At 43.8% G+C, this 71702-nt stretch overlaps 3 protein-coding genes across 3 annotated transcripts; all 3 read right to left on the bottom strand.

Moving 5' to 3' along the window:
- Window positions 1–10005: 10005 nt before the first annotated feature.
- ATP5MG (ATP synthase membrane subunit g) lies at window positions 10006–17347 on the bottom strand. Its single transcript, XM_075546660.1, has 3 exons — window positions 17053–17347; window positions 11872–12032; window positions 10006–10204 (listed from the first exon to the last, which is right to left on the bottom strand). The coding sequence occupies exons 1-3, from the start codon at window positions 17102–17104 to the stop codon at window positions 10106–10108; spliced, it is 312 nt and encodes a 103-aa protein (XP_075402775.1). The 5' UTR covers window positions 17105–17347; the 3' UTR covers window positions 10006–10105.
- Window positions 17348–19568: 2221 nt separating this feature from the next.
- On the bottom strand, window positions 19569–53660 carry UBE4A (ubiquitination factor E4A). The gene is made up of 20 exons (XM_075546658.1): window positions 53534–53660; window positions 47645–47806; window positions 44070–44243; window positions 43409–43521; window positions 42486–42638; window positions 41439–41598; window positions 41017–41219; window positions 40484–40675; window positions 39242–39575; window positions 38085–38205; window positions 34934–35238; window positions 33470–33602; window positions 31717–31904; window positions 30216–30316; window positions 30011–30124; window positions 28147–28321; window positions 25649–25829; window positions 25064–25211; window positions 22991–23148; window positions 19569–21956 (listed from the first exon to the last, which is right to left on the bottom strand). The coding sequence occupies exons 2-20, from the start codon at window positions 47763–47765 to the stop codon at window positions 21830–21832; spliced, it is 3201 nt and encodes a 1066-aa protein (XP_075402773.1). The 5' UTR covers window positions 47766–47806; window positions 53534–53660; the 3' UTR covers window positions 19569–21829.
- A 6652-nt stretch (window positions 53661–60312) lies between these two features.
- Window positions 60313–63194, bottom strand: CD3G (CD3 gamma subunit of T-cell receptor complex). Its single transcript, XM_075547834.1, has 5 exons — window positions 63176–63194; window positions 62503–62721; window positions 61856–61987; window positions 61001–61044; window positions 60313–60378 (listed from the first exon to the last, which is right to left on the bottom strand). Exons 1-5 carry the CDS (start codon window positions 63192–63194, stop codon window positions 60313–60315), a joined length of 480 nt encoding a protein of 159 aa, XP_075403949.1.
- Window positions 63195–71702: the final 8508 nt, after the last annotated feature.

Genomic DNA, 71702 nt, shown 5'->3' with positions numbered 1-71702 from the left:
CAGTGCTAGCAGTAAACAAAACCTGTAAACATGCCCGCCCTTCCTTCTTGGAGCTGACCCACTCCTTCTAAGAGTCCCCCTAATGCTGTGACTTCCAAATTCACATCTCCAGCACTAGCTATTCGTCTACATTCCAAACGCACATCTAGCCAGCACTCGGTTGGGTAGCTGCATGTGTCCTTAAGCGGAATACCTGCTTTTGCTGAACTTTGCCTCTTTCTGTATTCCCTCTTCTCCTTACTCCACCATACACTCCTCATTGCCCATTCCTCGTCAGGATTACTACAATGACTTTCCAGGGCTATAATCCTCTGATACAAGATTGAACTTTCCAAAATGCGAATCTGGTGTGACTTTTTTTTCTTAAAACACGTTAATATTAAGAACAATAGCTAATGTGTTTGTCTGGTTTGACTAGAGAAACAAATTCATGGACACTCAGATATGTGTAAGAAAGAGCTTTATATAAAAGAGCAATTGGATATTGAGAAAACATCTCAGCCCAGTACAGGTCAAGTCCATAACTCCAATATTAGCCCATATGTCCGATACCAATCTATAAATTCCTCTTTAGGCTCACACAACACATGCAATGATGCCGAAGGCAGAAAGATCAGAGGCCAATGGGTGGAAAGTCTTGTGGATCCAGTGGCAATAGAAGCATCTCAGCGGTGGCAGGGGGTCTCCACCTGGCTTCTCCAGTTCCAGAGCTCTAGCGTAGCTCCATGTGTCTTGTCAGAGGCTATGTTTCCCAGGGAATGTATCTGTGTCTCGACCTTCAAATCAGGTCATCAAGCTGTGACCTAATTGACTGGCTAAACTCCACCCCTTCACTCTTAATAGTGCCAAGTTGACAACAGATTACATAACTACCACAGCTAATATTTTCTTATCAACTACAAGAGTCTCTAGTATTTGATCCTTATGTAACTCCCCACGATCCCTCTTTTCCAATCATGTCAATTTCTCCCTCTTCCCCCCTTACTGAACTACTGCTAATTCCTTGAATTTCATATATGGTTTTTCATTTCAGTAGCCCATGAATCTAATCTGACATGTAATAAGAGTCTGTCAAACAAATAAATGAGTGAACAAATGGAGACTGGATAGGGAGTGGAAAGAAGAGCAAATGTAGGACACTTTTAAGAGTCTCATGCTCTACCGACTGAGCTAGCCGGGCTGTAGGACACTTTTAAAAAGAATGTCCGGGATGCTTTCCTGTGGGGCAGAAGGGTGTAATCAGAAGTAAATCAGTCTGAGGTAAGGGGGAGGAAATTGAAGGGGTTTATGCTGGATGTTTCTATTTTTCTCTTTAATGTGACAAGTAAAGAATTCTTTTCTGGAAGACATTACCTGTAAGTTAAAGAACATTGCAGCTTTTCTGAATCTTGATTTTTGTACCTGCCACAGAGGAAGACAAGTACTTGATTCTGCACAATCTCTTTAATCCTGTATCTTGCAAAATGATAAGAACCCAGGGTTTTGAGCTCTTCAGAGAAAAACAGCAATGGACCTGTTGACCACCATTTAATCTGGCTTCAAATCCAGGAGGCTGAAAGCTGAACTGCAAAGCTCCTTCCATCTTATCACTCCTCCCACTCTTTCTGTATTTTGTCAATGCTGCAGCCCCCAGAATTAGAAGCATTTTGTTTGCCTCCATGTTACTATGAAAAAATCCACTAGACCAAGCATCACCAAGTAATGCTTTGATTACCAGGAGCAAAGAGATAAAGCCGAGCAATATTATCCCCTCACTGGGATGTCTAGTCTGTTTGATCGTGTTTAATTGTAACTAACTGGTCTAAAATGGATCTAGGATTCCTTACAGCCACCAATGCCCACATTTCTGAGCCTGACAGAACTGGCTAACAGGCCTAGAATTCAGTTGATCTAATGTAGACCAAATTTCTATCCATAGACGGGATGGAAAATCTAGGTGAGGATTAAGGTCATGGCCAAGGTACAAGAGGAGGAGGAAGTCTGAGTTAATTATAACCTAGGTCCTGCTGTCCTAATTCCAGGAAGTTGTCCCTTGCTCGGTGGAAAACTTGTTGATTGAGGACTTATTTTCAGAAGAACTAGCTGCCAGTTCCTGAATTTGGAGATGAATTTCCACAAGTGAGGGTACCCATATTGCAAGTCTAGAATCCCTGTGAGATAATTGTCACTTGAAAAAGCCCTTTGAGACACTATTTGGCTTGCTTTCCTGCAATGCTGACCGCCCTGGAAGATTTCCCAAAGGTTACCTTTTGCAAGGCCGGTTGGGTAAGGTTTTTTGTTGTTATTTTTCAAAATGATTTTGAATCTGCATTATAATAGATGCATTGTATTTGTTTAGTCCCAGACATAAGCATGTGCATGTACACACACACACACACACACACACACACCCTTAGTAAATAACTAAAATGAAAATCAAATAAAACGGGAGATCATGGCCAAGACAGGACAAGGTATACTCTCATATTGTTATAAAAATGTAACCCAGAAAGAAAAGCTACGTTTCTTAATGTCCCTTACTTACATAAAGCTATGTGAACCTCTAATTCAAATTTTTAAAACAGTTTATTTTGAAGCATTATGAACACTGACTAATTTAGCTTTTAAGAAATGCTTTGGTTTAGATATTAGCCTATATCCTCTCTTTAAAACAAAAAACTTACTTCTTGATTCAGAATCCTCTCTATTAACATATTAACATAATAGGCTATAACATAATAGGATATAACATATCCTATTGCTTAAGACCTGGGAAAATTCATAGAACTGAAGGCTTTGATGCAAACGATGTTATGAAACACGACTTGCCCCTTCTAACGTTGAAATGGAGGGTCCTCATGTGTGTTAGTGTTCAGATAGAAAGTTCTGAATCAAAACATTAAGAGTCCAACATCTCCCTCCCCTCCAGGCCTTCACAGTACAGCAACCAACGGAACACTGGAGTCGGCAGGAAGCGGTTACAACTAGGAAAGCAGGATCAAGTCCGAATTCCAGTGCTCTACTCTTGACTAACTCATCTCAAGCAGATGACTCACTCCACTTCATTGCACTTAGCACTGAAAAGGGGAGAAAGTAGCATTTCCCTTCAAATCTTCTCGGATGAGTTTCTCCTGCTAATTGGCTAGAGCCCTTTGTGGTAGCGCAGAGGCATAAATAGGGAAGCCATGCAGCTGGAGATGCTGTTTTAAGAGGGAAAAATGGATTTTGTTAATTTCTGTCCTGTAGGCCTTTCCCCAGATGGGCGGATGAGTGTGTGTGTGTGTGTGTGGGGGGGGGGGGGGCTGGTTGTGGTCCCCAGATGGGCGGATGAGTGTGTGTGTGTGTGGGGGGGGGGGCTGGTTGTGGTAGAGGAGGGTCAGATGGGCAGAGTAGAACCAACAAACTCAAGGGGCCCCAATCCAGAGCCTTCTGGGCTCCAGAGTTTTTCCTCAGTGCAGTGGGGTGTGAAATTTGGATCCCAGATGAAGTGGAAATTGTAGTAGTAACAACCTGGGTATTAGATAATAAATATTGCTTCGCCAGCAATCAAGGCAGACGACCCCACCACAGGGTCCAAGGTAAAGCAACGATGATTAAAATATTACTGGAAATTTATTGGAGCCCATACAGGAAACCCTAAAGGGGCCCAGCATACCCTACTGTGTAGGCATGCCCAGCAAAGGGTCACACCACTCACTGTGCCCCATGTCCCAGAGGGACTCCCCTTGAGCCCAGCCCCAAAGCCCCGGACTGCTGCGGGTGGGGACTAAAATATTACTCCTGACTCAGTGTTTCTTTGGTCAGCATGACTTTCATCAATGGGCCAGCTGCAGGGCGCTTTTTCCTCAGTGTGCCCCAAAGCTTACTACAATTAATTGGTAACAATTTTCCACATCACCTTGCACCTCAGTGTCCCAGAACTCTATTTGTTCATGGGTTCTTTTAAGTTCTCTATTCTCTTGAGACCCACAGTGAGACATGGGCAGACATCAAGGCAGAAACAGGCTGTCCTCAGGGCAAACAAACGCTATTTTAACAAGCAAGCTAGAAGTCAAAGCCACACAACTGTGTCTTAATTGCTTTTGGATTAGACAACACTGGAATGCATTAAGACTGGAAGCCTCAGAAGCTAACTTTTCTTACTTTGTGCAATAAATAAATAAAAATCCAAGGCATAATTCTGATAATAAACCCATCCACAGATCACAGGTTTAAATCCCACGAGGAAAAGTGTATTGCTTTTTAGCTGTGTTGGGGATATCGATCCTGAAATGCCGATATGGCAAAGAAAGAGGGAGCTTGGGGGACTAAGTCCTAAGGAATTTCTGGAACTTTCAGATTTTAACTGTCTTTTAGAAAGGATTTTTGGCTGCCCACCACTCTCCCCTCCTTGCCCCGATGCAAAGGCAGCTGTACACTCACCAACCTTGCTCGATGGAGAAGGGATGCTGTCAGAACTCCGGACCTCTTGCTTCCGAGTTAAGAGGTTGAGATGCAGGAGTGACTCAGCTGGTGTCAGCTTTGCAGCAGTCTCAGCCTGCAAGGCCTTCAGGAAATGAGTCCCCCAGGCCTGCACCTCCCTCTGTGGCCAACTGCCACTTAACTCTGTTTATCAACCCAGGACCAAGCACAGAAAGTAAAATTTGTTGTTTCATTGTTTGAAGACACCTCCTTACCGCAACCCAAGAAATGGGATTGCACTAGGAGTGGTGGGGTGAATTAGTTCCCGTGCCTTCCTGATGTTTACAGGTGAGCAGTGGAAATAAGCCAAGGAAAACGGATCAGTAGAACCCAGTGGTGTGCACTGTAAGAAGCAACAGCAAGAGGGCCAAGCGCAAGAGTTTGGGAACATTGGGGAGCTGGGAGTGAAACAGGGTCGTGCCAGGTAGAATGGGGCAGGAAGAAATAGCATGGTATCAAGGTATGAACTTGCTAATGGAGTTCATTTAATCATCACATTTTGAGTGACTTCTCTGGGATTTACCAGGGACAAAACTTGATGAAAAACCAACCAACCCCCAAAACTCTCTAGAGCAGCTTACATTTTTGCAAGGGTAAAAAATAAGCTTGATGAAATCAGTAAACTGTATTGATAGGTAGAAGTTGAACCTTTTTAGGAAAAAGAGCAGGATAATGGGAAATGAGAATCTGGAGCAGTTTCTTGCCATTTTCAATAAGCGTAACCAGGGAAGCTGACAGAGCGCGACAGAGGAGGCTACCTGGAGGACAGGTTTCAGGCTGAGGAACCAGCCTCTGCCTTCTGATGCAGTATGTACACGGGGCTTAGTGTGTCAGGGGCTGTGACTGAAGGGTGCGTGGCAGCGGTAGCCCGTTGCCTGGCCGTGTTGGGCTGTGTAAGCCACTGTAAGGGTTCTGACATTTAATCTCAGAGCTGGGGCTTTTGAAGGGTCCAGAGCAGAGACGTGACCTGCTCTTAGAATGTGGCAGGCACACTCTGACAGGAAGCGACAGTGGACAGGTAAGGCTGGCAGTGGGGAGCCCATTTCAGCAATTCCGGTGAGAGGATGGTGACTCGGGGTTAGCAGTAGAGGTGGGAAGAAATGTCCACATTGTGGAAAGCCCAGGGGAAACTGCACGCCGTGTATCAAAAAGCATGTGGATCAGGGAGGAAATTGCCGAGTCAGATACAGCTAGGCAAATGCAGAAGAGTGAACAGTGATGGCTGTATTTCACATGCCAGGAGAGCAGTTTCAGTGCAGTGGTGGGAGAATGAGCTAGAGAGAGAACTGGTGCTCTGAAGGAGGGAGGCATGAAACTGACATTCTGGGATTTATGAAATCGAAACCGGAGGTGAGTTAGTGCAGTGAGGAGGATGAGTGCCCAACGAAGGTCAAGTTCAAAGAGCTGCAAGGCTAAGCTGTGCAAGGGATTGATGTTTATGGTTCTCAAATGTTAGCCTGTATTGGAATGATACACCCAATTCCAGTTCTTGGCAACCTTTTATGAGGGCAGTTAAGTCTCATCTTGCTCCCAAGGAGTCGCTGGTAGATCTGGCCCGCTGATCTTCAAGTTATCAAGTCACTTCTCAAACTCACAAAGTAGTTGAGTACAATACAAATTGCAGGATCCCACTCCCGGAGAGTTAAGAGGTCTGGGGTAGAGCCTGAGAATATTCATTTCTAGAAGTTTCCCTGGGATGTCAATGCTCCTGAGGTCCAGGAACCAAACTTTGAAAACGATTGATCAATGTCTATGTTGACCTTGCCAAGTCTTGAGAGAGGAGTACCATGGCAGAACGACAGTGAACCAGCAGCCAAAATTGTCAAGAGCTGAAAGGGAGTAACTTGGCTATTGTTGAAAACTGCAACAATCAGGGTGGTGAGTATATAGATATTTAAAATACGGATTTTCATAGATTGGTTAAAAACTGTATACCGTATATACTCATGTATAAACTGAGTTTTTCAGCACATTTTTTATGCCGTTTGTGTGGTAAAATTAGGTGCCTTGGCTGATATTCGGGGCAGCGAATACGGTAGTGGAAAAATGGTTGGCAGCAAAGAGATTAAGGTTAGGCTTTGCATTTCATTGGTATCACAAGTTCACAGGTTAGGTTTTTCTAGTGAAAAACCTTTCTAGTGAAACTACTACTACATTCATCACACAAGTGATCACAATCCTACCAACTCCCATGTGGTAGCAATAAAGACACTAATTAGAAAATATTAAGAAATCCCCCCACCCCACCCCAGAAAAAGAAATCCCACAAAGGTACTTAGAAACATGACTGCAAATATCAGGTTAGAGAGGGATGCATGGAAAAACCCAGAGAGGTCTACAAGGTCGAGTAGTTAGGGAACAGAATACAACACAGGATCATTGTCTGAGCTCAACTTTACAGCCCCACCACTAATTATGAGATCCTAGTCAAATCAGGTATGGTTGGTACTCAGTTCCTGATCTATTAAATGGGTCCGTCATTTATGTCATGTGTCTTAGCAGAAAGTGGAGTACTAATTGAGCTAGTGCCAAAAGCAAACCAAACCCCCTGCTATGGAGTCAGACGTACAGCAACCCTACAGGGCAAAGTGCTCCGGAAAATGTAAACCGCTATACAATGACAAGAGTGAAAATGTTACCCAAACAGAACAGTGATGAGGCGTAGAGGCCAAACACTTCATTGTGGAATGTGGACAGCGCCCGGTCTTGAAACAATGAAAGTCCAGCACAGGTTGTGCTGTTTGCCGACACTGACGTTGAAGAACTTACTGTCAATAGCAGTTTACCTACAGACCCGTGCTTGAATTCCAGCGTTTCTCATCTTTCTGTGACACCTACTCAACGAGTACCTATGGTTTTACATAGATACAACTCTTACCGGCGCCCCAGGCATAGTTGTAGCTTCTTACATGGAACTAAAATTGCCTGTCATTACGATGACAGGAATTATTTGAGGGCAAACTCCCTCAGGGCTTTCATTACGGCACTTGGTGATCTGGGTCCACGGTGTGATCTTATTCTCCCTACTCACCTCTGTAAATCTGCTACAAAAGAGTTCCTTTAAAGTGTTAAAAAGCACAGACGTCACTTTTGAGGGTTAAGGTGTGCCTCACACAGGTCATATACTTTTTAATCATCTCATCTGCATATGAAACCCGTATGTGGATTAAGGCAGGCCGTTGGTAAGGAGTCCTGGCTGCAACAGAGCCTGAGCATCACCGTGGTTGGGGCTTGCATAGGACCAGGCAGGGTTACACGGTCTGTACACAGGCTCACGGGATTGGCACTGACAATGCCCCTCTGCACCAGGTGCTTCAGGCGTCCTGAAGTTCTTTCAGGACCGCAGTGACAGGTTTGTTTACTCAATGGCTTTTTGCACGGGCTCTTCCACCTATCCAAAATACCTTCACGCCTCTTCTTGGGCAATTCTTACCTTTTTTTCTGGTCTACTTTAGACATTACTTCCCCTGATAACCTATCTTGAGCTATCTTCTCAAATCTAGGGTACTCTTCCAATACCTATTAAGCCATTTTATTGGGGGCTCTTCCAACAATCCATACATCAACTGTATTAAACACACTTGTACATGTTGCCATCATCATTTTCAAAACACTTTCTTTCTACTAATACCTTCAATTTGTCTCTCTGTAGTACTTGTCCCCTGTTTTTGGAGTTTAATGTCTAATCACGTCAACAGATCAACGTGTGGCAAAGGCCCAAAGTCTTGTTTGTGAATGTTTTCACCATTTAGCAAAGAGCCTGGGGTTTGGGAGATACCCAATACCTGAGTTGTCAGTGGAAACATCTGCAATACATCCACTGAATCAATGACAACATAACCTCACCAGTTGTCTGCTAGGACTTAAATCGCTTGGGGTTAGGAGGGCCCAAAACTCAACCACCAAAAAGGCCAGCCCCAATGAACTCAGCGACCATTTCAAGTGCACTGCTATTTTAACCTGGGACTCTTCCGCACACGCAGCTAGCCACGGGGAGAGAAGTGTGGTGTACGGCAGAGGAGGGGAAGGAGCAGTGAGGTGAGCGCTAAATGCTTTCTGTGGACTTTCTGGTGTAGCCAGATGGCTTGGAAAAAACCCTCACATTATCTGTCATGGCTCAACTTAGTCTCTGCAGGTTACTGCTGCTAGCTGAGCCAAGGTCTTCGGAATTTATTGTACTTCATTTTAATAAACCCAATAGATAACCATTAGCATCGTGTCAATGTTTTTTGTCTTCTGCTATGCATATGTTACCACATACTTTAAATACGGTAGTTTCGGTTTCTGACCACCTGCGTTTTGCAGATGGCAGTAAATTAGGCATTACCTCATGTTTCAAAACACAGTAGTCTCTATGGAGACTTTCTAACTTCTCACTTAGAAAAGCTGCCTCTATTAGGCTAAAGCAGTAGGTAGACCTGGGAATGATTGGGATCAAGGTTCAGCAATATGATGAGTCTTTCCTAAGTTAATAAAAGGGTTCATGAGGACCTAATGACACAAATTACTATTTCATGAGCTAACTTGCTATTTAGGCCCATGGATGATATTCTAAATTATAAAGCTGTTTATTGGCAAGATGTTTAATTTTTGCAAAGATAAGCATGTTGAAAAATAAATTATGAGCAATATAATACGTGTAATAAAAGACCTGTTAAACTTAGATCACGAGTCTTTTAGTCTACTAGTCAAGACCTTCCAAAGACAGACCTAGAATCCCACCATGTTCCTCTACGTCTGTGGACAATGTACACTGCCACGCACTCGATCCCTAACCCCAAGTTGGCGGTAGCTTTCAATCCACTCTGAGGAAAACCTTGGAAGACAGTCTGGCAAGCTACCAACTCTTTGGCAACTACCAACAACATTCTCTTTTGGGAGGGTCTATTCAAGTTGATAAGAATCCCACCATCTATGAGAGTGGCGATGCCTGGAGGATGGTGGGAATGTGGGGTAGAAAGGGGGAACTGATTACAGGAATCTACATATAGCCTCCTCCCTGGGGGAGGGACAGCAGAGAAGAAGGCGGGGGAAGACATCAGACAGTGTAATATATGACAAAATAATAATAATAATAATATATGAATGATGAAGGGTTCATGAGTTAAGGGGGAGTGAGGAGGGGAGGGGGAAAATGAGCAGCAGATATTAAGGGCTCAAGCAGAAAGCAAATGTTTTGAGAGTGATGATGGCAACAAATGTACATATGTGCTTGACACAATGGATGGATGTATGGATTGTGATAAGAATTGTACGAGCCCCCAGTAAAATGATTAAAAAAGAATCCCAACATTTATAGACACAACTATTGTCAAAAGGATTTTTGTACGATTTGAGCTACGAGAACAGGGCCTACTATTTTACCCCTTATGATTACGGTTTCTCCTACTTAGCAAGTTTAGTTTTCTCAAGGCTTTGCTTCCGTTTCCTGAAAATAACAGAAAGCGAGGCACTTAGCGCTGCATTAATGTACACCTTTGGTGTAAAAGTCAAGGTTATTCTGTATCCCACTACCCCCCCCCCCCAGATATATTAAAGTGACCTTCCTTGTAGATTCTCACACAGTGACTTTTAGATGATCTATTTTATTAGAGTAGACTGATCACACATGGTCCAAGAAAACTCAAAGAGCAAACCAATATAACCAGATGTTAAAGACTGGTCTTCAAACATCATAGCCAATGATGCCTCGTTTGCCTATGATCTCGCCAATATAAAACCACATCCACACTTCAGTGGCCACCAAACCATTCAGCAGAGCTTCCTGAAAAAGAAAGAAAAATAAATGGCACAAAATTTAAAGGTACACTTCCCCCCTCCTTTACACATGGAAAATATTCTCCTTCAAGATTAAGTGAAGACACAGAAAGTAAGCAAGGATGCTATTCAAAGTCGAGGGCAGTTTTAGCCATCGTCAAGGATCACTGAGGTTAACTTTGTTCAACTGCTGAGAACCCCTGAAACTTTCAATTATGTAAGCTAAGTAGTCCAGGACATAGAAATCCTTTCAAAGCATTCTGTAAAGAGCCGAACCGACTCAACCCGTTCATTATTAGCTTATGAGCGACTTTACGAGCTCTAAAACCAGCCCCTCCTGGAAACAGCGCACACATTATAGACAGGGCATGCATACGAAAGCATGACTGTAGGAAGGCAAATCAGAACAGGCATTTCTGTCTGCCTAAAGAAAATCAGTTGACTCCGGTGAACTCCCTCTATCCACAATTGAGGGACGGAGGAGAGTGGTCACTAAATGGAGTGAGTACACTGGTGAGTGGAGTATAGAAGGTCAAGGCATAAGCACGACTTCAATAGTCAACACTTGCCAGCAGATCCCCCGATGACGTATGCTAGACCTGATCTGGCACCCCACATCTTATGTATTTGGGGGTTGTATTATTTTGTTGGTTTTATTATACATATTAGGGGGTATTCCTGGAGTGTTTGTTGTCAGTGGGGTGGGGGGGTCACCCTCTTGAAGTTGTGGTGTATGTTTCTACTTTTTTGGGGGTGTGCTGATGAACCTATAGAGTCAGCAAGTGGAATACGGTTTTGAGGATAGGGGACAGAGGTGGTGGGGTGAAGGGGTGATGACGCCAAGGGGTTCATAAAGAAAAAGGATGTTTAGAAACGGATTGTGGCAGCAAATATACAATTCTGCTGGAGTGACTGAACTATGGAATGATTTGATATATGTATGAATTCCAATTAGTAATAATAAAAAAAATCTGTTGAGAGATAAACGGTACTATCTTCCTCTTTGGATTTATTTTTATTTACTGATTGTTTGACCCAACTCTTTAATAACTTTTCATTAAGATTTGACATTTCTGAAAGGAAATTTACCCTTCAAATTACATAAAAGTTATTGGAAGTCTTCTGGGAAACCAAATAACACTACAAAACCAAACACCATATTTCCTGTCCTAAAGTCAGTAATAATTTCATTATTTAGGCTTTTTGTAGTCTTCATTTGGTTTAAGCACGTGAACACAAAATCCAGGGTCTAATTTGCATACATTTTAGATTTTATCATTATGTAATTTTATGTCACCTCATGTCATATTATATGCTTGCCCAGGTTTTGCTATACTTTTGACCCTCCACACGAGTGGAACTTCCTGAGTCTGATTTGATTGGAGATTTCTTGGCTGAATTGGGACTAGTTCCCGGGCTACAGGTGAGAAGGAGGGCCAAATTAACAAAGTTAGCGCGTCTTTTTGAACACATGATCCCAAAGAGGAAAAAGTAAAATGAAAAAAATTTTCCTAGTTTAAAATGCTCAATTTTTTTAGTATAGAAGGAGGAAAAAAAAGAAAAAAAGAAGCAAACTAAGATAGCTCATTACTTCTCCCTAGATGACAAAATTAGAAAACAAAATGTCTTCTTAGGTAGTCAAGAGCACATGCATTTTCATTCCGTCCATGGTACCTTAACTGTGAGCTGCTTGAAGCGCCCAGTCCTAGCACTCTCGACTACTTTCTTCAGGCTCTGGATCGCTGCAGGGACCTCCGCAGGGGTCGGAGGAACCAGCTCCACCCGGGCATAGTGCCAAAATGTGGCCAGTCGAGGCTTCGAGTAAGTCACAGCAGCTGGAAAACAAAACAAAACAAAACAAAACAAAACAAAACAAAACAACCAGGATGAACTCACTGGAGACTGAAAGCAGCAGATGTGTGGGTTGAACACAAATATTTATTCATGCATCACATTCATTCACTTCTTGTACCAAATGTGCGCCCAGTGTGAAAAGTCAAAGCTGCTCCCTGGTAACAAGAGGCTTTTAAAGATGCAGAACACCTGTGTCACAGAGGCGGTTCAATCAGGCAGGAAGCTGATAAGCATATTCAATTATGTCAGGACTTTACTAGTGGCCAGCTCGTATAGTCACCTCCTTTGTGAATAGTAAATCCTGTTAACTGTCAAGTTATCAGAAGCTGGATTAAAAAAAAAACAATCAAGAAAACAGCTATTTAATCCTATCTTCTTGGTAGAGACCAGATAATTTGGAGGGAAGACGTGCAGAAGAGGAGGGAAGGAGCTAGCTGGAAGAACAGCTCTAGGAATAAGATGAAAACTTGTCCCAATGCTGACCAAATTTCCAGATGGACCTACACCAATTAATATCCACTTTGGGTGTCCCCATCAATTTGTACTGTATTAACCCTTTAACAAAAGCACAGCTGTTTTTCCTTCAGAAACTAACTCTTAAGTAAAGCCTGTGTGTACTGTCAAAAGGAGTAAAAATTCAAAACTACCATTAAGCTGAAATTTCTCAAGGTGTTTGCCATTTCAAGAAAAATGATTCTTAATGGCCAGGGTAAATCGATGTGCGCCGATGTTAGGGATTTCAGCAAGAGAAAGACACTATAAAAAACCCACAAGACAAATGTAATTAAAAAGGGTGAGTGTATGACTACCCATAAGTGTCTAGTGTCCATTGACAAATTAACCAAGTGTTTGCAGGCTTTTTGTCCACGTTTAGGTATTATTTACTACTTACACTATCACAAGGAGTCCTTGGGTAGCAGAAAAGGTTAAGCATAGGACTACTCTTTTAAAAAAATACTTTTATTAGGGGCTCTTATCTCTTATCACAATCCATACATTCCTCCAATGTGTCAAGCACATCTGCACATAAGCCGCCATCATAATTTTCGAAGCATTCTCTTTTCACTTGAGCCTCAATATCAGCTCATTTCTTCTCCCTTCTCCCCGCCTGCCCTCCCTCACAAACCCTTGATAAGTTATAGATTATTTTTTCCCTATCTTACATTGTCCTCCGTCACCCTCACCCACTTTTCTGTTATTCGTCCCCCCTGGGAGGGGGTTATAAATTGATCCTTCTGACAGATTCTCCCTTTCTCCCCCAACCCTCCTGTATCTCTACTCTCCTTGTTGGCCCTGAGAGGTTTTATCTATCCTGATTCCCTGTGTTGCAGGCTCTTATCTGTAGCAGTGTGCATGCTCTGGTCTAATCCGATTTGCAAGGTGGAACTGAGGTCATGATAGTGGTGAAGGAAGCACCAAAGAGCTAGAGGAAAGTTGTGTGTTTCATCGGTGCTATACTGCACCCTGACTGGCTCATCTCTTCCCTGTGACCCCTTTGTGAGGGGATGTCCAATCGTCTCCAGATGGGCATTGAGTCTCCACTCCATTTCCCCCACCCCTCCATTCACCCTGTGTATGGTTTTGTTCTGGGTCTTAGATGCCTGATACCGGATCCCATCACCACCTCATTATTGCACAGGCTGGTGTGCTTCTTCCATGCAGGCTTTGATGCTTCTGAGCTACATGGCTACTTGTTTATCTTCAAGCCTTTAAGACTCAAGACCCATTATATCTTTGATAGCCGGGCACCATCAGCGTTCTTCACCACATTTGTTTATGCACCCACTTTGTCGTCAGGATTGTGTCGGGAAGGTGAGCATCAGAGTGCCAGATTGTTAGAACAAACTGTTCTTGTGTTAAGGGAGTACTTGAGTGGAGGCCCAATAGGACTACTAACTCTTAAGTTGCTGCTTGAACCCCGAGGAGTTTGGGAAGACAGTGTGACGATCTGTTTCCCAAATGCCTTGATAGCAACAACAGACCCACCACCTCCATTATCTGTGCTTTGGGCCAGGGGTCAATCTTTGAGAAACCCTAAAGCTCTAAGATAGTGTTTTCCAAAGTGGGATACACAGCCCCACGGAAAGGACACTGGAACAATGGAAGGGATGGTGGCATAAAGCAGATACCTACACTTTATCCTGGATTATGGCTATAGCTCAAAAAATGTAAAGGACAGGTGAGTGCTCAGTAATTTTTCTTTTGCAGGCTAGGTTAGCTGAGGAACCTACGCTCTAAGGGACAGTTCTCACTAAATCTTCTAGTATTTGCATGACAGTGCAATGAAAACTCAATCTCCACCCTATACATAAACAGTGTAGTTTAGCTGGTAAGTCTGTTTTGGTTTTTTTGGGTGCGGGGATGGGAGAGCCAGGTTTCGACCAGTAGAAGTTTCAGATAAGAAAGAATGAGCTGTGTGGTACTGGATTAAACTAAGAGAAGGCTGTATGAATTCATGTTTAGCCTAACATGTATCACTCACTGCCACTAAATGGATTTCGACTCAGAGACTCTACAGGATAAGGGTGAAGTGTCCCTGGGGGAACTCTAACTCTTTTTGGGAATAGAAGGTCTAGTTTTTCACCTGTGGAGCAGCTGGTGGTTTTGAACTGATAACCTTGAGCTTAGCAGCCCAACATGTACCACTAGACACCAGGGCTCCTCTAGTATGTATAGATAGGTATATAATGATAGAATTATAAACATTTATGTACATTTATGTATCTTTGACCAATTGAGTCTAGAATCAATGGCATCCTAGTAGTAAGGAAGTTATTTAGTGTCTAGATTTTAGTTTCTAAATGTAATTGTTCAATAATAGGAACCAAGGCTCCTTGGAGAGATGGCTGATTCTAAAGCCTACACAGGGGAAAGCCGAGATGCTTCGGAACCATCAGCAACCCCAAAAGGATGGGACATGTCAAAGGGACAGAGTTGCCAACCCGAAACAGTCTTCTTTAATGGTAAAGCTGGAACAATGTAAGCAAGTAAATAATATAGTATTGAAGTGTCTATAAATGTATGAGTCCATACAATGAATAAATAAACACATGGGTTTTTTCTTTCCGAAGAACTCCACCTAATATAGAAGCCTCCTCCTACAGGAGATAAATTTAACACTTCCCTTACCCCTTAGGATAAAATTAGTACTCTGCTTCCAAAGAATAGAGAGCACAGGAAGGAAAAAACAGTAACCTCGCAGGTAAGAAACCTTGCAAAACACCCTTTAAGCAAGTGATAAAAGTTAAATTACAAGTGGCATATTATTGCTATCCAGTACCTAATGACATAGCGGGATAAGGACACTTGACCTCCATGGTACTCTTTTCATGTGAAAAACCACACCAATCCCAATCCAGACTGGGGGACATTCTACAGAAAAGCTGGACAACATTTCTCAAGTCCGAAAATGTTAGGACAGATGAATAAACTAACAAACCAAAGGGGACTAGGGAGACCCGACAACTAAGAGCAATGTGGTACTCGAGGTTCGATTCTGGAACAGAAAGAGAATAATGGAAGAACTGGCAAAGCCTATAGTCTTGAATGGAGTTATTGGGGATGGGGTGGGGGAGGTGAGAAATAAAACTCGGATCTTCCTACAGAAGATTGATAATGAAATTCTTATTTCTATAAGCCTGATCCCTCAGGACAATTAATGGTTAGTCAGTCATTTTTATTAACCCTGTAACGCCCACATTTAATACACTGAGTTATGTTAAACTCAAACCAAACTCAATGCTATCAAGTAGATTTGTACTTCAAGCAAATATATTCCACTTAGTTTACATTCCAGCCAGTGAGTCCTATTTCTGATTACTTCCAGGAGAGTAATAAGTTATCTTCCATGCCCCATTAGAAAAATATTTTGGTGTTAGGATTTTAGCATTACAATTTCCCGATATACACATCTAAAGATGTTAGCTATATTACACACACACACACACACACACACACACACACACACACACACACACACACCCCACCCCCACTTGAAAAATACTTTTACTTTGCCTCAAATGAACAGAATCCAAAGACTGATGTTCCTAATCTTTTCTTAATGCAAAATTGTAAAGCTTTATCGTAAGTCGGATGATAAAATTACCTATTTCCATAAAACTGTCTCCTCAAATAGTGATTTTTCTTACTTTCTCTGAAAACTCTCACCCAAACCACATCATAACCTGATCTTAGATTAAGTAAAAGTTGCAAATGTACCAACTCCTTCAGCCATAGGGGAGGAAAAGGGTAGCATAGGCCCTAGGGCGAAGCGTAGAAGGCAGGAAGGGGCAGACATGGCAGATGCAAAGTGGGAGATAGGGGGAGGAAGTATGCGGTTTCACTGGGAGGACAGACAGCAACCAAAGTTGGGAATCACAATCAAATTTGAGGGAATGCTACTTGGCAAGACCGGCCCTTTGGCCACCTACTAGAGTATAACATAGTTAATGAAGAAAGAGACTCGATTTAAGTTATCTCACCGCGGGAATAAGGGGGTTCCTAACAGAGGTCTACCAGTGAGCTTCAGCCCTTCCAAAGCAATACTCCCACGAAGAGAGGTTAAGCAACAGCAGGATTACAGTTCTACACGCACCCCTCTGGGCTCAGGGTTACCTGTTCAAAATCCCCCTCGCATTCAAACGGAAGGATCGCGGCCAGCGGCCAGCGCAGAATGCAATGTCCACATCCAACACCTCACACCCGCTCCCCCAGCCCCCACATTTCAGGAGACGTCTACATTCCCATTGCTAGGCCAAAGTGGTTGAGTGACGGCTGCCGCCAGCCCCCTCCCTCCCCGTTTCTTCGCACTCCCTCGCCTCGCCGTGGAAGTAAGTCGGGCAGACCCTTCAGATTGAGACCCAAGTCAAGCCGCCGACGGGGCGAACGGACCCCGGCCTCCGGGCAGGCCGGCTCTTGGCCCACGCCCGCCCCTCGGCTCACCACGGCCCCTCGGGCGGGCCCCGCCTGCTCAGCCTCCACCCCGGCACTCGGACCGCTCACCGTTCACCAGCCCCGGGGCCTTCTCCACCAAGTTACGGACAAACTGGGCCATGGTTCGAGGAGAGAAAGCCCGTGGCCCGAAACGGCCGGTTGAATGTCACCTCCGGGAAGGACCCGGGGAAGGACCCCGTCCCACTTCCAAAGTCAGGGCCCCTCTTTCAGTGCCGGTCCAAGATGTTTAGTGTTCCGACGAGGTTTCTGTAATTCAGTTCGTCAGTTTCTTTCTTTAGTCATAGGGGAGAAGAAGAAGATGAAAAAAAATGGGATCATATAAAAATCGAACGGACGACGGGGTTTCGTAGAGAAACAGGCATTTCTTGGGACAGCCCCTCCAGGAGGGCCGGAATGCCGGCGTGAGGAGGAAAGAAAGGCGCATGCGCGGCGAGCCTCCCGCGCTTTCCCTGCAGAAGAGGCAGTGTGGCTGCGTGCTGCTGAAATTGTGTAGATCGCGTCCTTCGTTTTACAGAAGCCGAGGGGCCGTAGCCAAACGTGAAGTTGGAGGCAGAGCAGATACACAACGTATTACCTGACGCAGGCCCTTCCTTAGCCGATCGTTTGTAATTCGACCCCCGCCCCCATCCAGTGTCAGGATTAGAATGAAGGAGCTCCACGGCGGTGAGGAATGAAATCACATTTAGTGAGGGACTATGCTAGACATTTTGAAATTAAAAAAAAAAGTGTTAGGTATTGTCTCCTTTGCGACTAGGCTAGGTAAGTGATGTGCTCAAAGCGACGCTGGCCGAATTGGATGGGAGACGCTGTCGTGTAGTGCGAACAACATACGGGGCATCAGTTTCAAATTTGACTTGCTGCTGCTCAGGGAAGACCGAGAGAGCAGCTCCTTGAGTGTAAGATCAGCTACACACTGCCTGAACGGAGGCCTAAAACCTAGTTGAAAGATGTGTGGAGAAAACTGGCATTTGAAGAGTAGCAGAAAGATATCGTTCGCTGGGTGTGTGTCCCTGCTCAGAAATAAAACTGACAGGATGCTTACAGGTGGGGAGAAAAATGAAGAGCGGCGGATGCATCACAAGATGCAAGCACAGCATCTCTGAGCGCGTCCGCAGCTCCCGCTAGTTCCTACAGAGAAGTCGAGGATGAGAACGCTAATCTAGAAATGGACATTAGCCAGAGCAATTTGAGAACGGTAGAAGCCAGAGTGAATGAATGGGCGAAGGTACAGGGATGTTTGTTTGTGAAGGGGTAGTAAATATAAGGGAGTAAATCTAAGGTGGCGCTGCGGCTGAGTGCTCAGGTCTGCTGGTGCACCTTTCAAACAGCTCAGCTGATCCTCCGGAGAACGAGGCAGTCTACCATAACGGATGCTCCTACTGTCCTGGAGAGACATTGAGATTGAATTGATTTGACCGTGGCGGCCTTGATTTTGGTTTTAGGTTGGAGTTGAAGGGAGATTATAGAAAAGGTGGAGGGGGCCTTTTCCCCCAGATTGGATGGGAGAGGAGTTCACAAGTAGGCCTTCTAAAGGTCTTTACCTTCCCAGTGAAGTGGATGGCAAGTGGGAGGGTAGGGAGACTTTGAGGCACGAGGTAAAAATTTGGAATGGCCTTTGAGGAACTAAGGACACCCAGAAGGGTTGCTTGGCAAGGTTTGCTGAGTGGTTCTCCTCATCAGCTGCCTGAAGCTTGGGTATCAGAGCTGAGGGGATGGATCATTGGGTTAATTTAGCTGATGTCTGCAATGGCGGGGGTCATAGAACCATGAGACCAGGGGAACATGATCGGGAACGATTCAAACAAGAGTTGGGGTTTCGGCTAAAACTGTCAAATGTTTCTCAGACTTAGTGTACCTTTCTATGCATAAAACATTATAAACACTTTCAGATACACTAAAACTACTCTTTAACATAATGCAGCAATGTGTTGATGCGCATCCCAAAGTAGTACCCAGTTGTTATGAAGTTTTAGGTTACTTCAAAAACTTAAAATAATAGGCTTTATGGGGGGGTTGGTTCATAACTATGGGTTATATCTAAATGAGATGTTTGAAACTGGGGGACTGCCTGAACCTTAAAAAAAGTTGAAGGGCAAAGTTCTTTCAGTTGTCAGAGGGGAAACCTGAAATTGCTATTAGCGCTTATATGGAAAGATAACACAGGCAGTCGAGTCAGGTGTTTTTATTAAATACAAGTTTTGAATAAACACTCACAGGCAAGTTTGACAAGTAACCTTCCTGGAATGTTTCAAAATACAGTTATGTTGATCAAGTTTTATTCCAATCCACCTTTTTGTCGTTATTTTGCTTCTGGGTTCCTTTCCTGTTTAGCAGGTAAAGCTTGTTATGGTTATTTCCTCACAGGGCATCCCTGGTGCAGCATGAGCAGCTGGCTTGTAAAGGCACCCAGTAGAGTTTTGCTCTGTGCAATGGCTGCTTAGCAACCAGCATCAAATAAAGGATGTTTTTCTGTAGAGTGTGATACCAAATAGCAACCGGCACCTTTTACCTGCACCAATAAAAAACCTTCTTGTTTACTGTCCTCATGTCCATTAAAAAGTATGTTTAATAAACCAAACCCCCCCCCCCCAAAAAAAAGACTGCTTGATAAAACCTACTTAAATAATGATCCAAATTTACTATTACACTCCTGGTAATTATGAGTAATACTAGAGTCGATGAGAGTCTTCATTTTCCTGTTATATTGCAGTAAAGCCAGCACATAAGAACACTAGGCATGTCAGGAAGTCCACTCGGCCCCGCAGAGCTGCCTCGGGAGCCCAGACAATCAAAGGCCCTGCGGAGCTTCCAAGTGCATCTATGTACTACGTTATACCGAGATGATCATGCTCACACATCTGTCTTTATGTCCTTAAAGTATTTCACAGCTGGAGAGAAGAAAGGCACGGAGGGCACTAGGCTTTCTTACCAATCGTGGCCTTAAGCTACACGCTCGCCTTTGTGATGAAGTTCAAGATATTCAGCATTAATGATGCCTTAGCCTTTCAGAGGAGAGCTTTAAAAAAAGAAACAAAAGACAAAAGGAATCCTTGCCAGAGAAGGCTTACAGTCTAGACAACACACAAAAATAGAAACCGGGCCCAGAAACGGAGCACGGAGGTGGTTAACTATGGAGCTGCTGAACACAGCTGCCTTCTGAGGGGTTGTGACCATTTCCCCCTCATTTCTCCTGCAACACTGGTCTTTTCCCGCACCCCCTTCACGTCAGAACATCCCATTAGACTGCGTTTGGAAGACAGTTCCTAGTATTATTCTTCCTCTTGTAATATGCATTTTATAAAAGTAAATGGACACTTACTCTATACACAGTTCATTCTTTGTCAACCCATGCATTAAAGGCTCAGGACGCACACAATTCACATCTTATGTTCTGACATTTACAAATGCCCTTGGTGAGCACAGCAACAGGCAGTACCGACTGCATTCCTGGTGTGAGATGCCTGCTTAGACTTACAGCTGAGAACCATCCCAACACATCGACTGCTTACAGCAGCTTGTGCTGGACTATCACAAAACCACCCTCTCAGTTGAGGCCATGTTTAGCAGCGATGTACTTGCAATGAAGCAGCCACCCCTATTCCAGATCCTGTCACTCTTCTCATCTCCCCTCCCGTCAGGCTTTGGGCGGAGACACCGGGCATGTGCCTTAGCTTCAGGTGGTACTGCTACTTAGTCGGGAGCTCTAGTGCAACTTGTGAAAGTGGGGTCCATTCACTGACTGACCACACAGGGCTACACTGGTACTTAAAATGATTTGCAGACGGGGCTGTGCCCACATTCCACATTCCTAGAAATAGCATTTAGGAGCCAGGTTGAGCCCAAACAATATTAACTATGTACATTTTATAGTCTCGGAATTTTCCTTGTCTAGAACGTGTGTATTTGTAAGCAAGTACACAGTTATGAAGAAACACCATACAGCGGTACTTGGTTTATGTTAGGCCCAATACAGAAGAAGCACATGGCATAGATATACGTCACACACACGGACAGTGTTGGTTGTCTCTTAGTCAAGCCTGTCCCTGCAGCAGCCCATCTTCAGAGCTGACACAGGCCCGAGAGCCTGTTCCCGTCCTTCCCTTGCACTTTCTGAATGAAATGTTAGATGTGTTGATGCACTTGAAGGGGCCCTACCCACCCTCACAAAAACACTGGAGGGCTACGTTTTCAGTGCCGTTCACAACCCCAAGGAGAGTTTTTATCCAACAGAGTATCTTTCCATTACAAGGTAACAGAAAATTATGAGCAACTGATAGAAATCATATGGGATTCCTTCTCCTCACCATCTTATTAAAAAATATACACAAACATCAAGGTCAGTTACTGCCTTCATGTGACAAGTTCTTCTGTGACATCACGGAACTGTAACAAGGAAAAGGGCCGAAACTCAATGCAGGAGGACTGGTGGCAACTTGCTAACATAGGCCTTTCTAACGGCATCCGCTGTTGCTGAACTACGGAACATCACACACACAGACACAGTGCTGACCAAAAACGTCTGCACAGTACTTGCAAGTAAGGTGGCAGAAGGTTTTAGTAGATGAATTTAATATAGATTAATTTGTGGTCAAAAAAAGAAAGAACAAAGGGTAGGAATTAGTGGTACTCTAATAAGTGTAATTTTCTGCAAGCTGGGAGCGTTGTAAAGTTCGTAGGAATCTTAATTATAATTTGAGCAAGAGGAGTTCTTTAATAAAGCTGAAAGAAAGAAAGAAAAGAGGAACAGACCCAGAGAGGCAGAATCCACAAACAATTGTTTATCTACACTCTGGGGTTGGTTTTTGGTTTGTTTAGTTCACAGTATTTATTCAAGTTGCTCCTTTTGTTGTTTCCTTTCTGCAAGCCACCGTTGGATTTTTTCTTTTAGTTCTGTGTTTGGCCGGATCTGGTCCATGGTGAGGGGACTGCGGTTAAAGGGATCTGTTTGGTCACTGGGATAGAGAGGGAAAGGAAGACAGGGTTATATGCATAGTCCCCAACAGAGCAACCCAGACCTCTAACTTAGCTGAGAGCACAGCCTGAGGGACTGGTGCATTTACGTCTGATCGGAGCACTGACATGGGGTTCGAAACGGATTCAAACGGAGATTCAGGAGGTTTCTTTTCTTTCTAGATAGAGATTACGCAGCCATTCTGTCCCTCTTCTTAACCAGCTCTGCCTCAACAGTGCGGATCAGGTCTTTGATTCTAGTGACCTGCAAACACTCTCCTCTGCCACCAACCTCCAGCCCCTGAGGGACAGAGACCCTTGCAAACGTCTGCCGGTGTGGACAGCATTCGTGGTTTTGAAAGTAGTATTCTTGAAACGACATATTTGAATGATAATGTATATAATTTAAAATGAAAAAATAAACTTAAAAAAAAGACTGAAAAAAAAAGACTAAGTCTTTTATGTTGACAAATAGACAAAAGTCCTGTTCTTTCAGTGTTTAGAAAACAGTATTTTCCATAGATTTGGGTCAACTTGAATTTAATTAATTTTAGATGCTCATCTCTACCCAATACTGCACTCAGTAAGTCTAGTGAGTGGCCACTTCAGTAACTAATAAGCTATCACCTATTACATCCAGTTTTGTCGTTGCTGTAGGTGCCTGGGGCACACTGCTTAAAGAGCAGGCAGGCTAAGAAAAATTCATGGTCACCACCCACTACTGGGCACCACCAGATCAAAGAGATGTATTGGTTAATTTTAGGTAGGTATATGTCTCACACATGTGTTGTCAGAAATTATTTAAATTATCTTAAAGGAAGAATAGGTAAGGTTAGAGCTAACATTTCTCGACATGAAGTCTCATTTTGGTTGCTTAAATACTTCCCAAGGGATATAATTTCGAATACATCCACAAATCAACTAGATGGGGCATCCAGGGGGTGCACAGAATTGTATGAGGGAATTCTCTGGGGAGAGAGATGACAACCAACAGATGCACATCTGTGCTTCTGCGGCTGCTTGAGGCTCGGCACACCTGAGCAAATGCCTGGCAATGGTGGACCTGTCCACAGTGACTCTGGACGACGGCAGCACCACAGGGTCAGACATCAGTGTGCTCATGATGGGATCCAGGAACTCATCACAAGCATCTGCATAGGTCTCCTCCTCCTGCTGCTGGAGGTCTGCAAGAGACTAAGCACACAACACTTGGCAGTTACGGGGAATTGGCAGAAAGTATAATGGTTGTACCTTAATAGCTGCTGTCAATAACCCTTGTCTATGACAGTGGCACATTTAAGCTTTAGTTTCTCAAAGACAGTGAAGAAGGAAATTATAAGTGTCAATTTAGCACTGAACCCAATGTTCCAACTGTAGTTTGGCTCAGCTGTCAGTAGCCCTGGTTGGCGATGGGTTCAAGTGCTAGGCGGCAAGGAAGCACTCTGCCATATAGCATCCCTCTGTGGACCACTGCCCCATCTTTCTAAATCCCCTATTTAAACCGGGTGGGATTACAGGCACTCAGATACCCTGGGTATAAAAAGCAGTTTCTAGTTTTAGGAACATGTATCTCAAGAGAAATCCAGCTTCACATATGGAAAACAGCATGGTCAACTGGCGCAGATAATTAGGCATCAAATAGGTGCAGAATTTAAAAGTGCTTTCAGCGTTTGATTCTTTCACGATTCTAGCTCCGCAGGGATCCATTTGTCTCACTCTATGCGAAGAAAGAGCCCAATTCAATAAATAACTTCAACGACAGAAAGACTGAATGGAAAAGGAGGCTTCTCCATTAAGGTGTCTGTGCCATTTCCCTGCTTCACACTGCTGGCGGAGCTCTGCCAGCCTCCAAAGGGAGCAGCCCAGTACGATGAAGTACTTCAGCTTAGAACGCGTGCATAGTCCAGCCTGCGGCCACAGACAGGGAAATCTAGATCAATCAATGACTGAAAAGCACCAATACTAAATTCTATTATAAAAAGGTTTTCTGTAAAAAGAGGAGCTGATCCCAAGGGCTCAATGGAAAGTAAATGTCTAGAAAAGAACGGTGGGATATATGTACGAACATGTCAGATACAACTGATGTGTGTTTTGTAACAAGAGTTGTAATAAAGTGATTAGAAACCCCCCACAAAACATGTAGTATGTCACCTACTCTCAGAATAGAGTCAGTCATTGTCTTGAGGAGCAGTTCGACCAGTACGTATTCTTCAGGAAAATTAGTATCATTTTTTTCAAAAGTCATGAATATGCATTACAGGAAGCTTATAAAATTTCATACATAGAGAAAGAAATTATAAAGGAGGCTGAGGTTATTTCAGTGATTATTTGTGAAATTCATAAAAGTAGAATTAATACATATAATTAAAGGGGTAAAAAAAGTTTTTCTGCAATAGAAATTTGAAAGACTAAAATCTCTTAGTAATACTGCAGAAATGTCCCTAAAACCCAACCCAACCCAACCCCAAACCAAGCAGGAAAGCCCTCCCGAGCTGGAGGCAGGGGAGGAATGTAAGAGTAGAAGACAAGCCTGTCCCTCACATCTGTCTGCAACCCACACCCACATGCAATTCAGCACGAGAGAGGAGCCGGGAGCCGGCCCGCACTGCACACTTACTCTATACACAGGCAGGGCCCAACCCTACCTGCTCACCCAAACCCAACCCCCAATTCTCTGCCATCGGGTTGGTGCTGGCTCATAGCGACCCTATAGGGCACAGCAGAACTGCCTCTGCGAGTTTCTTAGACGGAGACTCTTTGTAGGAGTAGAAAGCCTCGACTGACTCCCAGAGAGGGAGCGACGGGAGTTTCTAACCGCTGTCCTTGCGACTGGCAGCCCCATTTGTAACCACTATGCCATGGGGGCTCTTAAAAACAGCCCATGCAAACGGTACATGTCCCTCTTCAAGAAGCAGCTCATTCATACAGCCTGTTCTCACTGGGTAGTCCTCATAAGTACATGGTAGAATCAAGATTACAGTTCTGAAGGCAATGCTTCCCTGTCCTCTCACTCTGCCAAATAGGCTTAAAAAAAAAAAGGGCAACAAAATGAGTTGACAATGTGATATTTATTTAACATGCAAGCAAACAAAATTTTCTTCTCTCTCACCTTGATTCTCTCGGCCAAATTGCTGAAAGCCACAATCATATTTCCAGGCTTATTTATTTTCTTTAGCACTCGGACTGTCTGTGCAAAGAGCGTGGGGGAGTAGGAACGGCCATCCTTGGGCACAGTGGCACAGAAATTCTCCTCGTCCCTGGAAGTCAGCAAGAAAGAAACTGTAGCAGAGATCGGTTAAATGGGAGGAGAGCAAACTGGATGTGGAGCTGGGTTCTCCATTACTTGTAAGCTGCCGATGTTCTTTGGATATAGAAAGACGTCTCGCTTTCTAGGAAGGAGGCCTGGCAAATTATCTTGTGGCTTTAAACTACTACTTTTCCAAACAATGGTACAGCTAATAAAGTTTGTATTTGCACAGACCAAGGCAGACTGTTTGCAAGTCTAAATAACGTATAACCAAGGTCACACAAATCTCCTTCTTTTAAAACTAGAGTCCTCCAATAACCAATTAGAAACAGACCACTTACCCCTCTGTTTCCTTTAAACTACCAAGCAGTCGTCATCCCACTAGCAACGCCCCCAATTAAAGCATTCAGACTCCCCCCTCTGACTGCCCATCCCAATCCCACGTACCCGAGGTTTAGGTAGATAGTGCAGATATCTGACACGAGCTGCTGGGGCTTGAAGTCAAACTCACTGAAGTCCTTGACTTTTAAGGCCCCCATCTTGGGCCCCACCAGATGCTGCAGGAAGTAGTTCAGCATGGAGATGATACGCTCCGCCAGGAAGGGGTGCACGAAGAGGGACTTGATTTCTGGAAGAGAGGGCAGTCTTTGAAAGCTCGGCATCTTACTGACTCTGCCTTAGAGTTTGACTGGGACACCTCTGGGGACTAATCTTTCTTTTTAATTACGTAGAAAATATAACTTCATTGCAGTAATATTTGAAAACACCTGATAAGCAGAAAGAAATCAAATCTACTCCCCAGAGATAAACATTCACATTTTTTCTGCCATGTTTATATATATTCTTTAAGAAGTAACAAATACACGGTACACATCTTTTTTCATTAGCTGAATAATAAATCTTTTGGCATTTTAGTAAATATGTGCAGCTCAACACACAGTAGCCATTGGAAATATGCTAAATTCAAATGAATGAAAACAAAATGAATCCAGTTCTTCAGTTTTACTAGCCCCATTTCAGGTTTTTAATAGCTACTCTTCAAATCAGAAGGGGTCCTCGTGGTACAGTCGGCAGTTCGAAACCACCAGCAGCACCACGGGAGAGACGGGTTTCTATTCTGTAAACAGTTATAGTCTCTGAAACCCTCAGGGGGTGGCCACAACTCAGCACCGACTCGATGGCAGTGAATTTGGTTTTGGTATCGAGTTCTACTGCATAGTTTTGATAGAAGAACATTTCCACCACCACAAAAAGTTCTATAACTTTCTCTTTTTTTCTTCCTATAAGTTTCTTAATTGCCACATACATTTCCAGTTTACGGTGAAAGCATAAGCTATTCATTTAATCCATCTTTGCTGGTGGATATTTTGGTTGTTTAAAAATGTTTGCTATTTTAGGTGGAGAACATGTTTTGATGATGAGGGAAATGAATGTACAAATGTACTTTATACAATTGTGATAAGAGTTGTATGAACCCCTAATAAAACGATTTAAAAACAAACAAAAAATGTTTGCTATTATACTCATTTTACTTATTGATGTACTTTTCTTGTGTATACATTTTTGTATATTTGCTAGATTACTTCCCTACACAAATTCTTAAGAAACTGTTAGGTCAATGAGGCTGAATTAAAAAACAAACAATTTAGTAAAACATTTGGCTAAATAATTGAGTTTATATCATTAAGACAATGTAATTATCATTCAAAGCAGCACCACATAGTATTCTACTAGTTACACAATACTTTTTTGTGTACTTAAAATTTTCTTTTGTGCTTATTTTAAAAGTCCCAATGGCTAACTCCTTGTCCGACTCTCCACTGCAATGACTAAGCTGTAAACACGGCCCATGTGTTTTCCGCGAGGTCCCCGCGGGCTGCCCCACAGGCGTGCGGCAGTGAGCACCACAGGCCCCTTGGTCGGGGAGAGTCTTTGAGCCGGGTCTCCCCCACCTTCTTGGTCCGCGCTTTCATTCTGGAGTCTATTCCTTTGCAGCTTCTCAAGAAACGGTGCAACGGACGCAGATCCGCTATTGTCATGTCAGAAAGTGTCTTTACCTCAATGGGGATTGATAGTCTGGCTGGCTATAGGATTCTAGATAGAAAAACCTTTAGACATGCTGCATTGCTTTCCAGTTTCAAATGTCACTGCTGTGAAGTTCAAACTTAAACCAATATATGTAACCTCGGAGTTTTAAAAACATTCCTTTTAGGTGGATTTTCTGAAATTTCACAGAAATGTACCTGGTGGTCTGGCACTTGGTGGGCCCTTTCCATTCTGAGGCTGTCTTTGCGTCTTCAAGGAGCTGGGGCACCACGAGTATGTGGTGAGCAGTTTGAAACCATGAGCACGGAGAGGCTTTCTCCTCAGCTCAAGGGTTACTGTCTTGGAAACCCACAGGGGCAGTTTCACCCTATCCTACCAGGCATCAGGAGTAAGAACTGACTTGATGGCAGTGAGTTTGTCTGAGTGAGTTTTTAGTTTTTTGGGTATTTCTGTATTATTTGTTTAATGATTTCCTCCCCTCCAGCTTTTCAATGGAGATGCCCCAGACTGATGCTGTTTCACCCTCTCTCTTCTAATTGATATCTTCTGATCCACTCTCATGGAAGACTTCCCTGAATTTACTGTCTAACCCCTCTACTGAATTTTTAAGTTCTCGGTATATTTCCAACATCTAAGAGCCCTTTCTTGTTCTTTGAAACTCCTTTTCACAGCTGCTCTGTGTATTCTTTATGAATATAAGTCAAGCAATAGAGAGAGAAAACCTTATACAGTCAAAAAGTAAAGTTTTCATCTATCATCTGTGTGTCCTGTTAGAGGCCTTCCTCAAATGCCTGCTGATCCTTGTTGGCATTCCTTAATCTCAGCTGGAAGAGCCCTCCAGTGAAGCAGCAAGCTGTGACCATCACATCGGTTGGGGCGGTGGTGCTCCGTGTCCTTACCTGATGTCAGAAAGGCGAGGGTACCAATGGTCTCATTGGACATGATGTTATGGAAACGGGCCAGCTGTCCAAACATCTGTAAGCCAGCCTCTTTCTCTCGGCGGGCTTCCGGAGTTAGACCATCCCATTCACCGCGGTCCTTCTCAATCTGCTGAATCTTTATCTTGCTCAGATACTATAGAAACCAGAGTTGCAAGAGGTCAGAGAACAAAGTGCAGTTGAAGGAAGATGCCATTAAAAAGCTCTACTCAAAGGCCAGCTAACGGTGCTGGGAGACCCAGAGAGCATATGAGAGACTTGGGCCTCTACTTCTCAAGCCCAGGCTGACTGAAGCTTACAAAGAAATGGCAGCTTCATTTCAGCCCAGGGAGAGTCCCCGGGGCGTCCCTACAAAGAGTAAAGTCGATGACATGGAAAGGAAGTGAGACAGTACAATCTGTGACACTCGAGCAACACAAACCAACAGACCACTTGGAAGAACGGGTCACTCCTTGAAAGATGGCACCTCCCGGAAAAAGTAAAAGTTCCACCACACGCACATGTCTGGAAGGCAAACCAGTACTCAGCCCCACCCCCAAGCATTCTTGCTGCTGTAGCAAGCAATGTGTTAAATATATAACCCCGTGAAAACACCGTCTGCTTCACCCTTGGTGTCACACAGTTCTGTTTGTAACAGGGCTGTTCTCGGTAAGAAAACTGGCCTTACATTTTACAGTAGACGCCTGTGAAAGGAAGTATGAGATCAAACCTTTCTCACGAATGAAAGATAAGCTACCTACCGATGAAGAACACAGCTTTCCCCCAGATCCTGGATGCTTCCTCCCCCCAACTACCATGATCCGAATTCTACCATGCAGGACTGGATAGGGCAGAGGCTGTATACTGGTACATATGAGGGCTGGAGGTACAGGGAATCCAGGGTGGATGATACCTTCAGGACCAAGGGTGTGAGGGGCGATGCTGGGAGAGTGGGTTGGAAAGGGGGAACTGATTACAAGGATCCACATGTGACCTCTTCCCTCGGAGAGGGACAGCAGAGAAGGGGGGGAAGGGAGACTCCGGATAGGGCAAGATATGACAAAATAACGATGTATAAATTACCAAGGGCTCATGAGGGAGGGGGGAAAGGGGAGGGAAAAAAAAAAAAAGAGGACCTAATGCAAAGGGCTTAAGTGGAGAGCAAATGCTTTGAGAATGATTGGGGCAGGGAATGTATGGATGTGCTTTATACAATTGATGTATGTATATGTATGGATTGTGATAAGAGTTGTATGAGCCCCTACTAAAATGTAAAAAAAGAAAAGAGGAGAAAAAAAATGATTAGGGCAAAGACTGTACAGATGTGCTTTATACAATTGATGATGTATATGTATGGACTGTGATAAGAGTTGTATGAGCCCCTAATAAATTGTTAAAAAAAAAAAAAAGAGAGATAAGCTACCGAGAGCCGCATGGCTGTGGAACAGTCTACTGTCATGATTTATTGATCTGATTCCGTTTCCTTCCAGATGACTCTCATGGGGAAAGGTGGGCATCTACAGCGTGGTTAAGGAAATGATACGCTCAAAGAGCCGAGTTTATACTTTGGGAAACCCATGCTTTATAATGTAGCTAAGGATTCAGGAGGTGGTGCCAAGATAGTAATGCCAACTTGGAATCCTTATATGGAACAGTAACTGTTGTACAGGGACTTCTTAAAGGAGTGATGCACAAAGGGGAAAATTCACTGCCGAAAGCTAGACCCTGAGTTCTGTCTTACATTTTAGTTGGGCTTCATCACACTGTCCAATTCCGTGGGTCTATTTTACTGAAAGTATGACACTTTGATCGTATGGGGACAGTTGGATCTGTTGCTGTTGTTTACCTGGATAGCTTCATCCAAAAGGAAGATAGCATCGTTCATCAGCAGGTTAAGGAAGCGGAGGAAGAGTGGAGGGTTCATGGCCTCTAGGTTCTTAGACGCATAGTCAGCCAAATCCTGTTGGTCACACGGCAGGAAGAAACCATTTTAGTTGGCACAACTCATGGGGCTAGGTTAAAGAAAGTGGTTTTGCCCAAATCTCTCTTACCTTGATACTCTCCCGATAGGTCTCTGTGCCCCACATGTACCTGAGGATGGGGTACATGGGACGGCGGTAATTAAACTTCTGCTCAAACTGATGAGGGTCTCCTACCATCACAGGAGAGAAACAAAACCATCAACACAGTGGTATTCTTAGACATCCAGAGGCACAGTGCTCACCAGACTTAGACCGAGCGGCCCATTCAGACAGCCACTGTCACATGGGCAGGATGGGACACTCAGTAATCTCCACCTTCTTCACAGCCCACATCCCAACTGTGCCTCTACCTGGTTCTTTTTGTGTGCCTATGTCAATCACTTAAAAAATTATCTATCCTGTTTTCCTGGGTGAGCATATACACGGCAAAACCTACACTGATTCAACCGTCGCCCCTCTCCCGTCCCACGTAAGCGGCACTGATTGTCTTCCCGTTTGCACATTCTCTCATGTGCTGAGTTGCTCCTCCTCCAGGACCATGAAGTCAGGGCTCTTTGGAGATGCTCTTGTCAGGCTGCCCCCAGAGGCAGTTTTAGAAAGAGCACCTGCTCAAGGCAGTCAGGCTCAGACTGCCCGTGCACGGTGCGGGGACACAGCTCTGATGCACAGCCACGCTGACTTTAGCCATGCGCTGTGAAGGACAGCTTCTTGTTCCATGTGGCACCATGACGGCTCTGGATTTCCCATTCTTCACAGTGTTACCCAGCTGGTTACCATCCATAGGATCCAGCAGAATGCCTACGTCCACACAGGTAAACCTCCTGCTGTTATTCTGTTTCAAGTCGAGATCCCTCTAATGGCAGCAATGACATCCCTCACTCACTGTCCTCTTCTGAGTCCGGCTTGGATTTCGGACACTTCCTGTTGCTATGCTGCTCCAACTGCTTTTGAATTATTGTTAGTAAAATTTTACTGGCATGTGATATGCTGTTGTTTGATAACTAGTGCATTCTGTAAGATCACTGTTCTTCAGGGTTAGGCATGAATATGGATCTCTTCCACATTTCTTGGCACACATCAGGGAGGACCTCCAGTGCTGCATTTGTTTGCTGCAACGTGTCTGTCACTTCAGGTTTCTCATCAACGCTTCCACTGCTGCCTGGACGTCTTCCTTCCTTCTTGATCCCACGCTCCCTCACCCCTCCGGTTAAGCACGGACCATTCAGCTCTGTTACAGTGACTGTTTACTCCTCTCATCTCCTGATGCTTCTTGTGCGGTTTCAGTACTTTGCTCCTAGAACCCACCTGTGGCTGTATGCTGTCTTCAGTGCCAGCTCCGAGAGCTGCAAAGCATGCCCTCTCCTCTTGGCGGCCTACCGTAAGGTCTTTGTATGTTTCATGGTAACACTTCACGCTGTCTTCTTGAGCTATCTTTGGAGAATGGGAAATCCGGAGCCCTTAACTGTGCTCATAGGATTGAATCAACAATGGCTGGTGCTATTTTTCTAACATTCAAAAGACTGGTATGTTTCCTAGTTCTGAATATGGACATCATGACTGTAAACGTTACCTGTAAACTCAATGTCTACAAAGACCTTAATGAGTGCTTCTGCAAGTTGGGGCGCATGTGGAAAACTGCAGAACACACGTTTGCGGTGAAATACACTGGATACCAAAGGATTTGGGGTCTGATCCAGGTGGGGCATCACTGCTTCCAACACCTCAGCAAGTTTGGCCCTTAGATGAGGATTCTTCATTCTGCAAAGAGCGCAGGAAGCAGGATGAGCAGGCGAAACACATAAGCCCAACCTTAGTAATGCTGCTCTTTCTCCCTAAGGAGTCAAAACCTCCGATCCCGTCATTACCGCGGAGGAGAAGGGGCCACTCTTGTAGTTTAAACGTGGCCAGTTCTGGAGGATGTTAATTCTTGAGAAGACAGCTTCCTGAGGATAAGGACTCAAGTTCCCATGGAGTGCTTAACCCCTCTGTTCGTGTCTCTTTAACAATGCACTGCTTATTGCTCGATTCTCGGACAGTTTCCTCTGGGTTCAACCTGCCTTCCTCAGCTCCCTGAGGGCAAGCACTAAGAGACTCTTCGTTACCCGCAATGCACACCAGGCACACTTCCTAAGTGCTGGCAGTCCCCGGGCTAGGAGTGTGTTTAGGTCAAATTTGAACAGATGCCGGCAGCTAGGTATGTTCCTATCTCATGTCTGCCAGTCACATGTTTGGCTCTACTAAAAACATTGAAGAAATTTCCAGACATCCTAAAATGTCTTTAAAGTATTACACAGCAAGAACAATAAGGTTCTGATGATTCTCACAGAGTCAGTGCATCTGCTGTTACGAACCATTGTATGTACCTTGGATTTCTGGTAAGTGTCATGGGGTTGGTCTGTAACTACGGGTGACGGTCTGCTCAACTTAGTTTAGGACTGGCTTCGATTTAATCCTCACTGACATGGTTTCGGGATAAGTATATTTTTTGGTGTAGTGAATCTTCTGCTTCCTAAAGTCTAAACCAGTACACAGTTCCTCATGTTGCTGTGACCCCCAACCATAACATTATTTTCATTGCTACTTCATCACTGTAATCTTGGTACTGTTATGAACTGGGCAACCCCTGTGAAAGGGTCGTTCCACCCCTAAAGAGGTCGCGACCCCTAGGTTGAGAACTGCTGGTCTAAACCAAGTAGAAAAGCAAACCTACTGCTGTAGAATTGATTCAGTGACCCTATCTGTATCGATATAGTGTGTTCCTGAGGCTGTAAGTCTTTCGGGGAGCAGAGAGCCCTATCTTTCTCCCTCAGAGCAGCTGCGTCTGAATGGCCACCCTTGCATCCAATGCTTACCCATATCACCATCAGGGGCCCTGAGGCCGAGGCCCTGACATCCAGAGAAGCAAGTCGACAGTCACACACAGTGAAAACCCTCCTCTGGGAGGGAGGATTAGAAGCTCTGAGTGAGACTTTTCTCACTCATACTCTTACTCAGAGGAGCAAAAGCAAGCTGTTTTGGAGGTTGTTGTTATTAGAAGGTCATTAGCAGTCAGGTAACTATTTTAACCAGGTACTGGCAGCAGAATTCCCAGCAGGTCCCTTACAGGCAGGTTCAAATTCTCTGTGGGCAAAGACCTTTGCTTATTATGCCTCTCCAGAGTGGGATTGCTGGCTACCCATAAGGATGGTCAGGTGATTCATTAATGTTACACAACTTCTGAAGGTCACCCCTTCAGATTCAGGCTTGTTTATCTCCCGGTTTAGGAGTCTTCCGAATGTTTTGCAGCTCTAAACAGTGACAGCGCCAAGCTGTCAGCACTTCACCTTTCTATGCTGCCGGTGAACACGGTGACGAAGTGAAGAACGTGCTCCAGGGAGCCCGCGGATGTCTCTAAGATGTCCTCGGCAAAGCGGCGCAGGAAAATAAGGAAGTCCCCCAGGTTATCTGCAAAAAATTCTGAAAGAGAAGAGGCTCACTGGAATTAGCTGAACTAAGTACCGTTTCAATTCCTCCCTCTCAGCCTACTGAATGATGTGTAACAACAAAGTCTCGTAGGAACTAGGCATAGTGGTGAGGTAAACGTAGGATCTCCCTGTAATGCTAACTTTTATTTGTATCAAATCGAGGAACAATGAAGACACAAGATACCATTAGCATCCAAGTGCAGTGTTCACCAAGTACTTTCCCCTCCCAGGGATAGTGCGGTGTAAGGAACCCTTTGGACGTAAAAAGAATCTCTAATAAGGACACTACATTAGTGGACTCTGGCAGCTAACCTCTAGGATGCAGCCCCCCACTCCCACCCCGCACTGGTCCTATCCCTGTGGACTGACCCTTGTGTAGTCCTCTCCTACACTGTCCTTAGCCAGACGACATCCTTGATGCACACAGCAGCAATGATGGGAGGTCACCCCACTAGGCGGAAGCCAGATGCCATTTGGTGAACAGTATAACAGAGAGGGCCATATGGACCAATAGCCAGCAAGGAGCTGCCACCTGCCATCCACCACAAGGTGAGTGACGCAAGGAACCTTCCTCTGCAGCTGACTTTTCAGATGTTCACGGCCCTCGCTGACAGCTTAACCGTAACTCAACTCATGAGAGACTACACAGGCGAGCTACTCACGGAAACTGTGGGGAAAGAGATAACTATTGGTTGCTGTAGTCTGCTATGTCTTAGGGGAAATTTGTATATAGCAGTACATGACCAACATCGTGATCAAGAGCACACACAATCTCTCTCCCACTTCCACGTTTACAAACAGCTGATGATCCTATTTCTAAAGAGAAACCAGAAGAGACAGATACATTTCAAAGCGGAATGACAAACAGTGGTAGGAACCAATAGCCCTGAACACCCCAACAGCCCCTAATGCCCTGGAGACCATTGTGATCTACCTGGGACTGAAGACCAGCTGAGGGACAGCTAGACTTCATCAAGAGTTAGCACCTCCCAGTTTGAGATGTTTCTCCGAAAACATCTCAACTGCTAACTCAAAAAGAAACCAAACTCACTGCAATCCTACAGGACAGAGTAGAACTGCCCCTGTACATTTCTGAGGCTGTAACTTTTCATGGGAGCAGAAAGCTTCATCTTTCTCTGATGGAGTGGCTGGAGGATTTGAACTGATGACCTTGTGGTTAGCAGCAAATGCTTAAGTCACTCACCACCAGAGCTCCTTAGAATGAGAATTATGGAAGGGTATTTTGACGACTCAACTTCCTAAGGGACCCCATTAAACTTAGATGGCTATCCACAGGATGTTCCCAGGGGACAGCCTGCTTACCTGGCACATAAGCCAAATTGCTGTAGCCATCTGGCAAAGGAAAAGTTAGTTCTATTGGCTGTGAGCCTTCGTTGCCTATGGCCAGCTGGACCAGAAGGACAGCCATGGACACCTGCAAGTTCAGGCAGTTTTGTAACATCTGTGGCTCAGTCATGGCAGTCTTGGTGGAGAGGTAAATGGTCATCAATCGTTCAAACTGCTCACGGAGGTTATCAGCAGCAGGGCTCGAACTCTGCTGAGCGTCCCGCCAGGCAACCTGTAGCCGATGCAGATTTTGGTTGATTTTTACCATCTGGTCATGCAGCCTGCCTCCAAGAAAACAAAAGAGATGGAGTCAGGGAGGTTCATGTAGGGGCCATTGAGAAGAGCCCATTCCAGCAAAACCACCCCTCCTCATTTATTTGTTTCAGATTTCTCTTTCAGGATGTGGGCAGTTCATTAACTAAGACACAAATGCAGGGGCATGGGGCCAGCCAAGTGTTTATCAAGTACTCAACATAACTGAGGCCAGCGGCAAGTCACTTAGCACCTTCAGTTGAAACACACCAACCAAAGAGCAGCAGCTGGCATGAGCAAATGCAGACTGGGCTGTTTATAGTAGGACACACTACCTGACCGCAAGCAGGAAGCCTGGCAGAGTAGTTCCATACAACACTAGGGCAATGTGTGCCGGTGCGTGACCCCCCACCCCCTCCCCGCACACACCAGTTCTCACACTGTCACACATTTAGAATCATCGTGACTTTAAGCACACAGATTTTCCTGTGGGGCTAACTGGTCTCATTTGAATCCCTTATAAACATTTTCTTAATTTTGTCAATTATGCCTCCATCCTATAGAATTAGAGCTCTGTCCTTTTTATCATTAGGAATAATTAAGTCATAACAACTCAAGAGCAGAAAGTAAAATGTAAAATTAAAGCAATTCTATTTTCTCAGATGACAACAGATAGTTACTACTTTTTAAAAAGTACGATTGTAAGGGAAAATGCTAGCATATTTTTAAAAAAATCAACAGGTCAAAAGTGGGCAACAGGGAACCAATAGAGAGGTTTGAGAGGCCGGTCCCAATCCCAACTATGTGGACAGCCTTCCTTCCCCCAAGACGAATTTACTTCAGAGGACAGCACTGAAGCTACAGCTCAGGGAGAGGGGCATGTCTGAACAGAGCACAGAGGAATAAATGAAGGGGAAGGAAGAGAGTGGAGCACATCCTGGCCCACCAAGCCCTGAGGATGATATTCCTGCTCAGAGCAGCCAATGCACAGAGAAGACCATATGGCCAGCCCCACTATGAGACACGCCAACCCCCACTGGCCCACAGCCTTACAGGGGACGACACTGGAGACACAGTGTGGGAATTGCGCCTGATCTGATCCCGCCACACCGAGGCAAAACACTAAGGGGGTGCAACAGAACAGCAAGGGGAGCAGAACAAGGAAGGTCCCAGGGAATACCAGAAATAGACTTTGGAGGCAGGATGTGGCCCCCCCATCGCACTTGACTGGACAACACTCCTAAAGGTCAACAAGCAGACCTTGAACTATTTACAGACTTTTCATTTTTTTTGTCATTGGTTTGCTGTTGCTTTGTTTTGCTCTGTCTTGTTTTTAGGCACATTATCATCTCTGCAGGTCTATCCAGGTAAGATAGGCGGGATAAACAATCTGGAGGAGAAAACAACGGGACCGATGGTTCCGGGGGACATGGCAGAGGGGGAGGCGGGGGAAGGGAAGTGGTGTTAACAACCTGAGGGACAAGGGAACAATAAGTGATCCAAATTCTATGGTGAGGGTGTAGGAGGCCTGGTAGGGCTTGATCAAGGGTAATGTAACAGAGAGGAATTACTGAAACCTAAATGAAGGCTGAACATGATAGTGGGACAAGAGGAAAGTAAAAGGAAATAGAGGAAAGAACTATGAAGGCAAAGGGAAATAGATCTATGTGCATATATTTATAGATTTAGTATTAAGTAGTAGATGGACATTGGGCCTCTACTCAAGCACTCCCTCAATCCAAGAACACTTTGTTCTATTAAACTGGCATTCCATGATGCTCACCTTCCCGACACGATTGCCGAAGACAAAGCAGGTTCATAAGCAAATGTGGTAAAGAAAGCTGATGGTGCCTGGCTATCAAAAGATATAGCGTCTGGGGGGTTTAAAAGCTTGAAGGTAAACAAGAGGCCACGTAACTGAGAAGTAACAAAGCCCACATGGAAGCACACCAGCCTGTGTGATCATGAGGTGTCGAAGGGATCAGGCATCAAAGAACAAAAAAATCATATCATTGTGAATGAGGGGGAGAGTGGAGTGGGGACCCAAAGCCCATCTGTAGGTAACTGGACATCACCTTATGGAAGGGTCATGGGGAGGAGAAGAGCCAGTGAGGGTGCAGGGTAGCAATAATGAAATATACAACACCCCTCTAGTTCTTAAATGTTTCCTCCCTGCCACTATCATGATCCCAATTCTACTTTACAAATCTGGCTAGACCAGAGAATGTACATTGGTACAGATACAAACTGGAAACACAGGGAATCCAGGACAGATGATCCCTTCAGGACCAGTGGTGAGAGTGGCGCTACCGGGAGGGTGGAGGGAAGGTGGGGTAGAAAGGGGGAACCGATTACAAGGATCTACATATAACCTCCTCCCTGGGGGATGGACAACAGAAAAATGGGTAAAGGGTGACGCTGGACAGTGTAAGACATGACAAAATAATAATAATTTATAAACTATCAAGGGTTTCTGAGGGAGGGGGTGTTGGGGAGGAGAGGGAAGTGAGGAGCTGATACCAAGGGCTCAAGTAGAAAGAAAACGTTTTGAGAATGATGATGGCAACGAATGTACAAATGTGTTTGACACAATGGATGGATGTATGGATTGTGTTAAGAGTTGTACAAGCCCACCATAAAATGATTTAAAAAGAAAAAAAAATGACTTAAAAAAAAAGCAGGAAACAAATCCTCCATCTGCACAAAGCTGATTTGTGTAAACACAAAAAGCTACATCTACTCATAATGCCTCTTGTACTTGAAGCGAATGTAAGCCTTTAGAATACAGTGGAAATGTATCTCTAAGCCTCACTGTCAAGCGTCAGGTTAGCAACACGATGAAATAATGCTTTGCTAATGACATCCGAGGCGCTACCTGTGAAATCCCAAGTACAAGGTGTACTCTGTTAGGACCAGGTTCTCCGTCACAAGGTTGTAGCTCTGGGGAAACTTCGGCTCCTGTGCAGCTGGGATCAAACAGGTTTCTTTGTCCAGACCTCAAAGAATTTGAAGAAAGCACGTGCTGGTTGGTCAGGTGCCAAAGACACCTGTCTTGTTCACCTTCCACACTGTCCCAGTCTGCTCTTAATTACAAATCCTGCCACGTCACTTCCTTGTTTAAAGACAGCTTTTGACTTCCCGTCCTCTGCCGTAACCTTCTATCTCTTTCATTTGGTCACGCAATTCCCAAAATTTCCATATTACCAAAAAAGGATTTTTCCAAGGGACAGATGATGCATCGTTTGTATCTAGCCTGTTCTTTTGTGGATCTGAGATTTGTGGATCTGTCGAGCAAGTATTAGTTTTATAATTAGAGTTAAAAGCCAAACAAAAAAACTAGAACAAAAATTAAGGGTGATTTTGAGTGGTGGGATTACAGTGAGCTTTGATTTTCTTCTTTATACTTCTATCTTTCAATGGTTCTCTAATTTGCCTCCCCTCCAAACAAGTTTTCTGCTAATTCCCATATCCCACCCACTTCACCTGTGCCCTTGATCTGCCACACTGAGTTACTCCTTCTCTCCCGCCCCCCACCTTTCCATAGCTTTGCACTTTACAGCTGTCAGCCCCTGGTGTAAAGTGTTCTTTCACTTCTTTGCCTGGCAAACAACTCTCGATCCAGAGATCAGTGTGAGGTTTTAATAACCTCTAACTCCTGCAGAATTGCTTATGCTTGTTCACCCCCTCCTCTGTGCTCTCTCCATCCCATGTTATGATTGTCTGTTAATTAGGCTGCGTTCTCTCAGAGCCCTCTGGATTACTAAGGACAGGGACTGGGTTTTAGTCCTTTTAATAAAGAATGAATGAGACCCCAAGGGCTGCCAAAATCCAGTGCAAAGGTTTCACTAAAGCACAACATCTACTACTTCCCTGGCCCCCTAAATCTGTCCTGTTAAGATAACTTTTCTCTCTGCCTCATCTTTTTTTGAGACAAAGAGGCACTTCTGTGTAAAAGGTCTGAATGTCTTAGAGATAACACACACACACACACACACACACACACACAATTTTAGGAAGTCCAGTTCCCCCTACCTCTCATGTGTACATTTTTAATTTTTCGTTCTTCATCATTCAGCTCCTTGAGAGCACAGTAAGTGGGATTAAAGGTGAGGAGCCGAGAGGATCTGGGCTTGCAAAATGGCTGGCATAGCTTCAGAAGAGCAGCGCCCAGATTCAGAAAGAAGGCATCCGAGGCATACATTTGCAAGAAGATTTCTGGCATCTGGTTGGCCCAGATCTTGGTGCGGCCTGCATTTGCATGCAAACAGTTTCCAAGCCAGGACAAGATACAGTGCTTGGTTTCTGGAGAGAGCTGGAGTAAGTTCTTCAGCATCTGGTAGATCTTTTCATGGAACTGAGCCATGAACTGTTTAACCAGAAAACACAACCACAGAACATTCCAGTTTCACAATCCTAGTATTTTTCACACCCAAACTTCAGCAACTGGCACTTTCCAAAAGCATGCTCATCCTAATCATGCCCTCACGCTTCCTTTGCCTTATCCCCCCTTTCTGCCTTAAAAGAAAAAAAAAATCCACTGCTGGCCAATGAGAGATTGCTTGATGAGCTATCAAACTGCAGATGGAATTCCACAGCTTTGGAACAGGGGTCAGTAAACTTTTTCTGCAAAGGGCCAGATGAGGTATTTTCAGCCATCTCTGTAGTGTCTGGCTATTCAACTCTGCTGTTGTAGCAGGAAATTAAGCCATCAAAAGATACATATATACATATATAACGTGAATGTGACTATGTTCAATAAAGTTTTATTTACAAAACCAGCTCAGATTTGGTCATTGACTCTAGTTTGCCAACCCCTGCTTTAGAGAGCTGTTGACTAAATGGCAAAATGGGGAGCTTACACGAGTCTCAATTTAATCGGTTATGGCCTCCCGTGTCGGCCAGGTCTCTACAGTAACTTATGCTAAGAAGTCTAAGTGGAGTGAGGGGAAGAAAACCCCCACATTGGCGGCTTCCAGACTGGAGGTCAGCCAAACGATCTTCGGAGCTAAGGTTCTAAGAAAGAGCTGGAGGAGGAGAGCAGGGTTGAGGGGAAGCAGTGGTGCTCCGGCACGTGGCAAAGAGGAGCAGCAGGTTACCCCCAAAGCCAGCTTTAATCCTCCACTCCCAGTGCTCACTAACATGATTAAGGTAGAAAGCCAACCAGATCAATTTGCTTCCCAAAGAGGCTCAAGTAGCCTCATCTGCATCTGATTCCTGAAGAAACTCCATTTAACCTAAGATCAGGGGCTGGAGTATCCCAGTAAACAGTTCCACCTGATGGATGTGGGCCTCCTGTACTTTGATCTCCTGGGGACTGGACCGGGATGGACTCAGGAAGTAGCCATGATTTTCCACCACACCCGGAGTCTTCAGCAAGCAGGAGATGCTCAGAATGACACCCAGCAAGGTCTTCTGGTACATCTGCCCATTGCTGGGGTCCTTCGGCTGAATGTATTCTACAAATACCTGCAAGAGAAGACAAGCTCAACTTACTCTTCCGTATGGGAGATAAAAGCTGATGAGGGTAAGAAGGCCTCACAGTTACGTCTATATGATAACTAGCAGGCTTTCCCTTATCCTATAGGTAACTGGATATGACACCAGACTAGACCCACTACCACTGAGGTGACTCCATACAAGGTTTCTGAGAAGGCCCATCTTCCCATCTTTCCCCCAAAGAGTAGCTGGTGGGTTTGAATCACCGACCTTGGGGCTAGCAGTGCAATGACTAATGGTGCCTGCTTATATTAGGATCTATATCTAAAAAGCACCCCCAGGATAGGAAAGCATGCCCAGCTCAGACCCACCTTTGCCATATCCTTTTGCCTGGTGAAACAGAGAAGAATATCCAGATAGGCATACAGTAGGATCTGACAGAGCTCCAGGTCTCTTATTCGACCCAATAAAATATCAAACACTGGAATCATGACTTCTGGAAATGTTCGAACTTCTTCATCCATTGTCAAGGCTTCAATGACCTCTTCCAGAAACTCAGTAACATCTTCAAAATCTACCAGAAGGTAAAGCAAGGTAAGAGAGGTCAAAGGGCACACTGGCTTTCTATTCTTATACTTTCTGTAACTGTACTGTTGACATTCCCATTTTCCAGTACCAATTAGTTAAACCTAACCTCATCAGAAGTGAGAGTGCTCTGCTTTCCCTGGTAGGAGAAGGCCCATACATGACACGGACGGTACTCGTGCAATTCCGAGCTCCCCCAGGTACTCACGGGCTCCTTGGATGGCTTCTAACAGCAAATCTACCAGTTGCTCGTGGATATTTTGGTCAACATAGATCTCTGGGGTGAGGAGAAGGGTTCGGGTGTTGGACACAGTGAGATTCCTGCACTGCACCGCGAAGGGTAGCAGGTTCTCCGGAACTTTGGTAATCTGGAAACAGATCGAGGAATAGAGGGAAGAGTCCAGTTCTACCACCTTGTACATGAGTGGGCATAGCCAATGGAATTTAAGAGACATTACATACCCCCAAACGCATTGCTCTCCTGTGGATGCATGAACACTCACGAGGTTCATTCTTTGGCTTACGCAATCACTACCCGAGAAGCGATCATGCTGCGCCTCATCTACTTTGCGCACCTCAGTGGGAATGCTTTAAGAGAGACTCGAGCAGTGGTTCTCAGCCTTCCTCAGGCTGCGACCCTTTCATGCAGCTCCTCATGCGGTGGGGAACCCCAACCATAACATTATTCTCATTGCTACTTCATCACTGTCATGTTGCTACTGTTATGAATCGTAATGTAAATGTCTGATTTGCAGGATGTATTTTCATTGTTACAAATGGAATATAACTAAAGCATAGTAATTAATCACAAAACAATATGTAATTATATATTGTGAAATCTTTATTTCTAATTACAAATAAGTGAAATTCTGTCTTGAAGCATGGTGTAGCATGGGTACCAATCTTCACGTCTGGTACTCGTATGTGGGCGGACCCACCTGGAGATGGGTAGAGGAGCGGTGTCTCGGTTCCTAAGACCGTGGGAAATAGTGTTTTCTGAGAGTCTTAGGCGACCCACAGGTTGAGAACCACTGGACCAGAGGCACAGATTGACTGGCAGAGCTAACGCCACAGGACATGCACCGCAAAACGGGGAGGAAAGCATCAGGAGACATACTAAAACTGCTTCTGGTATCCAGGCCCAGACATATACTAGTCTGCACACGGAGCTAAAATCTAAGGCAACAACACCACTTTCTGGTTTATGTGCTACGGTCAGACGATAACATCACACTCAGTGGGATTATTCCTTTACCTCCTCCTTGGCTCTTTGGAAGCAGGAATAAAGGTAACAGAAAATGCGCCTCTCCCCTGCATCTCGATCAGCAGAGAGATTCACCGTTGCAGAAGAAGTCATGTTAATCAAGTGGTTGCCTGGATCTTGAAGTAATAAGCGAGAGAAGAGGGCCTATTAAGGAAAACAGACCAAAAAAACCCCCACTGAAGCATTATTCTGAGAACATTGAAATGTAAAGGGAAATTTTACACTTTACAGGCAATCTCTGGACATGAAGTACTGTCAGAATTACACACTAGGATACAGAATGAAGGGGTGGAACAGGATGCAGTATCTCCTTATTTCAGGGGGTATTTCTGCCCACAGAGCATAAGAATTACCTGCATACATACAGCTTTCCTGCATCCTGCCTTAGCTGTCCAGCTAAGCACACGGCAGACTTTAAGGAGTATTTGTTGACAGGTGCCGAGAACCGGGGTTAAACTTACGTGTAGGTGATTGTTGATGTCACCCAGATGTGTATAAATATAATTTAAAGGTGAAAAGTTAATTGGCAAGTTTTCAAGTATTTTTCCCCACCACACTTTTATTCCTTTAATGCTAAACAGGTGCCCACAAGGTGCAAGGCACTGTTTTGGCTGTGGAACAAATTCACTACATGAGAGAAAGTGACAAGTACCATTAAGAGACACAACACATTAGGAAATCAGAGGAGGGAGTCACAATTTCTACCGGACAAGGCTTTATAAGTCAGATGACATTTTAACTGGGTCTTAAGAACAGGTACATGTGGCCATGGTAGACGAGAAGACTCCAAAAGGAAAATAGTGTAGCGTATTAGATGGAGGCGAACACAGAGAGTGCTGGAGAAAGGGGAGTCTAGCTCGGCTGCATGGCCGACTTCTGTGGAGGGCACGCGTTAGGAACAGAAAGAATGGTACCTGCTCAATGTTGTTCATATCAAGCCAGTCTTGATCATCCAGGTCTACTGCCATTTCTTCCAAGTACACACAACGGCTGGGGATGCCATTCCCACTTTTTAAGCTCGGGTCACCTGGGAAATGGTTTTAATCTGGTAGGTTAAGGATAATGCTCTGCTCTTATTCTTAAACTCTTCAGTTCTCAGGTAATGCAAAATGATCCTTACATACAAAGAGTGCAATCAGATTTGAGTCTTTTTGTTGTTTTGGTCGGAGAATACGAGCTTTGTCACAAACTGACATGGTGACATTAAAGAGCAAATCCCAATGTCAGACAACAGCACTAACTCGGGGGAGTAACTGCAGGTGAGGGCACATGCAGTGTATGCTAACTCCTGTGACGTCCTTCTGTTGTTTAATCCAGCTAAACAGGGGCTACCTTTCCCATTTCTCTCTCAGGTTCTCAAAGCACATAGTTGGTCTATGGGCCAGTCAGTACCCAAATGGGAAGGGACGTTAGAAGGATGCCTACATATGCATGTGGGTGTGCTAACAGCTGCCCTGGAGCCTGAGCCCTGTGAACCTAGGAGGACTGTGTGTTTAACCTCTTAGAAGCAATGGGGTTTGGAAAGCCAAGGGACAGGCACAGTAATCAACAACCGACGGCACGTCTGTAACTCACTGTTGTCCAGAGTGATGAGGAAGATCCTCTGGATCATGTGATTGATGTTGAGCTGTTCACATATTTCCTGCTGTGAGCGGAACGAGCGGCTAATCTCAGCCACAGAGTAATCAAACTCATCCAGGCTCTCCGACACACTATTATCTGAGTCATCCGGGCTAGCTGGGGCTTCATCTGTCAGAAAATGCAAGCCGTTAAAAATCACACCCTCTTCTCTAAGAGAAAATGGAATGACCGAAAACCACACAGGCTAATTACTGAACCTCTCAAGACAAGCAAGTTCTAAGTGCACGGTTCTGAAATCCCCGTCAATCTGACCGCACCGTTCAAGGACTTCTACCTACAATTCGCTCACTCGCTCACATTCTACCTGCCGACATCAGCAGGGTCCCCCTCCCTACAGAATCCAGCGAAGACCACATTTCCCAGAGATGAACACAACTCTATTTAAACATGAGGCTCTCCCGATTTTACGAGAAGACACATTTGTTGTAAGGCAAATGACATGATAGAACACAGTGTACCGAGTCCTCCGTGAACCAGCTCTCTACAAACAACTGATTCATGTAGCCAGCGATCCCAGAAGTGTTCATACTCCTTTGCTCAGGCTTATTTCTAGGATTCTTAGTTTAGTTTGATTTTAAAAAAAAAGTGTGTGTGTGGGAATCTTATTATAACACTGCCTTCCAACATGTTTTCTTTTTTTAACTACCAGCAAGAACACCTTTTCCTGTTAGGTCATTTATAGGCCCCGCTCAGTCTCCATAGCTGCACTGTTTGTACACACTGGGATTTCTGTGGCTATTTATCAACTGATGAACATTTGGGTTATTTCCAAGATTTTTCATAATTCTGAACAATCGGGAGGGGGGGGCGGGTAGTGGTGGTGGGGTTTTCCAGTCCAGAAAGTTTGTGGATCATGGCATGAACATAGTGGGATCTTTCCCAGGAACCGTCTAGAAAAAGGGAAACCCGTCTGGTTGCTGTGGGGGCGATTCTGAACTGCCGCTCCCTAGAGGGCAGAGCAGAACAACCGCAGAGGGTTCAGTAGGCTGTACTCTTTCCAGAAGCAGACACTCAGCCTCTCCAAGGGGATCAAGTGCTTAACCAAAGCACTACCAGGGCTCCTTTTCTGGACACTACTGCACTGAGCATGGTACTCTCTTTATGTGCACTGTAGTGATAGAATGAATTTGGCAGAAGAAATTCATAGAAGCGAATTGCCGGGTCACAGAGAAGGAGCATTTAAAAGTTAACACACATTACTAAAATACTCTCAGAAACCCAAACCTACTGACATGCACAGCAAACCTTGGGGACAAAGCAGAACTGTGTTCTCTAGGGTTTCCATGATGGTAAATCCCTATGGGACCAGTCAGCCTTTCCTTTCTCCTTCACACTGGCTGGTGGGTTTGAACCACTGGCCTCGTGGCTAGCAGCCAAGTGCTTAGCCCACTGCGCCACCAGGGATGCATTCTAATTTACATGCCTAGCATATGGAGGAACCCTCGTGGCAAAGTGGTTACACACTGGGCTGCTAACCGAAAGGTCAGTCAGTTCAAAACCACTAGCCACTCCACAGGAGAAAGACAGGGCTTTCTACTCCAACAGAGTTACAGTCTTGGAAACTCTCCCCTGTCCTATAGGGTCACCATGGGTTGGCATTAACTCAGTGGCAGTGAGTTGAGTTTTTACCAGCAGATGAGGGAATACTTACAATTCCCTCACCCCTTTTTTCATAAAGCAATGGAAGAGAGCCTCTCAGAACAGCACACCTACTGAGTAAGAGTAGTTTTACTCGTAAAAGCCACACAAGAGACAGTGTGTGCTTTTCTCTGCTGACAGAGGGATGGTCTTTCAGGCAGGTGAAACTTGCAGGAGGAAGGGTTGCCTTAGTATGGCGAGTTCAGTCAAAGCGAAGCTTCATTTGGAAGGCCGAAGGTTCTGGCAGAGTGCTCACTGCTAGGGGAGAACAGGTCAGACCTAGTGGCACGATAAACCCAGTGCCAACAAACTACGATGACCAGATGCCAAAAGAGTGACAGAGGGGCACGGACCAGTTACGTCCTCACTGCGTGCTGGCTGCAGTGCTCGAACCCGAGCCAGCCTCAGGCCTGTTTACAGCCAGGCGGCTGCGTGCTCTTGCCATTCTCATCCTCCACTGTCAAGTTCTCCTCCAAATACCCAGGGGGACAGGAGCTAAGAAAATGCCTGGCAAAATTTGCCTCAACCACATACCTGGAAATTACACTTCCAGCCCCTTGGCTTTCCTATTGCTCACTCATTTCTCTCCTGCACTCCCCTGATCCGGGGTTTCGAGTCTGAGCCTGTATCATAAAAATCTGGGAGTAAATTCAGAGTCAAAGACCCAGAGCTGCTTCTCTCCAGCAGGGCAACAAGTTAGCACTTCGATTCAGTTATTTCTTGTTTGCTCCATCATCATCCTGTCTGTGGTTCATCTGTCCTGGTTTTATCCCTTTCACTCAATCCTTATCAGAGAGCAAGGTCACAGCTCAGCTATGCATCTGGCCGTGTTTTTTTGATTGCTCTACATGAAAGAAAGGGAAAACGTGAGCATTTCTCCTTTTCTCAAGAGAAACTCCAAGGAACCAAACTCAAGGCCACCAAGTCCATGCGGATTCATAGTACCTTCCTCTGGGTTTCTGAGGCTGCCACTGTCACTGGGAGTGGAAAGGCCAGTCGTTCTCTCGTGGAACTGAGGGGGGCCTCCATCTGTCCACCATGTGACTCGCAGCCCAATGCGTACCCACCAGAGCTCCTACTGTTCAAAAGAATCACGCACTTGATTCTTTTTGGAGGAAGGTAAAGAAAAGAATGACTGCTTCGAAAGCTTGCGCCTACCCTTCCAACACGAACTCGAGAGGGCTTCCAAAAGCACATGGAAAACTGGAATGAAAAGATACTCTTTCCCAAGAACCATTTGAAACCAGCTCCAGTTTGAGAAATAGTCTAATTCTTTCCAGCATACATGTCTTCTGATATAGAAGCTGGGGTTGATCTTAAGTTTGAAAGAAAGGCATTTCTGTAAGAAAGGCATTTCTCTGACTAGTAAATCTTTTTTAAGCACCAGAGCTAAGGATTACATGTTTGTAGCAGTTTGTCCCAATCGCAGTAAGTCACAAAGGAGGCCAATTGGTGGGATGGAACTATTTTGTTTGAGAAGATCTCTAAAACACTGTGCTTAGGAAAAAAAACCTCATTTATTTGTCTACAAGGTGAAACACTTGATAATTCTTCTTTGACACATACCTGCATACGTAAACCTCCATTTTTGATGTGAGAAAGTAGATTCATTTAAGTAGTGTTTATCAGGTGATTTACAACAAGCACAGCTTGACAGCTTCGGGAGCAATACTGACAAGTGCTACTGTTTATAGCCTCTTTCTTTATGAAACGGGGGAGGGAAGGACAGGAGGCCCTCTGAACATGAACACACACACACTCAGAGAATGATTTCTGCCCCGTCAATTGCAACGAAGGATCCCAAGAACACTTTAATTTGGGAAGACCCCAATACAGGTCACCTCATCTGCTGCTCTGGCTGCCCCACTTACCAGACTGCTGCTTCAGCTGCTCTTTCTGGATTGCTGCAAACTGTTTGGCATCAGCCAGAGAGCCAAAAAGTGCAGCAAAGGGGTTACTTGAGATGTTGTTGTTATTCTCCTGGTCTGTCATTTCACTTTAAAGTATCCTCCATCCAGACCTAGGGGGAGGGGCTAGACACAAGCCAGGCATTAGACACAGGAAGGCAGGTAACACAACAGCTGTCACATGGCCACAGTTGTTTCCTTTCCCATCTCAAATACATTACATTTAAAAGGGTTGTCGGGGTGGAGGTGCAGATTTTCCAACCCCTTTCCAAGACTCAGGGAAGCTTTTGGCAAAATGTTCACAAACTTGTCAACTGGACAAAAAAATTAGGGGTTATCTAAAAAAAGTCTACAAAATGCTCAACTGGAACGCAGGTAACTGTATACATGTGCCATCTCTAATTGCTACTGCTTTTTTCAAAAGTAGGGTAAACCAGAGAAGGAAGGAAGACGAAGAGAACTGACCAGCGCACAGGGCACTTTAAGATGAATATAAGCAGAACTACTGGCTTACCCTGAGTCTCCAAGCTGACCCAACAGTTCTCCTTTACCATGGGAAGGGCAAAGGAGCATTTGCTCAGAATTCGATGACTCCCGGTTAGAGTTGAGAACTCCTCAGCTACATAGACACTAATTCAGCCTCTGTCTTATACTCAGAATGGCAAATTAGGACAGGAACCAGGTGAGCTTTAGGTTGTGGATTCTTCAAATACACTGAACTATCTCTACTGGCTGAAAATGGATACTTCTCAGACTAAAACGTAAGTGATCTTTGCTTGAGCCTGTCTCTAACTCTCACAGTTTCATTTTTTACAATACTGAAGAGATAAAATCTGACTGTCGGGTCCAGTGTGCAATATGAAGAAGTTATACTTCAAAAGTATTTCGTGGGGCTGACTGAAATGGCATCGGCAGTGCTCTGCTTACATTTCCTCATTCGAACACCAAGCAGGCTTTGCACAGTAGGTGAGCAGAACTCCCTGAGAGGTATTCTCCTTGCTTAGAAATGTTAAGGCCCATTATGGAAAGAAACCCGGAAAAGCCTGGGAAGAGACCAAGGGTATGGCTACAGTGTGTATGAGGACGTGGAACCGCAACAAGGTCAGAGCTCCTTGGAAGAGCAGGGCGGGGTGGGGGGAGGGTTGGAAATGGAAGGAGACCCCCCAAAAGAACACTCAGTGGCCCTGTATGTATTGAAGGACGCTCTTCACAGTCATGTTAACAAAAGCCAGGATGAGTCCGAATGGCTACCCTTACAAACCAGAGGAAGAGGGAGGATCGCCTTTCTCGACAATTCTGAGGCACTGCCGCCAGCTGCTGCAGGGGTCTTTGCATTGTTTTCTGCCCAAGAGCTAATGGCTAATACGTGCGATGACTTAGGCAGATTGCCTAGTCTCCTCCCAGCATGGATGACACTGCTTCAAAGAATTAGGCTATGAGATGTCCTATGTATTTTATTGTTTGCTAGATATATTTTAGTTGAGCTTAACAATGCCAAAAGAACCAAAAACAAAAGCGCATTCAGTATTGGAATTAACAACAATCCTTATCTAACCACTGCATAAGCTTAATTATCACCCCTAATTTATGTAGAGATATGAAGACTTCCCTCATTGAATGGTGACCCCAACCTAACACTGAAGTCAGGAGGAATACGAAACGATCAAAACACCCTCCTTTTTTGCATGACACCCCACGTTTTTCCTTTGGGGAGCCTCTCCACTCTGTCCACCTGTTCAGAAGAGGCTGATCTCATCTGCTAGCCCCAGGAATGGGTTTCTGGCTCTAACCAGGCCCAAGAGAGCATACCATCCATTGGCCAAAGTGACTGATTCTGAAGTGGGAAGATCTTCGCAAGGTCTATCAGAGCCAATGAACACCTACTCTAGGCTTCTGCTTAGTTGACAGCAAAAGAAACGCTTTTCTGCTTGAGTTGCCAGGCTAGTAAGATATAAACCTGCCATCTTCGCAGCATTTGGAGAAAGCCTGGTCTAAAATGAAACCAACAGACACAAAAACAGAGCTGAGAGATGGAAAGGAAAGTCCTCTAGACTTTTCAGTGGTAAGAGTCAATAAAAGTCTCCTACCTTGTGTAAACTAGTTTGAATGCTTTAAAAACACTCAACTTTAAAAAGAGTTCAGGTAAATACAAAGGCAACCCATCATCTGTACACCGTACACAGACATGAAAGGTGGGAATACAAATGATCTGATATAGAAAGGCCCTTTAGACTATCAAGAGAGGCAGGAAGAAAATGGATCATCTTCACGACATTGTTTGCTCCTTTCTCAATACAGGTAGCTCCTTGATTACAAACAAGTTCTGTTCCTGAAAGTGCGTCCCTAAGTTTAAGGCGAAATACGTAGATACGATATGTGTCTAATGTCAGGTCATCACGTGTCTGCCTGGTTTCCAGTGTCATCCCCTTCGCAGGTCAGAATGAAATCCTGCCGGGCTGGGATCACCCTCCACTGCGGTCACCGCATCAATGCATCTCATCCAGGATCTTTTTTTCCGACGACTCTCTATGTTACCAAGTCTGATGTTCTTTTCCAGGGATTAGACTTTCCTGATAGCATGTCCAAAGTAGATGCGAGGGTCTTGACACTTTTACTTTGAAGGAACATCTTGACTGTACTTTCACCAACACGTCCTTGTTTGTTCTCCCGGCGGTCCTTGGTACTTTTCATACCCTTCTCTAATACCATAATTCAAAGGCACGGATCCTGTTTGTCCAGCTGTCACATGAATAGGAAGCAACTAAAAATCCCACGGCTTGGGTCGCATGTACCTCAGTTCTCTTCAAGAGTCTTGTGCAACAGATTTGCACAATGTACTACGGCATTTGATATCTTGACCGCTGCTTCTGCGTTGACTGTGGAGCCGAGTAAAATGAAGTCCTTTATAATTTCAATCTTTTCTTCATTGATCATGATGCCGTCTATTGGCCCAGCTGTGATGACTGTTTTCCTTACATCGAGCTCGAATCCATTCGGAAAGTTTTCCTTTTCATCAGAAAGTGCTTTCAGTCACCAAACAAGGCTGTGTTATCTACTCATTAACAGACTCTTAACAAACTTTCCATCCTGGTACCCTGTTGTCTTAATATATAATGTACCTTGCTTTCTAAGCACAAAAAGTTTAAAGAAACACTTCCCAGGTATATGAAAACATCTTTAACATAATAAAAAATAGTGCCCTGTTTGTGATATAACCTGAAGTCTATACCAGAGTCGGCTTTATGAAGGCTGTCAATAAGTCGTAAGTCCACAACCTGGGGGCTGCCTACTCTGCTAGCATGGGATATAAAGTGGGCTTTCACTACATTTTCTCTACATCTTTAAGCAGAATTAGTAATGTTCCGCAGTGTATTCCTAATGCAGATCTCCTACTTTGTGAGGACCATAAGCTCTCTGAGTGCACATTCACATCTGATTGTTTTTTCCATTTGTCTGTGCCTGGCACTACACGTCACCTTATGAAATCATATGTAAGTTTTACTGATGGATTCAACCTTACAGGATCTCCTTGTAATGAACAGCAACACCAGGATCCTCCTTCAAGAGAAGGGCTTTACTCCTGGTTTTGAGTTGCTTGCAGTGGAAGGCCCATGTAGAGCCAGGCGTGGTGGTGCACTGAGATTTCAGCATGTGTAGAATAAGAGAAAGGAAGCAACTTTCTTTTGCTGCGAAGAACAAGATGAGCCTTTGCCACCTCATTAGGGCCACCTTTTCTATATGTACTCCAAATCCATGCACAAACTATTTCCACAGCAAAACGGCGAAAACGAGCAAACTCTCACAGCAAATAGGAAGGCTGATCCCTGGACAAGAACCTTTGTGGAGCCAACCATTTCTACCTGGTCAATGGTCTTACAAAGGAGGGCATGGAAACACTACTTACTCCAAAGGAAGATCTGAGGAAATGAAATATCAATTAAAAAAAGTCACCAGGAATTTGTCATCTATTTTAACTGCCACACAGAGATACGGAGTTATCTTATTCAGACCACGGAAGGGCACTAAATCACCAATTGTGAGAGGCTTTTGGGTTTAATTATTTTTTAATACATCCTGCTTGAAAACAAGTTTCTAATAAACCCATTGCAGAGATCTGTGATCTGTATTTACAATGGCTGCCTATCTACAGTCCTACAAAAAATCCTCTCACTCTCTCAAGATTCAAGCTTTTGTTCACGAATAGCAGTACTCCACAATCAAAACCAAACTTGGTGTCCCTGAATCGATGCCAACCCGTAACCAACCTCTAGCACACCCGAGACTGTAACTCTTTATGGGAGTAGAAAGCTTCATCTGTCTCCTGAAGAGAGACTGGTGGATTCGAACTGCTGACCATAGTTAGCAGCCCAACACACAATGTAATACGCCACCAAGGCTCCCAATAAAAAGGACTACTACTCCTTCAAGTGCTGCTATCAGTTCTTAAAGTGACGAACATACAAATGTTTGAACATCAGACTTGATCTATTTTTTATACAGATATATTTGGAACACTTCCTAAAACCAAGATTAAAAAACAAAACAAAATTGTTAAAGTCAAGATCTATTATATAAAATGGAAATAAAACATGTTTTCAGTTATATGTTCCACCCAACAATCTTCTCAAACTAGATGGAACTCGTCCACTAAAAAACTGAGAGTATGCCTTCTTGAGTTTTATTTTATCTCTGGTGGGCTCCCAATTAGCCCATGACCACTACACTAAATCCATCCTTATTCTGGCAGTGAAAAAATTGGTTTCAAGAATACTCATCAGTTTTTGGGTTTTGCCTACTCAATTTCAAAAGTGCCTTCTAAATCCAACTGCGAAAAGAGCATGAAGCAGCCTGCTGGGTGTTTTGGAGTTTGATCGCTTGCCTTAAGAAACGGCAACACCTTCGGGAAGAGGTATCAGAAGTTCAATCCCATCGTGACTGGGGGGGCTAGACAATCATCAGTGATAGGCTTGAACAACAGAACTGCATGAGAAGGGAAGGGGCATATTGGAAGGAGTAAGGTATGTCAATAAAAACATTATTTAGTAAAACAAACAAAAGAAATGCCAACACCTTGCCATACGCATTCAAATGGATTACTTATCTTGAAATTTGTACTTATTTCTTTTTTAGTATTTTTTATTTTTATTTTTTGCTTATTTCTTTAAAAACAGTTTTACTGGCCTGTCTTCCACATATTACACAATAGCTCAATCATTACAAAATCAATTGTACAATCGTTAACACAATCAAATTAAAAACATTTTTTATTCTTTGTAATCACGGTTATTAGTGTAATCATTGCTTTTTAATTGTGGCAGAAATACAGGACATTCTCCAATTCAACAATTCTTACACGTATAACTCAGTGCCATTGATGATACTCTTTGTGTTTTGAAACCATATTGATATCCTTTTACAAATTATTCAGATTTATGCTTAATTTCCTCTCCTTTGAAATCTGGTTGTCTGCTGTGTACTTTGAATATTTTCTCCCTACACGTTCCATAAAGGATTCAGGGCAGGGAGGGAGGCGCACCCGGACGGGGCACCGTCGGGCGAAAGGAAGTTCAAGGATAAGGCAAGGCCAAGGTTCCGGCCTTTTCTCCGCGGGGCCTGTTGAAGAGGGCACAGAGGTGCACACAGACTCCAGAAACGGGGCCCTACTCGGGGCCTCCCACCAGGCGGGGTCGAAGTTCCTTAAGCAGGTGGGGTCATAGGTCAGGAAGGCACCGGAGGCGTCTGGAGGCGGCACAGAGCAGAGGCCCGGACGGGCATTCGAACAGGAGGAAAACAGGGACAGCGACGCATTGCGGGGCTCCGACCTCTTCCCACTCAAGCAATTCCCTTTCTTACCAGAGCCTGCGGGGTCAGCAGCGACCGTACGACTGTCACCGACCGAAGGGGATCCCACTTCCGACTCAGCGAGGCAACCGGAAATACGCCATCAACGAGGGCCGGCGCTTGTGGGCTCTCATCCCCGCGCCGGAAGTAGGTTTGTCGTTGCGCACCGGTAGCTGGCGCACAAACATCCGCACGGCGCACGCGCCAGCGTGGTTGGCGCAGCTGGGGGCGGGCGGAAGTAGCAGGAAGTGACCCTGGGTTCCGCTCCGGGCGTCCGGTGAGTTGCAGGTCAGAGGAATTTGAGTCACAGTGAGGGTACTGTACGTTCCGGGGACTGTACGCCATGTTCGTGGACTCCTGGTTTTTTTCTTTCCTCACCAGCTTAAGGCCTGTTTGAAACAGCGTCTGCTACCTTTTTGTGTAGATTATAGCTTGTAGATTTATAGAAAATAAGATGCATTTCAGTTTTGATTTTGTTTGCTATCCGTCCTCAGAGTATAGACTGTGCGTTATACAAGGTTCGAAACCTGCCACCTAGTCGATTCCGAGTCGAAAGCGAATTATAGCGACCCTGTATAGGGGTTCCGAGTCTGTACATTTTTACAGGCGCGGGATGCCCCCCAGGATACATAACTAGCAAAGCCTGGTACCAATGCGACCAAGTCCCATGCTCACCCGGGAGCCCATGTTAGGTGGTACAAAAGGCAATGGTACACTTTTCAGGAGTTGTCAATAGGAATTTTGTATTTTATTTTAGAATCCAGGTATTTGAGTGCCTACCGTATTCGAAGCACCCCTCTAAAAGAGTTTTTTAATACTGGCGTGGTCTTCTGGAAGTTTGCAATCTAGTATTGTTAAGGAAAGACCTGTCCCTGGGGAAGGACATCATGCTTGGTGAAGAGGAGGGGCCGCGGAAAAGAGAAAGGCTCGCAAGGACATAGATGGACACAGTGGCTGCAACAGTGGGCTCAGGCAGAGGAACAACTGTTAAGGACGGCGCAGGATTGGGCAGTGTTTCCTTCTGTTGTGCACAGGGTCGCTCTGGGCCCCTAATGAACACAGTCACCCAAACAACCTTGGCAAAGTCATCATTTAATATCAGAGGACTCACAGGGGATTATCCAACAAATAGTTCTGGAATCATTGGTTAGCTGTCTGGTTTAAAGGCTCAATATATTATGCCTTACAATACGTTGCATTTAGATAAAGTAAATTCATAAAATGCACCATGAAAATGCTAGTGAACTACATGGGAAAACTTTAAAAAAAGGGATAGCTTATAGTGCTGATGACATACTAGAAACTATAAAAGTATGAATTCTGTTCGGACTGCAAGGGGCCTGTCCCAAAACAGACCAAATGGATTCGAGAAATTCCAAGCTTATTCCTGCAAGTGCTTGCAGAAGGAAAACAGCCAGGTTTTTCCACTGAGCTGTTCAGGGGTTCAGTCCTGAGCCTGCAAGTTAATATCCAAGAAGGTTTTTTTTACAATGATGAAAGGAAGAGATTAGCAGGTTTTTAGAATGTCAGAAGATGCAATTGATGCTCCTAGAATGCAGGCTCTAAATGATCAGTAGGAAAGTATAGCGACATTTCCCCCCAGAGGCCATTAGATCACCATGCCCTGAAGCTTCACGCACCCTTGTTTAACCAAATTGGGTGATGTTTCCTGTCTGGCTCCTTATCTTACTGACTGTTGTTAGCCTCTTGCCTAAGTTAGAACATCTCTGCTGATTAAGCTTAAAGGGAAATTTTACTGTGAGGGAGGGACTCCATTTTGGAATTTTATCAAACAGTCTTAAAGTGTGTTATATTTCTGGTATTGATTTTTCTCTATATAAATTCTACTTAAAAATATTGTAAGGGGCAAAGTAAAAACAAAGAGTAAAGTTAGGAAAATATTTGCAACTCTCATCACAAAAGATTTAGTTTTCCAAACTGTAGACTGTTAAATCTATAAGACCAATGTAAGCCAATATTTAATGAAAATGAAAAACCAATTGCTCACTCCCATTTTAAGTCAGGAAAATATATATGTAAACTACATCAAGATAGGACATTTTTATTTAGATTGGCAAAGTCTTAAACATTTAATAATTATTATTGGAAAGAGTAACAAATACTCATCTATTATTGGTGGGAGTATGTATCCATGCAACATCTATGAGATTAAATTTTTCCACTAATAAAATGACAAGTACAAATACAATATTGTCCAGCAATTCCATTTATTTGTATTTGTATTACAAATATTTTTTATCATGTTCAATATGACATTTTGTTGCTAGAGAGAGAGCTATATAAATTTTGGAAGAAAAAAAAGGTTGAGAAGAAGACAAAGAATAGCTTTGTGACTTGAGTTCAGCAAGTAAGTCTTAGATATGACATAAAAATTCAATATAAGATTTGAGAAAAATGAACTTATCAAAATTCAAAATGTTTGCAGGTCAAAGACATAAAATGAAAGGCAAGCCACCAAAATCCAAAACCAAACTCGCTGCCATCGATTCATTTCTGAGAGAAAAGCCCCCAGGTTTCCAAGGCTGCAAACATTCCCGGAGCAGACAGGCTCGTCTTTCTCCTGCGGCCTGCCTGCCACGGTCGACCCACTGACTTTATAGTTACCACTAGACCAGAGAAGCCACCGAAGCCAACCCAATTCTAAAAAACGGGCAAAAGATTTGAATAGTTATCTTGCCAAAGATGATACGCAAGTAGCAAATAATCAAATAAAAAATAGCAACATCATTAGAAATTCAAACGAAATTACAATGGAATATTAACTTTTCATTACTTCAAAGAAAAGCACAGGGTGGTAGGAGGGGGAGGGGGGGAACAAAGAAAAGTCAGACTCAAACTAAACCAGCTGTTGTTCCGTTGCTCCAACTCACACGGCCCCGAGTTGTGTCAGAATGGACTGGCTTCTGTGGGGTTTTCAATGGATTTTTTTAGAAGTAAATTTCCAGGCCTCTTTTTCAAGGTGTTCTGAGTGGACTTGAATCTACAACCTTTGGTTTCGCAGCCCAGGTAGTTGATCATGTGCATCACCCAGGGGCTCAAGCATACCCACTAGAAGGGCTGTAACACAAAAGACGAACAGCACAAATATTGGTGAGGGGGTAGAGAAACAGTTATCCTCGTCAATTGCTAGTGAGAATGCTAAATGCAGTTTCTTCAAAAGCTAACGATGAATTCACCACATGTCTGAACAATTCTTCTCAATTGGGTGTCTACCCTAAAAAATTTGCAAAACCAAACCAAACCCAAACCACTGCCATTGAGTTGATTCCAGCTCCTAGTGACTGTATAGCTTTTCAAGACTAATCATCTTTCTGGGAGCAGACGGCCTCATACTAACCCATCCTACCTGCCACCCAAACTCCTTTACTTTCCCTTTGGGAAATGAAAACACGGGGCCAAAGACCTCCTCCAGAAAACTCATGGCATTATTCATAATGACTATAGGGAGACACTCAAATGTCCACCAAATGGTGAATGGATAAGCCAAACATAGTACAGCCATCCAACGAATACGTTTATTTAATAAAAAGGAACAAAACAAGACTGCAGGCAACAACACAGAGGAACTTTGAAAGCATTAGGCCAAGCGAAAGGAAAAAAAGTTTCTACAAAAGATCACATACTATGTTATTCCATTTATATGAAGTGCACAGAAACAGCAAATCTAAAGAGACAGAAGATAGGTTAGCAGTTGCTTGAGGCTTGAGTGAGAACAGGGAGTAATGGCAAACTGCACAAAGGATATTAAGAGAGTAAGTGAAATGTCTTAAAATTGGGTTGTGATGTACAACTAGATAACCGTACTAAAAATCATGGAAAACAAGTGAAATACTTAAGTCAATTTGATCGCTTATAAATTATACCTCAATAAAATGTTAAAGAATGACATTGTAAGAGCAAAAGATTGGAACCAACAGTAGATAGCACAAACCATTGCTGTCGATTTGATTCCAAATCCCAGTGACTCTGTAGGACAGAGTAGAACTTCCCCATAGAGACACCAACACTGGCATCTTACTGGAATCTGATTGCCACATCTTTCTCCCACCGAGCAGCCGGGGGCTCACATGGCTGATCTTTGAGCTAGCAGCTGAGTGCGTAATCATTATAGGACTAGGTCTCACTTTCCATCAGTCAGACAACTGGTTAAAGGATATCTGCACAAAATAGCTGGAAAACAGAAGCTTTTAAAATACTGCTGCGAGGGAACATCCAGGTTTTGTGAGTTGAAAAGTACAAGATATATAGCATGATATACCATTTGTGATGATTTGCTTGTGTATGCCTAGCATATTTCCTGAAAGATACATAAGAAATTATCAACAACAAAAAAGAAATTACTTATCTCGTTTGCTTCTGGAGAAAGTCATTAGATGGCTTAGGAATGGAATGAGAGGGTGACTTTTTACTGCATAGTTTAAGCCAGGTGAATTATGTACAAAAAATTAAAACCTAAGAGGCAGTTGTACCCTGCCTTATAGGGTTGATATAAACCAGCATTGACTAATGCAGTTAAAGTGATATTCTAGGGGGATGTTCTCTAACATAAAATGACTGATGTCTATAAGGTGAACCAGAGACCTATATAAACCATAGAAGGGTGATTGGATTTTGGACTTGCACTTAATTCTAGTCTTAATCAAAGAACAATTAGTTCTTATGACATGGTCCTTCTTGATGTCACTCTCAGGAAGAGATCACTGAAGATATAGGTGCTAGAGCAAAGTGTGGTGAAGAACCTAGGTGGTGCCTGGCTATCGGAAAGAATAGCAACTGGGGTCTCAGAGGCCATCATCTAAATTGAATGTCAACTCAGTCCATGTGAAAGAAGACACTAGACTGTGTGATCCAGGAATTGTAAATAATATGATCCATAGCTAAAGGAGGGTTTGGCGTCATAGCTACATTGTGAACGCCTGGCTTGCAGAAGGTTATGGAAGGCAACGGAAGCCTGAAACCCACAGCAGCGTCCACACATGGATTAACCCTTGATGGATCCCTTCTGATCAAAGTCGAGGGTTTGATAGCCTTTTATCAGAGAGACAGCATTGTAAAGTCGATTATGGCAGATGTAGTTAGGTTAAAATATAATTTTAAATTTCAATAAATCATTTTATTGTTGCCAAAATATAATATTATTTTGTCTCCATTTAGATTTATTTTTAAAGTTGTTCCAGTTAAAAAACTAAAAACAAACAAAAAAACAAGTGAAAGGGAAATCCACATGGCTTAAGCTCCTGGTGAATCCCCTCTTGACCTGGGACCAGGGATGTGAACAGCCTAGTTAACACGCAGAAGGCACTGGAAAGTGGACTATTGCAGAGGCAGTTAGGTTAAAATGTAGCATCCTATCATTGCTCTCCCTTATGACCCATTTAAATGTAAATGTCTTCTGCTTTTTACTATTTTCTGCTTTTTTTTCAGTTGAGGTTTTTAAAATCTTTTTTACTTTTTTGTTTTTAAATGTTTTTCTGTAGATGAAATCCAGGGTAGGCAACTCTATAGAGACAGTAATGGGATTACTGGTCCTTCGGGGTATCACAGGGAAGGTGGGGGGAAATGGGGAGTTAATGACAGTGAGGACAAGTATGAAGAAAATGTTCTAAAACGGATTGTGGTGATGATTGTGCAACTCTTCTACATGTGATTGAACTTTTGAATTGTATAATAAGTGAATTGTATGCCAATAAAACTGTTGGGAAAAAAATTTAAATCGAGCCCCCTTCCCAATCTCTCTCTCTCTCTCCCATTGAGTTATGCCAACTTATAGTGATGCTATAGGACAGGGTAGCACTGCCCCTGTTAGTTTTCAAGAGACTGTAACTGTTTGTGGGAGCAGGGAATAGAAAGCTGGGTCTTTCTCCGGAGGAGCTGCCAGGTGGTTTCAAACTACTGACCATGCGTATCGCAGCACAATGCGTAACCATGGTGCTACCAGGGTGCCTTATGAGTATCTCCCAATAGGTGGCGCTCCTGAAACAGCATATATGCTTTCACCTGAGTTGGTCTATTTCTCTATCTGCTGTCTAATTCTAAGAAAAACCTAGGTTTGCTTTGAGCTCTTCTCCATTTGTCATCTGTAGATTTGGATCTGAAACTCTAGTTTAAGTCTAGATTTGGATCTGAAACTCTCTCTGCTAGCAGTCCTCCAAAAGGCACTTATTGCTTTGCTGATGAGTAGTGGAGAAGAGAGAGAACATCTGGATTGGAAAAAATAAAATTGCAATTGGTTCAGCAAACCAAATAATGTTTGTGGCCACCTTTTCCTGATTGGAAATGCTGCCTGATTGGCTGACTGACAGGTGACTGTAGCTCAGGGGTACTCAACAAAGGGCGATTTTGTCCCGGAGGGGATACTTGGAGGCGATCTTGGCTGCATGGATGTGGTGTGCTACTGACACAGAGCACTGGACTCAGAGATGCTTCTAAACAGGTTACCATGTACGGGAGACCACAACCCCCAAATGACAAACTAGCTCAAAGTATCAATAGTGTAGAAGTTGAGAAACCCTAATACGGGTTTCGCATCTCCCTTGCTTTAGGTCTGCTCCAAAAGGATTTACCTTTATGATATTATCTTAGATCATGAAAATCGGTACTGGCCCGGGACCTTGAGAAAGGCCACGTACCACCAGCTCCACTCTCCAGTCGGACCCTGACTGTTGTGTGGGTCAGGCAGGCAGCCGTGGCAGCAATTGGGAGGGTAGGTGGTGCACAAGTACTTCCTTCAAACCAGTGTCTGAAGGACACACCTGCTCTGAGGGCTCAGTTCAGTTCTTCCTCAGTTGGTTCCCTTGAAGGTGGCTATATTGGTCATCATCTCGATCCTTGAGGGGCTGAAAAAGACAGCATGATCAGAAGGCATGTTTTCCCCATCACCTGTGAGTTCATTGGGTACATATTGATTGAGTGCCGTCATGGGCAAAGTTTTGGAGTGGGTGCCCCATCGTGTTGGGCATGGGGGCACATGCCGGGGGGAGGAGGATGGAGGCTTTGGATACAGCCTGCTTGGGTTTTTGTCTCAGAGTGTTTCTGTACCTTTCTCTCATGAAGCTCCAACTCCAGTCCCTTCTCAACGCTTCCCTGTATGTCATTTATTCAACCCAAAGCCAAAGTCATCCCCTCATCTGCTATACCTTAGGCAGTTCCTAATCTTTAGATCAAACTCACTGCCACCGAGTGGATGCTGACTCACAGCAACCTAGAGGACAGGGTATAACTGCCCCCTTGGGTGTCTGACCCATAACTGTCTATAGGAATAGAAAATCCCACATTTCTCCTGAGGAGCGGCTGATGGTCTTGAACTGCTGTCTTGTGGTTAGCAGCCCAACATGTTACCACTGTGCCACCAGGGCTCGTCTTACTGGTATAGTACTTTCTGAATACCCTGGGCTCAAATCCAGAAATGCTACCCCTCTCTCATGGTAGCAAAGTCTCTTTGACTCATAATCCTCTTACCTGGTAGAGCTGGTCATTGGGCAACAGAGTCTGCTTGTCTGAAGCTGTACAAAAACAAAATAACACGCATGTGCACAGAAAACAGAATGGATAGTAAATGGAATTATTACAAAATGCAGTAATAATTAGTGAATTATACCTACACACGACAATATGTATAAGCCTCACAAGAGTATTCTTGAGTGAGAGAAGTCACACTCAAAAGTACTGTACTAATCCATATAAAGAACAAAAATGGGCAAAATTAATCCATGTTTTAAAAAACACCAAACCCACTGCCATTGAATTGATTCAGACGCACGAAGCGGCTCTATAGGACAGTGTAGAGCTACTCCGGAGGGCTTCTGGGACTGTGATGTCTATGGACTAGACAGCCTTTGCTTTCTCCCAAGGAGCTGCTGTGCCTTTGAACACCTCCCTTGCTGTCAGCAGGCCAACACTTAACCTATGTCAGCTGCGAGAATAGGGCCTCCGCTTAGGAATAGGTACCAAGTGGAAGTGATCACAAGAGGGTGCTTCTAAAGCACCGGTGGTGTTCTTGGACTGGGTCCTGAATTCATGGGGTGTTGGCTTTGCTGATTTAACAATCTGTAGGTTGCCATTCATTCATTCATTCATTTTTCAGTATACACGCTTCACTTGGTTTCGCAGTTTTTAAAACATATGCGCACAAGTCTAAGGGAGTCAGATCTGGAGCCAGGCACCCACCCAGGCTGCTGGCACCAGGCATCCTTTTCCCCGGCTCCAGAGACACCGCCATACATCTCACTGTGCATGTTAGCAGCACATGGACACTCAGTCTAAGGGTCCCAGGGGGTCACATCTTTCATCTAGGAAAAGATTTTTTTTTTTTACCTCGTGACTGACGAATTCCATCCTGCCCAGCAATGAAGTAGACCCCAACAGCGAGGAAAAAAATGCTGATGAGTTCCGCAAAGATAAAGCCAACGATGGTGGGTGCACCCAGCTCAATGCAGTTCTGACACACTGTTGGGGAGGCAAGGACAGGTTTCCTTCAGGCTGGCAGAGTTGCTCTTCCTGGGCCTCTCCCTTCTGTCTCTCAGCTCTTATGCCCCTGTCTAGGACAGCTAACTTCTTGGTCTGTGGGTGATATAGCAACAGAGAAGACCAAGAACTGGATGCTTCCCGGTGTCCCAGGCATCCTGGGAAAGCCCATGCAGTCTCAGTACCAGGAACTGTATCTGTTTAGAGGGAGACTAGATTTTCTCTATGCACAACTGTCCTGTGTTCCACACTGACACCCTGTAATTATCACCTCTCAATAGCCCACCCCAGATCACAGAAGGAGCCACGCTGCTCCAATCCATAGGGCCCACCCAAATGTAAGTCAGGCTCTACAGAAAGAACCGGCTATGCTGGGCACACTGTCTGTCATATTCTAAGAAAGATCAACTCTCACTCCAGATATGCCGCTCGCCAGAAGAGCAAGTACAGCTTAATTTCCCAACCAACCACCAAATAAGCCAGAGGGTAGTACATACTTCTGAAATACACGTGGAGTGGTTCTGAAATCTGTTCTCCTCGGCACTGGTACACTCCTCGAGGGTCCTTGGTACTACTTCCCAGATTCAGAGGCTTAGTTGTATTGGCGATTTGTTCATGTTTATTTTTAAACCACACAATATGTTTACCTTGCACATTACAAGTCAAATGCACCAAACCATCTTCTCGATTGACATCCACTGCTACCAAATCATTTCCTAAAAAGGGAAAATCCATGTTTCTGCTGTGGCGCTTGCCTCTGGGATTCTCCCTGCCCCAAGTATGAGGGGAAGACCATTAAAACCAACCCCTCAAATTCTAACACACCGAGGCACATGGCATCTTGTTTAAAAAAAGTGACAGTCATTCTGAGGAGGGGATGAAATTTCTGACATGCTCCCCAGTGATGTCAATGATGTTGGTACATGGATCACATTTTGAGTAGTAAATAGTTACTAGGTCCTGTTTTTCCTGCAAGAATCAGTTGATTTCTTACCTACTGGAAAGCTGTCTAGGACAGATCATGACTGCCAGAGATCATGGAAAAGTCAGCTACTCGTTCCCACCTTCATCATCTCTCTTAAATTGCTGACTTCTGAAGGATTACAATCCTAGGAATCCATGTATCTGTGGACTTACTCGGAGTTTTAACATAGAAGCTATTTCACCTACCTTGTTTCTTCTCAGCCATAGTACCTGTAGAGACAGATGCGAGATGGAGAATCAGCAGAGTGTGGGATTGTTCAGATGGTCTGTGATATCATTTCCATTATCACTTGCAGTGAAGACTAAAAATGGCAGTATACACATCTACTTCCTTGGGTCATAGCCTAAACTGGATTTAGGGCATTGTCCCTATAGTCCACAGTGCTCTGTTACATCTGACAGGAGTGGATATGCACCAGCAAAAGAATCCAGAGAGTTTAATGCTGAGTTACTTCTAGAGCCCACAGCTTTGGTGACTAATTTCATACTGAAACCCTAGCTATCCCAGGAGGGCTAGCTAGCTAACGATCTTCCAATTTACATCAAAGCCCAGAGTACTAGCATTACATGTTAGACATGCTAACCGAGGCCTAGCACTGGAGTCGTTCAATTTGAACATTCACTGAGTACCATTATGTACTTGGCATGGCTAGACATTGGGAAAAGCCTCACACCTACTGCCACGGCGTTGGTTCCAACTCGTAGAAACCCTATAGGACAGGGTAAAACTGCCCCACAGGATTTCTAACGCTGCAAACCATCAAGGAAGCAGACTGCTACATCTTTCTCCTGCAGAGTGGCGGGTGGGTTTGAACCACTGACCTTTGGGTTAAGTTGAGTACTTTATTGTACCACCAGGGCTTCTATTGTGCAAGAAAAGGGCAATAATAAATAATATGTAAAACTAGTTGCTGCTTCCAAAGAGTTTACAATGAAGTGACATAAAAATGCACGTATAGCTATATATGTGATTAATGTAATAGAACGAATAAGTACTCTTTTAGATCATATATAAATGCACACAAATGGAGGAAGAATTTACTGGCTTTCTCCTAATGTGGAAGCCTTAAGTAGAAGTGGTGACATTTGGCTTGCCTTCAAGAATCTGTAGATGAAATACATACAACCAATAGAGAAAGGCAGTCAGGGTAGAAAGACAAGCTGAGCAAGTGTACACATTTGTAAAAGTGCATTCTAGAGGCAGACCTTGTGATGGGGAGAGGTAAGGCACAAGTCAGAGTAGCACGGAAATAGCTAGAACCAGGATTCTCTTCCTCTAAGAACTATTCAGCTGTCATTGACCCTCACACAGGGTTGGTCTGCCCAGCAGAGTGTCTGGAACATGGTAGGAACTCAGTAAATATGTTTGAATGAATACATGGATGAACAGAACCATAATAATATATATGACACACACTTAAGCAGATTTCTTGCTAGTTAATCCCTCGGAGCACCTAGTCATCATGGGAGGGACAGAGAAGCTCCTCCTTCTAAGTCAGATTTTGTGCTTCCCTGTATTGCGTCTTAAAGGTACTATATTTTTAACCAATTGAAGATCTATCGGTGCCATGTTTACAATAGCTTGGTATCACTTTGTTTTTGTGCTTTTGATACTTCTCACAATATTTCAAACTTTTCAAAAGGCTATTGCACACTTACTAGACTGTTGTATAATGTAAACATAATTTTCACATGCACTGAACTCATTGCCATTGAATAAAACTCTGACTCATAGTGACCCTATAGAATGGGGTAGAGCTGCTTCCGTGGGTTTCTGAGATAGTAACTCTTCTTGGGAGTAGAAAGCTTCATCTTTCTCTTGTGGTTTTGAACTGCTGTCCTTGAAGTTAGCAGCCCAATGCATGACCACTATACCACCAAAGCTCATTCATATGCACTAGGTAGCCAAAAAATTCATGATATGCTTTATTGTTTGTGGTGGTCTGGAACCAAACCTGCACTATCTCTGAGATATACTTGTCTTGATATCTCTTAATTTTGCCTATGAAGTCCTATTTCTTCTTAAGACTTGAGTGGTCATGTAATCAAATTTCCTACCCTGATTGGAATTACAAAAAGAAAAAGAAAAAACCTCAAAACAAAAACCACTCTGCCATTGGTTTGATTCCAACACATGGCAACCTGACAGGAAAGGGTAGAACTGACCTTGTGGGTGTCTGAGATCACAAATCTTTACAGGAGTAGAATGTCTGATCTCTCCTGGGGAGTGGTTGGTGGCTTCCAACTGTTGACCTTGTGGTTAACAGCCCAATGCTTTGCTGACTATAACTGGTGAGGGAATTCCAATCCACACAGTCCCTTGATGTATACCTCACACAGATATTCAGAACTGCCATTCTTTCTCCTGTTCTACTCAGGAGCCATTGTCATTTCTTCTTGTCTTTCTCAAGTTCTCCACTTGATTCTCAAATGGTTCCTTTTCAGCCTGCATCATTGCCTTCCACATGGCTGAGAACACAGACACTGTTATGACCCTTCCTTCCCATCTTCAAGTCTATTCATGTCTAAAGCCATCCACACATCTTCCCACCTTGTCTCAGAGGGTCAGATTGCCACCTTCTCTCTGCTCTTGACCCCATTCTCACCTCCATCCTTTCCACACCAATTCCAGGACCTTACATTATTAATTTTGACATTTTTAGCCTAGAAAAGGTGTTCAATTTATCTCATCATCAAAAAAATTGCCCCCCTAGACTCCATTTATATCTCCCTTCTAACCCAAAGTTCATTAAAGAATAGGAAGAAGAAGGATGCAATGATAGAGGAGATGAAGTCTACAATAGAGGGAATAAAGTCCACACACTGAAGAGAAACACAAGAAATAATGGATGAGGTAACGGAAGTAAAACAGAAGATAACATAACTCATCAACAGACTAGAAGAGGTGGAGAATCGTAGCAGCGATCTTGAGTACAATCAAGGAGATTTCAACAAATAGGAAAGACAGTCAGACAAGATAATCAAAGAGGTGAAATAAAACCTGAGAAGAATGACAGATGCTATGAGGAGGAAAAATATTGAATTATTGGACTTCCAGAACAAGACACAGCAAAGAAGTCAACAGCTAAATTAGCTATGGAATTCCTGGAAGCAAACTTCTCCATCTTAATGAATGAGAATAAGACATTCATACAGGAAACAGAGAGGACATCAATTAGACTAAACCCCAGGAAGAACTCACCAAGGCACCTAATAGTGAAAGTATCCAACTTTGAGGAAAAAGAGAAAAATTTAAGAGCAGCAAGAGAAAAAAAGTGGTTACATATAATGGTCCTCCGGTAAGACTACACTCAGACCTATCAGCAGATAGCAGAAGAGAAGAAGAGAGTGGAGTAACATCTTCCCCAAACTGAAAAAAACAAACAAACAAACAAAAACAAAAAAACAACCCGCCAACTTGAGAATCCTCTACCCTGCCAAACTATTTATTAAGCTATACGGGGAGGTAAAAATCTTTCAGGACAAGGAGAAATTCAAAGAATATGTCACAACCCTGCAGAAAATTCTTGCCTCGTGGTCAGAAGACCAACATCCACCAAGCACAAGCAGGAGACCGCAGTATAGTGCAACTCCACCCAGAAGTCAACGTGCTGTAAACAACTACCAAGATAACATTGCTTCAGAGGGAAAAGAAGGCAAGAATGAAGCCCCACACAAACACAGCACACTGATATGAAGGGAGATAGGAAAACGTCCAACACAAAAGGTATGAGATGACAGCAGTGAATCCACAGATGGTGGTCATAATTCTGAATGTCAACAGCCTGAACTCATCCATTGAAAGACAAAGATTAGCAGAGTGGCTCAGAAAACATAACTCATCAATCTGTTGCCTGTAAGAGACTCATCTTAAGCTCACAGCCAAAAATAGACTAAGAATAAAAGGCTGGGGGGAAATATACCAGCCAAATGGCAATTTAAAAAAAGCAGGGTTGCAATCCTAATCTCCGACAACATTGATTTCAAGGTGCAAACCGTAACAAGGATAGGAACCACACAATGCTCAAAAGATCAGTAGACCAGGAACTAGTAAGCATAGTAAATATGTCCACACCTAACATTGGGCCTCTACTCAAGTACTCCCTTAACGCAGGAACACTTTGTTCTAATAACCTGGCATTCCATGATGCTCACCTTCCTGATATGATTGCTGAAGACAAAGTGGGCACATAAGCAAATGTGGTGAAGAAAGCGGATGGTGCCCGGATATAAAAAGATATAGCGTCTGCGGTCTTAAAGCCTTGAAGGTAAACAAGCGGCCATCTAGCTCAGAAGCAACAAAGCCCACATGGAAGAAGCATACCAGCCTGTGTGATCATGAGGTGTCGATAGGATCAGGTATCAGGCATCAAAGACCCAGAACAAAAAATCATATCATTGTAAATGAGGGGGAGTGCGGAGTGAGGACCCAAAGCCCATCTGTAGGTAATTGGACGTCCCCTTACAGAAGGGTCACAGGGAGGAGATGAGCCAGTCATGGTGCAATGTAGCAACGATGAAACGTACAATTTTCCTCTAGTTCTTTAATGCTTCCCCTCCCCCCCAATTCTACCTTATAAATCCGACTAGACCACTGGTACAGATAAGAACTGGAAACATAGGGAATCCAGGACAGATAAACCCCTCAGGATCAATATTGAGAGTAGTGATAACCAGGAGGGTAAGGGTAAGGTGGGGGAGAGTAAGGCAGGCCCGATTACAATGATTTACATATAACCTCCCTCCCAGGGGGAAGGACAACAGAAAAGTGGGTGAAGGGAAACATCGGTCAGTGTAAGACATGACAAAATAATAATAATTTATAAATTATCGGGTTCATGAGGGAAGGAGGGAGGGGGAAAAAGGAGAAGTTGATACCAAGGGCTCAAATAGAAAAAAATGATTTGAAAAGATGATGACAACAACTGTGCAAATGCGCTTGACTCAATGAATGTATGTATGGATTGTGATAAGAGTTGTGTGAGCCCCCAATAAAATGATTAAAAAAAATTCCATTAAATCACTTTAGCAATTATACTATACTGCTTGATGTGGTTGAAGTATGGAATGATATGATATTTGTATTAACTCACAATAAAATGGTTTTGAAAATAAATGAATAAATAAATAATGTCCACACCTAACAAGAGACCCATGGAATTCATCAAACTATTCAAAAGATGAAAAAAGAAATCACATATTCAATAATCATAGTAGTTGACTTTAATACACTGCTATCAGAGAAAGATAGTTCACTAGGGAAGAAGCTCAGCAAGGTGGCTACAGAGTTAAGCACTACAATTAGGCGACTGGACCTGACAGACATTTACAGAGCTCTCCATCCAAATGCAAAAAAAAAAAAAAATCACATTCTTTTTAAGTGCAGGTGGCTCATTTTTGAAAATAAACCACATGTTGGGACTCAAGTTGAATCGGAGTAAATTTAAACACTGATGTCCCTCTCTGACCAACGCACCATAAAGCTGGAGATCAACAAAAGGATGACTAGAAAAACAAGGGCAAACAATCGGAGGATGAACAATGATCTGTGACATGCATGGGTACTGGCCTATAGTAGAGAGGAAATCAGGAAGTTTCTAGAAACTAATGAGAATGAGAATACCACGTACCCAAACCTACGAGATTCAGCAAAAGCTGTTATCAGAAGAAGTTTAACAGCAATTAATACATATATGAAAAGGAAGAGAGATTTATGAGTGATATACTATCACAAAACCTCTAGCAACTAGAACAGTCAAAAGAAAGACTCCTCCAATAGCAAAAGAAAAGAAATAATAAAAATCAGGGCAGCATTAAATGAATCGGAAGACAAGAGAACAATGCAAAAAAAATCCATGCAACAATAAGCTGGTTCTTTGAAAGATTCAACAGAATCGACAGATGACTGGCAAAGAAAGGAAGGAGCAACCATCTGTAGCCAGGATGAGGGATGAAACCGGGAAAATCACAATTGACTCCAAAGAGATTAAAAAGATAATCACAAAGTACTATGAAAGTCTGTACTCCAATAAATTCAACAATGTGGAAAACATGGACAAATACTTGGAAAAACAATCCCTCCCTAGATTATCTCAGCTAGAGATCAAGAACCTCAAGAGACCCATAACAAAAGAAGAAATAGAAATGGTTATCAAGAAACTACCAACAAAAAAAACCTCCCGGACCGGACAGCTGCACAGGAGAATTCTACCAGCCATTTAGGGAAGAGCTGACATTGATCCTCCACAAATTATTCCAGAGCATAGAAAAAGATGGCAAACTCCCAAACTCATTCTACAAAGCCAGTATAACTTTGATACCCAAGCAGGGCAAGGATCCCACAGGAATAGAGAATTACAGACTGATATCTCTAACGAACAGAGATCCACAAATCCTTAACAAAATATTGACCAATAGAATACAGAAGTATATAAAACATATCATCCATCCTGACCAGGTAGGATTCATTCCAGGGATTCAGGGATGGTTCAACACCTGAAAGTCCATCAAGATTATTTGCCATATTAATATGAAAAAGGATAAGAATCACACAATATTATCAATAGATGCAGAAAAACCATTGGACAACATCCAACACCCATTTTAAATTAAGACACTCCAGAAGATAGAATGGAAGGAAAATTCCTCAAGTTAATAAAAGCTATCTACGAAAAGCCAACAGTCAACATCATAGTCTATGGAGAAAAGGTGAAAACGATCCCACACAAAAGGAGACCATACAAGGATGCCCCTTGCCCCCAATTCTATTCAACATCATATGGATGTCCTAACTGACAACATAAAGCAGCAGAAGGACACTAGAGGTATCTATCTGGGAGAGGAGGAGGAGAAACTATTACTATTTCTATACATTGAAAATCCCAAAAGCTCCATATAGGATTACAGACAGTGATAGAGGAATACGGAGAGTGGCAGGGTACAAGATCAACGAACAGAAGTCTATTGGTTTGCTATATACATCAGACAAGAGCATGGGAGATATCAAGAAGGGAGTGCCTTTCAGAATAGCCAAGGACAAACTAAAATATCTAGGGATATGCCTAACCCCCAAACCAAACTTCTTATACAAGGAAGAACGACAGAACCCTACTACAGAAAACCCAAAGAAACCTCCACAAATGGAAGAAGATCCCATGTTGTGGATCAGAAGACTCCATATAGTAAAAATGTAAATCTTACTCAAGGTTCTATACAAGTTTAACACTATCCTGATTTAAATACCAACAACCATCTTCAAAGAATTGGAAAAACGGACCACCAATTTTATATGGAGAGGGAAGAAGCCCACAGTTTAGCAGAGAACTCCTCAAGAAGAAGGACCAAGTCGGAAAGCTCGCCTTACCTGACTTTAATACCTACTACCCAGCCACATTGGTCAAACTGTGTGGTACTGCCATAATGACAGATACTCAGACCAATGGAAAAGAACAGAAAACCTAGAAATAAAACCATTAGCATACAGACAACTGAGCTTTGACAAGGGCCCAAAAAGCATCAAATGGGAGGTGGATGACCTTTTTAACAAGTGGTGCTGAAAGCAATGGATATCCATCTGTAGAAAAATAAAACAAGACTCTTACCTCACCCCACATACAAGAACAAACTCAAGGTGGGCCACAGACCTAGAAGTAAACCCCCAAACTATCAGAACCAATGAAGGAATTGGGACAAACCTAAGAACCTTGGTGCAGGGAATACATAGGCTAACTGTAACAGGGAAGAGTACACACATAGATGAAGCTGAAATGGACAAGTGGCACATACTAAGGAAAAAACACCTGTGTGCATCAGTAAACTTCACCAAGAGAGTAACAAGAGAACCCACAGACTGGGAGAGGATTTTTTAGCAAGGACACAACAGGCAAAGAGCTTATTACTAAAGTCTACAATACTCTTCTACCCTGCAAGAAGAAGAAAGCAGTTAACCCCCTAAGGAAGTGGTCAAAAGACCTGAACAGAAGTTTCAGTAGGGAGGAGGCCCGGATAGCCAATAACATATGTAAAAACGTCCCAGATCATTAGTCATCAGAGAAATGCAAATTATCACAACTATCAGATACCACCCTTGAGGTTAACTCAAATCAGAAAATCAGAAAGCGATAAATGTTGGAGGGGATGTGGCGAGATAGGCACTCTCCTCCACTGCTAGTGGTTGTGTAGATACATACAGCCTCTGTGGAAAGCAGTATGGCAATATTTAAAACAAATGGAAATTGAGTTACCGTATGAACTAGCAATCCCTCTACTGGGCATATACCCAAAGAGGTAAGAAATAGATCACGGCTAGTCTGTGTTCCCATGTTTATTGCAGTGTAATTCACAATAGCAAATACTTGAAAACAAGCTAAATTTCCATTAATAGACTAGTGGGTTAGAAAACTGACACATACACACAATGGAGTACTACGCATCACTAAAAAATCACTGATTATTTCATGAAGCACATGTGTCATAGGAAGAGTTGGAGTAAATGATGCTAAGTGAAGTTAGCCAATCACAAAAGGACAAGTACAACATGAGTCCACTGAGATAAGTATAATCAGTACAGCAGGTATAAAAGAAAAGCCACTTATCTCACACTTTACGGGTTGAGGTATGGGCAATGAGGTGGGGGCAGACCAAATCCAAGAATGTACATGTTATTCCAACACAAAGAAGGGGAAATGGGGAGCGAGAGAAAAGGGGGGAAAAA

Source organism: Tenrec ecaudatus, chromosome 4 (genome assembly GCF_050624435.1).
Source record: "Tenrec ecaudatus isolate mTenEca1 chromosome 4, mTenEca1.hap1, whole genome shotgun sequence".
Taxonomy (NCBI): Eukaryota; Metazoa; Chordata; class Mammalia; order Afrosoricida; family Tenrecidae; genus Tenrec; species Tenrec ecaudatus.
Note: the sequence above shows the minus strand (reverse complement) of the source record. Positions and strands in the feature narration are given on the sequence as shown.

Coding starts and splice junctions, on each gene's coding strand:
- CD3G (XM_075547834.1), bottom strand. Junction 61,988..62,502: donor ACTCCACGTGTATTTCAGAA/GTATGTACTACC, acceptor CCTCCCCAACAG/TGTGTCAGAACTGCATTGAG. Junction 60,379..61,000: donor CCAATGACCAGCTCTACCAG/GTAAGAGGATTA, acceptor TGTCTTTTTCAG/CCCCTCAAGGATCGAGATGA.
- ATP5MG (XM_075546660.1), bottom strand. CDS start 17,104: ATGGCCCAGTTTGTCCGTAACTTGGTGGAGAAGGCCCCGGGGCTGGTG. Junction 12,033..17,052: donor GGCCCCGGGGCTGGTGAACG/GTGAGCGGTCCG, acceptor TTTGTTTTCCAG/CTGCTGTGACTTACTCGAAG. Junction 10,205..11,871: donor TCAAGCAGCTCACAGTTAAG/GTACCATGGACG, acceptor TTTCTTTTTCAG/GAAGCTCTGCTGAATGGTTT.
- UBE4A (XM_075546658.1), bottom strand. CDS start 47,765: ATGACAGACCAGGAGAATAACAACAACATCTCAAGTAACCCCTTTGCT. Junction 28,322..30,010: donor TTTTGGATGAAGCTATCCAG/GTAAACAACAGC, acceptor TGGTTTCTATAG/TATCTGAGCAAGATAAAGAT. Junction 21,957..22,990: donor ATTGCCAGGCATTTGCTCAG/GTGTGCCGAGCC, acceptor TCTCTATCCCAG/TGACCAAACAGATCCCTTTA.